Raw genomic sequence first — 72089 nt, 5'->3', positions numbered from 1 at the left:
AGGTCAAACTTCATGAGTAGGAGGGAGTCCATGTTACTGGGCCCATTCATAGCTTCCTTCCCTGTTACTATGGCTACCCTGCTCATGTACCCTTTGTGCCAGTACTAGAACACATGATGCAGGAGGCTGGCTGATGTCAACTGATTGAGTCACTTTGTCTACCAGTTTTCCCATGCCTCATTTGTGATAGAAACTCTTGGGTGGATATTAGGGTGCAATACAAAGGTCTTCACACCTCATGCCCACTGCCACTTTTCCATCCACATGTCTGTTTCCCAGACTTTCTTGTCTCCTATTTTCTAATCTTTCTCCTTCTAGGTCCCAGTCAAACCACCAAGCCATTCGCCACTGTTCATGACTCTATAAACTTTTATCCTATTTCTCATCAAAAGGATGATCAGATGCACTTCCTAAATCTCTGTCCATTGGAAAGATTTCTTCTCACTACTGCACTTCAGAACTTGCTCCTGAAAGGGGCTGGAGAGCAGCAGCAGTCCATTATCAATTAGCACTCACAGATTGAACCAATCCATACGTGCTCCACACTCAGCCTTTTTTCTCTTCCTTCAGTGAGTCATAAAGGACCAGACCTGCAGCCTTGGTATGAACTGATGGAAGGTTTCCTAGGTGACATAGGTGGACAACGTGAAGGTCTTTTTCTTTCATTTCTTGTTTACTCATTTGACCATGCTGGGTCTTCATTGCACACAGACTTTCTCTAGTTGTGGTGAGCAGGGGTTACTCTCTACCTGCGGTGCTCAAGCTTCAAACTGTGGTGGCTTCTCTTGTTGTGGAGCACATGCTGTAGTGTGGGCACAGCAGTTGTGACAGATGGGATTGATTTGTCCCATGGCATGTGGAATCCTCCTGCACCAGGGATCAAACCCATGTCCCTTGCATTGGCCTTACCACCAGAACACCAGGGAGGTCTGACAACATGAAGGTTTGAGCCACTTGGTGATGATATTCAGTCACTCATTTGTGTCCAACTTTTTGCAACCCCATGGGCTGCAGCATACCAGGCTTCCCTGTCCTTTACCATCTTCCGGAGTTTGCCCAAACTCATGTCCATTGACTTAGCTCATGCATAAAATAAAGCTCATATAACTTATTTGTTTTCTCTGGTCCTAGTTGCACCTGATCCTGGGTGTACCACTTCCATCTTGTGATCTATTGCTGCTGCGCCTGCCCAAACTTATGACTTAATAGGTCTGACAAAACCGACTCAAACAAATGTTTGTGACTACAAGGTCACTCATGCTCCATGATTAGGTACCCTATCTCCACTTGGGCACAGTAGTATGACAAGAATTGATTTTCAAATGGCTGGAATCATTCAAGGGAGGTTGGGGACTCAGATTGTTAAGTGTGTTGACTCAGATGTTCTATCTCATGTATTAGGGTTCCATTCTTCCCAATTGCTACCCTGACTTTGTTGTGGCAATCCTGTTGAAGTTGAAAGTTTAATCTCCTCTGAAGTTTGCTCTTCTTAGAATTAAGTCCTAGAGCTGATCTGCAGTCCTTTCTGTTCTTTGGCTGCCGCAGGGCAATCACTAGAAAATGATGCATCTTTTCTAAAATTTATTTTTAATTGAAATAACTGCTTTACAATGTTGTGTTGGTTTCTTATGTACAACAATGTAATTCAGCCATAAGTATACATGTATCCCCTCCCTCTTGAACCTCCCTCCGACCTACCCCTAGTCCCACCCCTCTAAGTCATCACAGAGTTCCAGGCTGGGCTCCCTGAGTTATACTTCCCACTGGCTATTATTTTACACATGGTAATGTATATGTTTCAATGCTACTCTCTCAATTCATTTCAGGCTCTTTTTCCCTCACTGTGTCCACGAGTCCATTCTGTTACATCCATGTCTCTATTCTGCCCTGCAGATAGATTCATTAGTATCTTTTTTCTAGATTCCATATATCTGTGTTAATATATTTGTTTTTTTTTTTCTCCTTTTGACTTACTTCATTCTGTTTAACAGGCTCTGGGTTCACTCACCTCAGTTCAACTGACAGTATGAAGATTCCTTTAAAAACTAGGACTAAAATTACCACATGAACCAGCAATCCTGCTATTGGGTGTATACCCTGAGAAAACATAATTCAAACAAACACAAGTACCGCAATGTTCATTGCCACACTACTTACAATAATAACCAGGACATGGAAACAACCTAGGTGTCCATCAACAGATAAATGGACAAAGAAGTTGTGATACGTATACACAATGAAATATTACTCAGCCATAAAAAGGATGCATCTTTGATCCCTTAGCAGCCAACACACCAAGGAACTAGAGGAATGAGTGCCTTGATTCTGCAGGGGGATCTTCAAGGTGAACCAGGGCTTTTGCGGCAAGCCCTATAAATAAATACTGGAAAAATGCCCATTTTATGATAGTCTCCAAAGCAGTAAAATAACTTGCTCAAGGCAACAGAGATAGCAAATAGTGACCCAATATTCAAAACTGGTTTGTTCTGAATATTGTGCCAGAAGTCTTAAGCAACATGTTGCATTATATTTCATGAGTGTGTTTGCCAAATATCTCAGTTTCAAAAACCTGCTTAGTCCCTTGGACAAAGCCCCTAGTTAACTTTTGGATTATTTTCTGTGATAGGCAGAATAACTACCCCTCCAAGTATGCCCATGTTCTTATCCTCAGAACTAGTACATAAAACTACAAAGTGCCATTTTTAGTGAGAATCTTATACATTAATTGGGAGTTTTATTGTTGTTGTTTGTTTATGTTTTAGTGAAAAGTAGTAGAAACCTAACTTGAGACTTTACTGATTAATATAACCAAGATATGAGATGCCATAGGCCTGGAGTTAGAGATTCCAAGTAGGCCACTTTCTCTCCACCTCTCATCTTGGCTTTTCTTTTATTTAATTAATTAATTTTTACTGAGGTACAGCTGATCCACAATATTACATGTTTCAGATGTACAACATAGTAATTGACAATATGCAGAGTACATCATGAGAAATGCTGGGCTGGAAGAAGCACAAGCTGGAATCAAGATTGTCGGGAGAAATATCAATAACCTCAGATATGCAGATGACACCACCCTTATGGCAGAAAGTGAAGAGGAACTCAAAAGCCTCTTGATGAAAGTGAAAGAGGAGAGTCAAAAAGTTGGCTTAAAGCTCAACATTCAGAAAACGAAGATCATGGCATCTGGTCCCATCTCTTCATGGGAAATAGATGGGGAAACAGTGGAAACAGTGTCAAACTTTATTCTTTTGGGCTCCAAAATCACTGCAGATGGTGATTGCAGCCATGAAATTAAAAGACGGTTACTCCTTGGAAGGAAAGTTATGACCAACCTAGATAACGTATTCAAAAGCAGAGACATTACTTTGCCACCAAAGGTCCGTCTAGTCAAGGCTATGGTTTTTCCAGTGGTCATGTATGGATGTGAGAGTCGGACTGTGAAGAAAACTGAGCGCCGAAGAACTGATGCTTCTGAACTGTGGTGTTGGAGAAGACTCTTGAGAGTCCCTTGGACTTCAAGGAGATCCAACCAGTCCATTCTGAAGGAGATCAGTCCTGGGTGTTCTTTGGAAGGAATGATGCTAAAGCTGAAACTCCAGTACTTTGGCCACCTCATGCAAAGAGTTGACTCACTGGAAAAGACTCTGATGCTGGGAGGGATTAGGGGCAGGCGGAGAAGGGGATGAAAGAGGATGAGATGACTGGATGGCATCACTGACTCGATGGATGTGAGTCTCGATGAACCCCGGAAGTTGGTGATGGACAGGGAGGCCCGGCGTGCTGGGATTCATGGGGTCGAAAAGAGTCGGACACGACTGAGTGACTGAACTGAACTGAAAGACTATACTCCATTTATATTTGTTATAAAATATTGGCTACATTCCTTGTAGTTTATTTTATTCATAGCAGTTTGTACCTCTTAAACTTCTACCCCAATCTTGTCCTCCCCCACTCCACTCTCCCCACTGCTAACAGCTAGTTTCTTCTCTATATCTGTGAGGTAGGTGTTTGTGGGTCCTTTCTTTTATGGGATTTGACAAGAACTGTGTCTCTGAGTCAAAGTTGTTTACACAGACAGGTACAGAAGTGACAAACACTCCTTCCTTGGCTGCATAATGGCAAGCGAGGGAGATTTGGGAGGATCAACATGATCCTGGCAATCTCAGTGGCAGCGGATGACAGTGAGTCCATTAAAATTAAACTACCTTATGCAAAGGGATGTTCTAGACTAGGCACTACATTCAACATGAGGCCCTAGGATTTTTTTAAGGGAAGGAATGATTTTTGCCTTGGTTTGTGGCTGGTTCTAATAGCTTTCCCTGGTGTAGTGCTTTGAGGCACAGTGGTTGAAATGTGAGGCAGTGTCGACTAAAAGGGCTTCCCAGGTGGCTTAGTGGTAAAGAATCTGCCTGCATATTTATTTATTGATGGGATATGTTTGTTTAGTATACATATTATTTGTTTAACATACGTGTGTTTAATGGCTGAATGACATACTCCTTCCTTCACTTCCTTAGGTCTCTGCCGGGGTCCTGCCCCAGCTGATCCAGGGAGTTCGAAGTGGGGACGGCGTTGGCGAGGATCAGGATACAATAGCTTCAATTAGATATTAATTAGAGATATAAGAGTAATAGAATGAGGATAGCTCAGTAGGAAAATTCAGTGGAGAAAAGAGGCTGAGTAGCTTGGTTTACGTGCGAAACCAATAAAACTTCAAGACAAGAAGCTTGCACCACTTACGTAGGCCTCAGGCATCCTTCCATTCTCCCGAAGGAGAGGAGACACTGAGGCCTCCCTGGTCGGATCTTAGAAGCCCAGGCATAATTAGTAAGCATGGCAGGCTCCGTGCTCCAGATGGAGAATCAGCCAGAATTTGAGAGAGAGAGAGACATGGGGAGACCAGTCTTTTGAGGAACTGATCCCAATTCTTTATTTTCCAGGGTCTGTTTTTATACACTGAGATGTTATACAAAAGTCATGCGGGGACAGCAGTCCTGACTTTTATTAAAGTCAGGTGCTTCATACAAATGTATACAGAGGTCTTAGGGGTGTTACATCATCTTCTGGCCAGGGGGGCCTGCTGACAATTTATGACCCTCTCCTTGTGACAGCGGTCAGTCAACACTTATTTCTCCAGGGGTGATTATTCTTAAAACAGACGCCACCCAAATAAAGTTACATTCCTATAGGATGAGGGTGTAGTGGGTTTTAGTTAAGGAAAGAATTTACTTGGCCTAAGGTCTAATGTGATTTATATCAAAGGTTAATACTTATTTCTTCTATATATTCATTAATGTGTATAAGGGCAGGGGATGTGGAGACTTACCAACAAACATTGGCTCAACAAATGAAAAACCCTTCACCAACACAATTTCTAATCAGCCCACTATACTTATACTAATGGTTTTCTAACTTTTCTAAAGAACCTGTTTTTAGAAGGTTTAAAGTATCTTGTGCCTCTCACGGTTGGGAGGCTGTGAGCAATCACATGTGGCCGGACAAGCCTGTCAGGCAGGCTAGAGAACCTTCAGAGGAGTTTGTAGGTTGAAACACTCCTATCATGCCCAGGAATTATTATTAACTGGAGCTCTAAGTTAACTCCTTCTCCGAAAGAGGTGGTGGGGGACAGCCCCCCGTAAAGTCAGAGGTGTAGGTGAGAGCACAAAGTAGTGAAGTAGGCAGGCTCTGGTTATGGGGGTAGATGCTCAAGGATTTCCAGGGGGACTCCTGAGGCTCGATCCCACCTTTGCGTATGTTGAGCCTCCTTCCTCATGACCTTTGCCACGGGCGGAGTGCCTCACGCTGGCCCCCAACACTCCCTAGCTAGAGCCCTGGTTTCTCTGATAGTCATAGTATTTAAAAACACATGTGTAACCCACTGCTCCAGTGCAGTGCTCCATGCTGTGCGTTTAATTCTTACAGTAACTGACAGCAGTAGGTGCTATCATCACTGCCATGTTTTACAGTTGGGGAAACTGAGGCTTAGAGAAGTTGCTACTGGTTTAAGTACCATGTGAGTCCAGGAGTTATGTTTCATCCATAGAACAGTGCTTTGCAGGAAGTGGGTCAGAATTTGATCTGTAAATAGACCGACACAAAGCAGGGTAATTTTTGGAGACGTGAATCCTCCTATCCCTTTTTCCTGCTCCCATTTGCTGCCTCGGTTATTTCTTGTCCTGGGGAAGGTTTAATGCAAGGCAGGCAGGCTGATTTCTTCTCTTGCTTTGTTTTCCACTGTGTGAGAGCCAGATGCCATGTTTCTAACTCTGAGCAGACTGTTAGGCAACAGGATTATAAAGCATCATTTTTGTTACACAATTGATGCAATGATTGCTCAGCAATTTTAATATTTCAAGAACTAACCTACTGATGCTAACATACTTACATTTCTTCCTCCAACCCAATTATTTCAAGTGGAGGAAAATCTATTGTAAAAAATATAAAGATTGTAAAAAAAAAAAAAAAAATCAAGTGACCCATCACAAGTTTTGCCAATATAATGAAGGCTTTGAATAAAATCATTAAAAATGAAATTGGAAAAAAATATTTCTGCAGATCTGCTGAGATCATTATCATTAATACATGTGCAAGTTTTACAGAATAGGTTCTTAATTAATTTTATTTTGACAATTTCTATCTTTGTCTCTACAGTAGAATGTCTTTCTCCATCTTAAAAATTAAAAGCCATTTAAGTAACACAATGGGATAGCCATGATTAATAGAGCTACTGCTATTAACCATGGAAACTAAAGCAATTGAAAAATGGAAGCAGTAACATGTTTATAATTTTGCTAATGTCAGATTACAAGGTAGAATATTTTAAGCTTATTAAAAATTTTAAATTTTCTTGTAAAAACAAAATCTTCAGCCTTCATCAAGTTTTTCCTTAAAGTTTTAAGATTCTATATTTGCTTATATAGTGGTTTTGTTTATCAAAATGGATACCATTTTATGAATAAAGTTATATGATGTTTACTTATAGAAAAATAAGCTCTCTTTACTGACTATGCCAAAGCTTTTGATTGTGTGGATCACAATAAACTGTGGAAAATTCTGAAAGAGATGGGAATACCAGACCACCTGACCTGTCTCTTGAGAAACCTATATGCACGTCAGGAAGAAACAGTTAGAACTGGACGTGGAACAACAGACTGGTTCCAAATAGGAAAAGGAGTACGTCAAGGCTGTATATTGTCACCCTGCTTATTTAACTTATATGCAGAGTACATCATGAGAAATGGTGGGCTGGAAGAAGCACAAGCTGGAATCAAGATTGCCAGGAGAAATATCAAGAACCTCAGATATGCAGATGACACCACCCCTATGGCAGAAAGTGAAGAGGAATTAAAAAGCCTGTTGATGAAAGTGAAAGAGGAGAGTCAAAAAGTTGGCTTAAAGCTCAACATTCAGAAAACGAAGATCATGGCATCTGTTCCCATCACTTCATGGGAAATAGATGGGGAAACAGTGGAAACAGTGTCAGACTTTATATTTGGGGGCTCCAAAATCACTGCAGATGGTGATTGCAGCCATGAAATTAAAAGACGGTTACTCCTTGGAAGGAAAGTTATGACCAACTAGATAGCATATTGAAAAGCAGAGACATTACTTTGCCAACAAAAGTCCGTCTAGTCAATGCTATGGTTTTTCCAGTGGTCATGTACGGATGTGAGAGTTGGACTGTGAAGAAAGCTGAGCGCAGAAGAATTAATGCTTTTGAAGTGTGGTGTTGGAGAAGACTCTTGAGAGTCCCTTGGACTGCAAGGAGATCCAACCAGTCCATTCTGAAGATCAGCCCTGGGATTTCTTTGGAAGGAATGATGCTAAAGCTGAAACTCCAGTACTTTGGCCACCTCATGTGAAGAGTTGACTCATTGGAAAAGACTCTGATGCTGGGAGGGATTGAGGGCAGGAGGAGAAGGGAACGACAGAGGATGAGATGGCTGGATGGCATCACTGACTCAATGGACGTGAGTCTGAATGAAGTCTGGGAGTTGTTGATGGACAGGGAGGCCTGGCGTGCTGTGATTCATGGGGTCGCAAAAAGTCGGCCACGACTGAGCGACTGAACTGAACTGAACTGAACTGAAAGTAGGGATGGTAAGTCAGACCTGCTTGGGAGAATGGAGAGTGCATATAAAATATCTGGCAAGAAGTATAGTTCAATATTATTTTATATTATTATTATTCCAGGTGAGAGTCTATCCTGGCATAGGCTGTTATGCCCTATAGTTATGTTACTCATATAATTGCACAAATAAAATTAATATTTTTGAAGTGTACCCAGTTTAAACAAATATGAAGGATTGCTGAAGGCATTTGTTTAACTTACTGTTGACAGCAGCAGCTTATTTATGCAAGTGTACTTGCTAAGTATATTATGCAAGTATACTTTTGATCAGATGACTTCAATATACTCTGAAATTCAAGTATTTTGAATTTAAAATAGTTTTGAAATTATGTCAACATTTATGTTTTTTTTTTAAAAGGAGATAGAGACTGGATCTTGAAATTGTAAAATTTAGTGATATGGATATAATTCAAAACTATCCATGATCTGGAGATCTGGGGATCTGATATGGGATTTTTATGAGATTTACATTTTGTGCTGCTCTCTGTTGCGGTTTGAAACAACACAAAATGTGAAACTTTGCATCTACCCTAACCTTTCCTTCTTTCTAGTTCAAGGCTACTGATTGCACCAAGGATCCCAACCCCTCTCTCTTCTAGGAACCGGGGTAGTGGGGAGACCTTAACTTCCTGTCTCAAATCCCCATGTGGCTGAGTGTGTGCTCAGTCATGTCTTACTCTTTGTCACACTATGGACTGTAACCCGCCAGACTCCTCTTCCCATGGGATTCTCTGTCCCCCCCAACCTCCAGATTGTGAGCTCTGCCAGGGCAAGGCCTCGCCTTGATCCATCTTTGTATCCTGGCATCGCTCAGCACTGGCTGGTATACAGGAGTGGGTTGCCATTTCCTCCTCCAGGGGATCTTCCCAATCCAGGGATCGAACCCATGTCTCTGGTGTCTCCTGCATTGCAGGCAGATTCTTTACCACTGAATCACCTGGGAAGCCCCCCACCCCTACTCATGGGTAACATCTTAATTTTTTCCCTCTCAGAGCCAGACTTTTCAGGGTGGTTAATGCTTTCTCCCCTGTCTCAATGAATTGCCATCATATTCACTTCTTGACCCACATTATTTTGGCTTCTATAATTTCAATATCTCTTCTTACAGTTAATACTGACTTCCATGATGCTAACCCCAAGACCCACATTTTATGTTTGGTCCTCATTGTCTCATGTGCCCAGCATCCATCTTTCATTTCTTGTGTTGTGAAACTCTCTCCTTGTGGAGAGTGCTCCTAATTTCCCTCATACTTCTCTGTGGCTCCTTTTCCTCCTCTGGAGCCTCACACTTCTTACCCAGTTTTTGAAATATTGGTATTAGTCACAGTAACAGAGTAACATGATTAGACATATTCAAAGGTCTCCCCTTATGGCAGAAAGTGAAGAAGAACTAGAGAGCCTCTTGATGAAAGTGAAAGAGGAGAGTCAAAAAGTTGGCTTAAAGCTCAACATTCAGAAAACTAAGATCATGGCATCCGGTCCCACCACTTCATGGCAAATAGATGGGAAAACAGTGGAAACAGTGGCTGACTTTATTTTTCTGGGCTTCAAAATCACTGCAGATGGTGATTGTAGCCATGAAATTAAAAGACACTTACTCCTTGGAAGGAAAGTTATGACCAACCTAGACAGCATATTAAAAAGCAGAGACATTACTTTGTCAACAAAGGTCTGTCTAGTCAAGGTTATGGTTTTTCCAGTGGTCATGTATGGATGTGAAAGTTGGACTATAAAGAAAGCTGAGCACCAAAGAATTGATGCTTTTGAACTGTGGTGTTGGAGAAGACTCTTGAGAGTCCCTTGGACTGCAAGGAGATCCAACCAGGATCAGTCCTGGGTGTTCATTGGAAGGACTGTTGTTGAAGCTGAAACTCCAATACTTTGGCCACCTGATGCGAAGAGCTGACTCATTTGAAAAGACCCTGCTGCTGGGAAAGATTGAGGGCAGGAGGAGAAGGGGACGATGGAGGATGAGATGGTTGGATGGCATCACCGACACAATGGACATGGGTTTGGGTGGACTCCAGGAGTTGATGGTGGACAAGGAGGCCTGGCATGCTGTGGTTCATGGGGTTGCAGAGTTGGACATGACTGACCAACTGAACTGAACTGGGCTGAAAGGTCTCCCCAGTTCACTGGTTGTATCATTCAAAGGGACTGGGGAGACCAGTGCAACTGCTGTGTCACACAGGAGACAAAAAGAAAAGGAGAAAGGACCTTAAAATTCTCAGTCTGGTGATAAGGGGCTGAGGGCAAGCCCCTTCCCCTTTTTTGGATTTAATTTCCTTATTCCAAAGACAGGACAAGGTGTAGACAATCCATATGGATCCTTCCAATTGTGGCATTTACCCACTGTACTATATCTCTTTGCTTATCAATCTGTCCCCCCCACCACCAGATTGTGAACTTTGCCAGGGCAAGGCCTCCCCTTGATCCATCTTTGTATCCTGGCATCGCTCAGCATTGGCTGGTGTACAGGAGGCAACAATGCCTGTGGGGAATGGGTCTATGTTTCCAACCTGAACATTTCCATTCTCTTACCTCCAGGCTCTTGTGGAAGGAAGTAATGGAACTCTGTGTCCTTGGCCCTCTACATGGAACTTGCTATGTAAATTCCACTGGTTCCTGTCTTTTCACATCTTATGTGCCTATGTCCTCACATTAACCATGGTGGCTGTTCCAAATCACCACTCTGCTCAGGCACTCAATCCTCCCTGTCCTTGCCAGGGCAAACAATGCCTCAGACTCCTTTAAGAAAATTGAGGTTATTTGGCATCAGAAATCTAATCTAGCCACTCCCTCCCTGTTTCTCACCTCTCACACGTCTCACATTTCTTCCCAGTAGCACCCCTTCAAAAACTCTAACTTCTGTGTTAAATTAAGAGCAGAACGCAGTGATTTCTACCCAGCCTCAATATTTTCATGAAAATATCCATCTACGAAGTTTCTGAGCCACATCCCACCAGCTCATTCATTCTATTCAATGCCCCATTCATCCCCTGGACCTATTTTTTCTCTTATTACCCCTCTCTTAGCACTTTGCAACGCCATGTCCGTTATGAACAAGCACCAGGCTCCCTGTCATGAAAATAACTGTCATTTTAACTTATTCTTCCTCTTCTTAACTCCCTTCCCTACTCCCTATGTTATGCTTATTCTCTTAGTATACAAACTATTTGACCTGGGAAGTCTCCAGTTCTTTGTCTTCCATTTGTTTTGGAGATCATTATTCTATATTCCTCATTCTGCTCTTTCCTAAATCTCCCCCCCACCACATGTCTCCTTAGTTCAAGTGAATTAAAGAACTATTTTGAAAACATCTACTGTGTGTCTAGCCCAAAGTCGGGCTCTAAGAGAATCCAAGAGATGAAAAAAACAATATTTGAACCACTATAGAGTTTCAAAACCTAATTAGGAAAGCAAGTTGCATATATAAAGAGGTACATAATGAGACATACATAATGAGGCTGCATAAGATTGGTGATTGTGATATGAATAATAAATGAAAGCATGAGCAAAGTGTCAAATGAGAGCTATAAAAATGTGTTGGGATGTCCCTGGTGGTACAGTGGACGGGAATCCACTTGCCAATGAAGGGGACATGGGTTCAATCCCTGGTCCAGGAAGATTCCACATGGTGTGGAGCTGTGGGGTTGTGCACCACAACTACTGAGCCCACACTCTAGAGCCTGAGAGACACAACTACTGAGCCCATGTGCTACAACTACTGAAGCCCATGTACCTAGAGCCTGTCCTCCACAACAAGCCACTGCAATGAAAAGCCTATGAAAAGCCTGAAGAGTAGACCTCGCTCACTGCAACTAGAGAAAGTCTGCATGCAGCAATGAAGACAAATAAAAAAATAAATAAAAATAAAATTGAATGTGTTGATTATTCACAGGATAGATTCCCATGGGCTGGGGCTGGTTAGAGAAGCATTTATAGAGGCAGTGAATCTTGAAGACGAGTTTGAGAAGAGCACAAGACACACGGGACAAGGATTGGGGGGTGTCCAGGAAGAGGGATGTTACGGAATATTAATTCTTCTTGATTTGTCTATCTCAAGAACAGAAACATAAGGATCATCCTAGATTTCTTCCCTACTGTGCCCACATCCAGTCAGTTACCAATTCCCACAAAAAATACATCAGTATTTCTCCTACTCATTCTGCCTCTCTGTCCCATGATACTGGCAGTTCAGGCCATTTTCACATCTTACCTGAACACAACAATAGCATTTGAACCATTCTCCTAGTTCAGGTCCTATATCCCTCTATTTTAGTGGTTTAGCCCCTAAGTTGTGTCCAACTCTCACAGCCTCATGGACTAGAGCCCACCAGGCTCCTGTCCATGGGACTTACCAGGCAAGGGCATTGGAGTGGGTTGCCATTTCCTTCTCCAGAGCATCTTCTTGACCCAGGGATTGAACCTGCATCTCTTGTGTCTCTTGCATTGGCAGGAGGATTCTTTACCACTGAGCCACCTGGGAAACCCATATCCTTCATATACACATATAATTTGCCCCCATAAATGTTAAGATCCTGAGACCTGAATTCTTGAGATTGCCTCCTTACCCTCTAGTGTCCTTGGGCAAATTGCATAATCTGTGTGTGTCCCAGTTTCTGTATACATAAAATGAGGATATGTAAAATGCTAATACCAATCTCAAATTTTTAATTTGATAATTAAATAAGCTACTACTTCTAAATCACTTTAGAATAGTACCTGGCACTTAGTAAGCACACAATAAATATTTACCTATTTTCATCCAAACAGTCATCAGAGAGCTCTACTACCTAATCCATGTAACTTTCCATCTTAAATCCCTTCAGTGGACTCTTATGTCCTAGGTAAAGCCTGAAGTCCTTACTTACTTGGACCTGCCAAGCATCATTATCTGTGTTGCTGGGGCTTTTTCAATGACCTCTGTCCCGTGTAGTGCAGCTGAGGAAATTTAATTCAGTGGCTATTTGCATAAGAATGCCAAGAGAAGGAAGGGACTGCTCCCCCCAAATGGGATTTTTGAGTGGCAGTAAGTATGGAAAGCCAGTCTTTAGCCAGAATAAATTTCTAAATTTCTCTATTTCCCCACTTTTGGAGTGAATGGTAGATCTTCACTCTCAATTGGAGGTAGACAGAACACAGGCAATATCATAAGGAAAGTTGTTCCTACATGAAATGGAGGTTGTGGAGAAGCCACCTCTTCCAACCTACTGGGCTGGGGAAAGAATGAGCAGAGGTCAGGAAGCCAGTGGTCAGGAGAGTAACTGATTTCTCCCATCTAGGCTAAAATCAAGGGAAGGCAAGTTTTGGATAGATGACAGAAAAGTTGATAGCACAAGAGTTCCTTTTTGGGAGGAAGCAGAATGAAAATGGCAGTGAAGGAGAAAGAAGGCCTGAGCTAGCACCCTCATGCCTCTTAGGGTATATTGGTAAAAAGCCCAAAGTTCCTTTGTTCTGCAAGGAAGGACATGGAATGCAGAAAATAGGCTGGCCAGGTCTCAGAGAGCTAACACTTCCAGCAAGAGCCTGGGTGGGACTGGGTCAGCTAAGGTGTCCTCAGGCGCTGACCCTGCTGAGAGAACTAACTAGAAGTTCACCAACCCAAGGACCAGACTAGATCTCACAAAGCTGAGACCACCCAGGACCTAGGTGTGAATCTGAGGTCTTCAGCCAGACCACTGTGATGCAGTCTTATGAAGGCCACCGTACACTTACCATGATCTAGGGAAAGAGCAGGACACAGAGAAAGAATCGGAAAAATAAAAATGCCATGAATCTCCCAGGAGAGACTGTAAACCAGAAGATTCTGATACACTGTTAAATAGCAGTCTCTAGTTGAGAGACAGAGATAGGCGGGAGGTGGTAAGGTCTGAGAAGAGGCAACTGAAACACTTCATGTGTGGTGCACAATGGATCTGAGGGGCCGGCACTCGGTCCAGGTGAAATTGCCTTCACTGGAGTCTGTCCTAACCCTTACCTTGCCAAGTAAAACCTGGCTCCAGAGACGGGTGGGAGCCTGAGGAGTGGGCGGTACTGAGGAGAGGGGAGTAGGGAGTTGCAGCGGAGACTGGGTTTATTATTCTGGGCTGTGAATCCAACACCTTACATTTATTTATGTTTTAGCATAAATAAATGAATGTTTATTTATTCATTATTATGCTAAACATAAATAAATGTATGTATAAAAGAAGGCTAGATGTGAGGAACAGCAGCTTGAGAAATTAGGCCTCTTGAATCCAAGTTCACCACCTGATGGTTTTGCTGTCGTCATTGTGTTAGTCGCCCAGTTGTGTTTGACTCTTTGCAACCCCATGGATTGTAGCCCACCAGGCACTTCTATCCATGGCATTTCCCAAGCAAGAATACTGGAGAGGATTGCCGTTTCCTTCTCCAGGGCATCTTCCCAACCCAGGGATCAAACCTGCCTCTCCTACATTGGCAGGTGGATTTTGAACCACCAATGAAGCCCATATCTGATGATTAATATGTATTTAAAATGCATACTTTTAAAATTTTACTATACTATTGTCTATGCTTTTGAGATTATTAATAATTATGTCTCTTGAAAGTGAAAAAAGAGAGTCAAAAAGTTGGCTTAAAGCTCAACATTCAGAAAACTAAGATCATGGCATCTGGTACTATCACTTCATGGCAAATAGATGGGGAAACAATGGAAACAGTGACAGACTATTTTGGGGGGCTCCAAAATCACTGCAGCCATGAAATTAAAAGATGCTTGTTCCTTGGAAGAAAAGTTATGACCAACCTAGACAGCATATTATAAAGCAAAGACATTACTTTGCCAACAAAGGTCTGTCTAGTCAAAGCTATGGTTTTTCCAGTGGTCATGTATGGATGTGAGAGTTGGACTAAAAAGAAAGCTGAGCACCGAAGAATTGATGCTTTTGAACTGTGGTGTTGGAGAAGACTCCTGAGAGTCCCTTGGACTGCAAGGAGATCCAACCAGTCCATCCTAAAGGAGATCAGTCCTGGGTGTTCATTGGAAGGACTGATGCTGAAGCTGAAACTCCAATCCTTTGGCCACCTCATGCGAAGAGTTGACTCATTTGAAAAGACCCTGAGGCTGGGAATGATTGAAGGCAGGAGGAGAAGGGGACAACAGAGGATGACATGGTTGGATGGCATCACTGACTCAATGGACATGAGTTTGAGTAAGCTCTGGGAGTTGGTGATGGACAGGGAAGCCTGGCGTCCTGCAGTCCATTGGGTCACAAAGAGTCAGACGCGACTGAACTGAACTGATGTCTCTTGTATCCAGGGCTGGCTTCATGGGCCTGAGATCTAAGCCCTGCACTCAAAAGGGTGTGTGCTTGGTTTAATGCTCTGCTGTCATCATCTTGAAATTTTTAATAAAGTTTTAACAAGAAACCCCATATTTTCATCTTGCACCTGGATCCACAAATCCTGTAACTGGCCCCATCTGAATCTGTGTGGTGGAAATACTATATGATGGTAGCAACTTTGCATCTCTTCCCAACTCAGTGTTCAGGGTCCTCTGCTGGCAGACTTGAAATAGGACTTGCTGGACACTGGCAAGCACCAGTAATCAGAGTGAGAACCAGCTGTAAGACATTACTAGCACACCACTGGATAGGGTACCTATATAAGGTTAATAATCCTACTCACGCATTACCAGCCCCCAGACTCTTGTGGGTTTTGATAGCATTTCAGTGGGGAACAAGTTCTCTTTTTCAGCGCAGTTTATAAATGCTTTGTGGCAAAGAGGAAAACCAACGACGTTAGCTTTGGCATTATTTCAAAACCTAAAATTCAGATCTTCTGTGACTGAAAGCTGTCACACATGAACTATGACACTCCATGAGAAGTCGTCCTGAATGCAGGTTTGCATCCATTGATAAAGGGCAAGAAATCCGGGAACTCGTGCCTGCTTCCTCCCCCTAAGCGGTAACTTCCCCTCCCACGGCTCTTCCTTAGCACCCTTGGCGATCGGAGAGGGAAGCAGGGTGAGGGAGCGGGGATCTTGCGGGAGGGCACAGAGAAACAGTGGGCGGGCTTTGCCCTGGAGTGAGTGGGTGGATCCTCCCGCAAGAGCGGCTACACAAAGCTCCCCGCCGGTAAGTCACTCCTCGTAGCGCAAAGCGATGGAGTCCTCCTGGATGGAGTCCTCCTGGATGGAGTCCTCCTGGCTTGAGACGCACTGGGCAAGGCCCTTTTACCTGACGTTGGTGTTCTGCTTGGCCCTAGGGCTGCTGCAGGCCATCAAGCTCTACCTGCAGAGGCAGAGGCTGCTCCGAGACCTGCGCCTTTTCCCCTCGCCCCCCACTCACTGGCTCTACGGGCATAGCAAGGTAGACACATCGGAGGGAGGGGTGAAGGAGGATGCTGGAAATCCGATCGCGCAGAGAAGCGGCTGCTTCCTTCTTTTCCTCCCATCCCTCAGTCCTGCACCGACCTCTCCTGCCAGCCTGTGGCTCCCGCATTTACATTACTCCATGAAACACCCTAGAGCCACTGCTGCTGCTGCTGCTACTAAGTCGCTTCAGTCGTGTCCGACTCTGTGCGACCCCATAGACGGCAGCCCATCAGGCTCCACCTTCCCTGGGATTCTCCAGGCAAGAACACTGGAGCGGGTTGCCATTTCCTTCTCCAATGCATGCCACTAGAAGGGATATTTAGGTGGGGTGGGAGTTGGAGGGGGGATATGTAAAGAGACAATATGGAAAAAGAAAGCTGTGGTGTAATTCAGGTCTGTCTAAATTGCTTCGCTCATCTCTTGGATTTATGTACACGTTTTTAAAAGCCTTCCACATACATTGCTAAAAAATAGTCTAAAGAACATGTTTTTTTACTTAAATTTTTTTAAATTTATTATTTCTTTATTTTTGGCTGTGCTGGGTCTTCACTGATGTACATAGGCTTTTTCTATTTGCAGTGAGCAGGGGCTGCTCTCTAGTTGTACCCTGCACAGACTTCTGATTGCGGTGGCTTTTCTTGTCACAAACCAAGAGCTCTAGGGCCTGGGGGCTTCCGTAGTTGCTGCGCCTAGGCTCAGTAGTTGTGGCACGGGGGTTTAGCTGCCCCGCAGCAAGTGAAATCTTCCCAGACCAGGGATCAAACCGTTGTCCCCTGCATTGGCACACAAATTCCCAATCATATCACATCATCCATATCATAGCATATGTCAGAATTTCCTTCCTTTTTAAGGCTGAATAATATCCTATTGTATTTATATACCACATTTTCTTTATCCATTCATTCGCTGGCGGATGCTTGGGTTGTTTCCACATTTTAGCAGTTGTGAACACGAGTGTACAAATATCTCTTTGAGACCTTGCTTTCAATTCTTTTGGGTAAATGTGAAGAAATGGAATTGCTGGATCATATGGTAATTCTATTTTTAGTTTTTTGAGGAACCACTGTACTGTTTTCCACAGTGGCAATACCATTTTACATTTTCACCAGAAGTGCACAGGAGTTCCAGTTTCTCAACATTCTTGCCAAAACTTGTTATTTTCTGTTCTTTTTTTGAATGGCAGCCATCCTAGTGGATGTGAGGTAGTATCTCATAATTTTGATTTGCATTTCCCTAATGATCGCATTGGAGGAGGAAATGGCAACCCACTCCAGTGTTCTTGCCTGGAGAATCCCAGGGACGGCAGGGCCTGGTAGGCTGCTGTCTATGGGGTCGCACAGAGTCGGACACGACTGAAGCAACTTAGCAGCAGCAGCAGCAATGATCCCTAATGCATCGCTGAACATCTTTTCATGTGCTTATTTCCATTTGTATATCTTACTTGGAGAAATGTCTATTTAAGTCTTTTGTTCTTTTTTTTTAACTTAAAAAGTTTTACTGAAAGAAAGATTCTTTAAATTCTATAGTGCTTTACAATTTTCAGAAGTTACATACATATGATTTCATATAATCCATTGTTGTTGTTCAGTTACCCAGTCGTGTCTGACTCTTTGCAACCCCATGGACTGCAACACACCAGGCCTCTCTGTCCGTCACTCTCTCCAAAGTTTGCCCAAGTTCATGTCCATTGCATTGGTGATGCCATCCAGCCATCTCACCCTCTGACGCCATCTTCTCCTGCCCTCAATCTTTCACAACATCAGGGACTTTTCCAATGAGTCAGCTGTTCACATTAAATGAGCAAAATACTAGAGTTTCAGCTTCAGCATCCTTCCAATGAGTATTCAGGGTTGATTTCCCTTAAGATTGACTGGTTTGATCTCCTTGCTGTCCAAGGGACTCTTAGGAGTCTTCTCCAGCACCATAGTTCAAAGGCTTTAATTCTTTGGCGCTCCGTCTTCTTTACAGTCCAGCTCTCACAACTGTACATGACCACTGGGAAGACCATAGCCTTGACTAAAAGGACCTTTCTCAGCAGAGTAATGTCTCTGCTTTTCAACACACCGTCTAGGTTTGTCATAGCTTTCTTGCCAAGATGCAAACATCTGATTTCATGGCTGCAGTCACTATCCTCAGTGATTTTAGAGCCCAAGAAGAGGAAATCTGTCACTACTTCCACCTTTTCCCCTTCTATTTGCCATGAGTTAATGGGGCCAGATGTCATGATCTTAGGAGTTTTTTTTAACATTTAGTTTTAAGCTGGCTCTTTTTCACTCTCATCCTTCACACTCATCAAGAGGTTCTTTAGTTCCTCTTCACTTTCTACCATTAGAGTGGTATCATCCGCATATCTGAAGTTGTTGATATTTCTCCTGCCTATCTTGATTCCAGCTCGTAACTCATCCAGCCTGACATTTTTCATGATGTGCTCAGCATGTAGATTAAACCAACAGGTGACAGCAGACAGCCCTGCTGTATTCCTTTCTCAATCCTGAACCAATCAGTTGTTTCATACAAGGTTTGCTTTTGCATACAGGTTGCTTCTTGACCTGCATATAGGTTTCTCAGGAAATAGGTAAGATGGTCTGGTATTCCCATTTCTTTAAGAGCTTTCCACAGTTTATTATGATCCACACAGTCAAAGGTTTTGGCATAGTCAATGACACAGAGGTAGATTTTTTTTTTTTTGGAATTCCCTAGCGTTCTCTATGATCCAGCAAATGCTGGCAATTTGATCTCTGGTTCCTCTTCCTTTTCTAAATCCACCTCAGACATCTGGAAGTTCTTGGTTTGCATAATGCTGAAGCCTAGCATACAAGATTTTAAACATGACTTTACTAGCATAGGAGATGAGTGTAATTGTCTGATGGTTAGCACATTCTTTAGTACTACCCTTCTTGGGAATTGGAATGAGGATTGAACTTTTCCAGTCCTGTGGCCACTGCTGGGTCTTCCAGATTTGCTGACATATTGAATGCAACACCTTAATGGCATCATCCTTTAGGATTTTGAATAGTTCTGCTGAAATTCCATCACATCTACTAGCTTTATTAACAGCAGAGCTTCCTAAGGCCCACTTGACTTTTACTCTCCAGAATGTCTGGCTCTGGGTGGCTGACTATACCATCATAGTCACCCAGTCCATCTGTATCTTTTTTATACAGCTCTTCTGTGTATTCTTTCCACTTATTCTTGATCTCTTCATTGTCTATAAGGTCTCTTCCGTCTCTGTCCTTTATTGTGCCCATCTTTGGGCAAAATGTCCCCTTGATATCTCCAATTTCCCTGAATAGATGTCTAGTCTTCCCCTTCTGTTGTTTTTTGCTAGTTTTATACACTGTTCACTGAAGAAGGCCTTCTTGTCCCTCCATGCTGTTCTTTGGAAATCTGCATTTAATTGGGTATACCTTTCCCTTTCTCCCTCGCGTTCCACGTCTCTTCTTTTTTTAGCTATTTGTAAGGCCTCCTAAGATAACCACTTTGCCTTCTTGCTTTTCTTTATCTTTGAGATGGTTTTGTTCACTGCTTCCTGTACAATATTATGGACCTTCATCCATAATTCTTCAAGCACACTGTTTACAAGTTCTAATCCCTTGAATCTATTCATTACCTCCACTGCATGTTCATAGGGGATTTGATTTAAATCATACCTGGCTCTCCTGGTGGTTTTCCCCATGTTTTTTCGTTTAAGCCTGAATTTTGCTATGAGAAGCTGATGATCTGAGCTACAGTCAGCTCCAAGTTTTGTTTTTGCTGACTGTATACAGCTTCTCCATCTTCAGCTACAAAGAGTGTAATCAATTTGATTTTCATATTAGCCATTTGGTGATGTTCATGTATAAAGTTGTCTCTTGTGTCATTGAAAAAGGACATTTGCTATGACCAATGCATTCTCTTGACAGAATTCAGTTACCCTTTGCCTTGCTTCATTTTGTTCTCCAAGGCCAAACTTGCCTGTTATTCCAGTTATCTCTTGACTTCCTACTTTTGCATTCCAATTGCCAATGATGAATAGAACATCTTATTTTGGTGTTAGTTCTAGGAGGTCTTCTAGGTCATCATAGAACTGATGATCTTCAGCTTCTTCAGCATCGTTGGTAGGGGCATAGACTTGGGTTACTGTGATGTTGATTGGTTTGCCTTGGAAATGAACCCAGATCATTCTGTCATGTTTGAAGTTGCACCCAACTACTGCATTGGACTCTTTTGTTGATTTGAGAGCTATTCCATTTCTTCTACAGGATTCCTGCCCACAGTAATAGATATAATGGTCTGAATTAAATTCACCCATTCCCATCCATTTTAGTTCACTGATTCCTAAGATGTTGATGTTTATTCTTACCATCTCCTGCTTGATCATGTCCAATTTACCTTGATCCATGGTAATTTACCTAACATTCCAGGTTCCTATGCAATACTTTCATCACCAGACAAATCCACAACTGAGCGTTGTTTCCATTTTGGCCCAGCCACTTCATTCTTTTTGGTGCTAATAGTAGTTCTCCTCCACTCTTCCCCAGTAGCATATTGGACACCTTCGGACCTGGGAACATTCATCTTTTGGGGTTATATCTTTTTGTCCTTTATATACAATTTATGAAGTTCTCAATGGCAAGTAAATTGAGGTGGTTTGTCATATCCACCTCCGGTGAATCGTGTTTTGTTAGAACCTTCTGCTATGACCCTTCCACCTTGGGTGGCCTTACATGGCATGGCTCATAGTTTCATTGAGTTACATGAGCCCCTTCGCCACAACAAGGCAATGATCCATGAAGGGGTGCTTTACAATTTTAAAATTCTGTAGTGCTTTACAATTTTCAAAAGTTTCATACATATAATTTCATATAATCCATAATAACCCTTTTTTCCTCCTACCCCTATATTTCCCATCCCCCTCTTTTTTTCTCCCCTCTGGTAAACACTAGTTTCTTCTCTATATCTGTGAATCTGCTTCTTTTTTGTTTTATTCACTAGTTTGTTGTATTCTTTAGAGTCCACATTTAAATGGTATTGTACAATAGTTGTCTTTCTCTGACCGACTTATTTCACTTTGCTTAATGCCCTCCAAGTCCATTTGTGCTGTTGCAAATGGCAAAAGTTCATCTTTTTATGGCTGAGTAGTATTTCATTATATATATGCACACCACATCTTTATCCATTCTTCTGTTGATGGACACAAGTTGCTTCCATACCCTGCTGCTGCTGCTGCTAAGTCACTTCAGTTGTGTCCGACTCTGTGCGACCCCATAGACGGCAGCCGGCCAGGCCCCGCTGTCCCTGGGATTCTCCAGGCAAGAACACTGGAGTGGGTTGCCATTTCCTCCTCCAATGCATGAAAGTGAAAAGTGAAAGTGAAGGTGCTCAGTCGTGTCTGACTCATAGCAACCCCATGGACTGCAGCCTACCAGGCTCCTCCGTCCATGGGATTTTCCAGGCAGGAGTACTGGAGTGGGGTGCCATTGCTTCTCCATACCCTAGCTGTTGTAAATAATGTTACTATGAACATCAGAGTGCATGTATCTTTTTGAATTAGTGTTTTTGGGTTTTTTTGGCTATATACCCAGGAGTGGAAAAGTCATACAGTAGTTGTATTTTTAGTTTTTTGAGAAGCTTCCATACCGTTTTTCACAATTGCTACACTAATTTACAGTTCCCACCAACAGTATGTGAGGGTACACTGTTTGCTGTGCTGTGGTGTTCTTAGTTGCTCAGTCATGACAGACGCGTTGTGACCCCATGGACTGTAGCCCACCAGACTCCTCTTGCCATGAGGACTCTCTGGGTTTCTCCATATCCTTGCCAACATTTGTTATTTGTTCTTTTTGATGATAGCTATTCTGGTAGGCATGTGGTGCTTGATCTCTCACTGTGGTTTTGATTTGCATTTCTCTGATGATTAGTCATGTTGAGCATCCATGTACCTGTTGGCCATCTTCATTTCCTCTTTGGAAAAATGTCTATTTAGTCCTTTGTTGATTTTGAATCAGGTTGTTTTTTTATTGTTGAGTTTTAGGGGTTCTCTATATATTCTATTAATCCCATATGTATGATTGCTAATATTGCCTCTCAATCTTTGGGTTGCCTTTTTACTCTGTTGATACTGTCTCTTCATGTACAAAAATTTTTTAATTTCATTAAGTTCCATTTATTTTTTTTTGTTGTTGCTTATGCCTTTGATGTCATATCCAAGATTATTATTGCCAGATCCAAAATTGTGAAGCTTTCGTCCTATGTTTCCTTTTAAGAATTTTATAGTTTTAAGTCTTCTCTCAGAGAAGACTCTTGAGACTCTCTTGGACAGCAAGGAGATCCAACCAGTCCTTAATATTCATTGGAAGGACTGATGTTGAAGCTGAAACTCCAATCCTTTGGCTACCTGATGTGAAGAGCTGACTCTTTTGAAAAAACCCTGATGCTGGGAAAGATTGAGGGCAGGAGGAGAAGGGGATGACAGAGGATTCGATGGTTGGATGGCATCATCGACTCAATGGACATGAGTTTGGGTAAACTCCAGGAGTTGGTGATGGACAGGGAGGCCTGGCGTGCTACGGTTCATGGGGTTGCAAAGAGTAGGACATGACTGAGTGACTGAACTGAACTAAACTGAAGTCTTTGATCTATTTTGGGTTATCTTTTGTATTTTAGGTAAGGGTACAACTTCATTCTGTTGCATGTGAATATCTAATTTTTCCAGCACATTTTCCCATGTAATGGTCCTGGCACCTTTGTCATAAATCATTTAACCATATTTTGAAGGGTTTATTTCTGGTCTTTCTATCCTTTTCTGTTTGTCTATATGTCTGTTTTTAAAGCAGAACCATACTGTTTTGATTAGTATACTTTTGTAGTGAATTTTGAAATCAAAAAACATTGAGTCATCCAGCTTTGTTCCTATTGAAGACTGTTTGGGCTATTCACAATCCTTTGTTATCCCACATGAGTTTTAGAATGAATTTTCTAGAATTTTTCTATTTCTGCAAAAACATCATTGGGATTTTGATAGAGATTGCATTGAATCTGTAGATTGCTTTGGGTAGTATTCACATCTTAAATCTTCCAATCCATAAACATGGGATATGTTTCCACCTCAGTAAATTCAGTTGCTCAGTCATGTCCTACTCTTTGCGATCCCATGGACTGCAGCACGCCAGGCTTTCCTGTCCATCACCAACTCCCAGAGCTTGCTCAAGCTCATGTCCATCAACTCAGTGATGCCATCAAACTATCTCATCCTCTGTCATCCCCTTCTCCTCCCACCTTCATTCTTTCCCAACATCAGGGTCTTTTCAAATGAGTCATCTCTTTGCATCAGGTGGCCAAAGTATTGAAGTTTCAGCTTCAGCGTCAGTCCTTCCAATGAATATTCAGGACTGACTGACTGATTGACAGGTTGGATCTCCTTGAAGTCCAAAGGACTCTCAAGAGTCTTCTCCAACACCACAGTTAAAAAGCATCAATTCTTCAGCACTCAGCTTTCTTTATAGTCCAACTCTCATATCCATACATGACTAGTGGAAAAACCATAGCTTTGACTAGATGGACCTTTGTTGGCAAAGTAATGTCTCTGCTTTTTAATATGCTGTCTAGGTGGGTCATAACTTTTCTTCCAAGGAGCAAGCATCTTTTAATTTCATGGCTCCAGTCACCACCTGCAGTGATTTTGGAGCCCAAGAAAATTGGGTTTCTCACTGTTTCCATTGTTTCCCCATCTATTTGGGGATGGGACCAGATACCGTGATCTCAGTTTTCTGAATGTTGAGTTTTAAGCCAACTTTTTCACTCTCCTCTTTCACTTTCATCAGGAGGCTCTTTATGCCTTTTGAAATTTCTTTCAACATGATTTATAATTTTCACTGAATAAGTCTTCCACTTTTGTTTGGAAATACATAATTCCAATACTTGGAAAGGAGGAGGTTTCACTTCCTAAGTTATTAATTTTTCTCTGATAGTCAAGCATCAAAGCAGGATCAAATGCCCAGGGGAAAAACCCTTAGGTTAATAAATGCAGGTGCTAATTATGGTATATATTAAGGTGGTAAGGATGATGAATTAGGAACAGGAGATTTACAGTGAATACTACAATTTCTTCAACACATCCCCCACCTCTCTCCATTTCTCTTTTCTCTCTTTCTGGAACTCCTATTGGTTGGATATAAACCTTCTAGATGTATTTTTTTTTAATCTTTTCTTCTTGATTTTATCTTCCTAGAATTTCTACTAAAATGTTGAAAAATTTTGACTGTCATGATTTTTATTTCCAAGAGCTCTGTCTTTTTTTTTTTTTTAAACTTTACATAATTGTATTAGTTTTGCCAAACACCAAGAGCTCTGTCTTATTCTTCATCCATTATTGCATCAATTACCTTATGATGCATTAAAAAAAAAAAAAACCTCCCTAAGGAGCGTCTCTGGGTGGCCCAGAGGTTGGGAATCTGCCTGCCAATGCAGGGGACATGGGTTCTATCCCTGATCCAGGAAGAATACTCATGCTGTGGGGCAACTAACCACGTGTTTCACAACTACTGAGCGTGCACTCTAGAGCCCACGAGCCACAACTACTGAAGCCTGTGTATCCTAGAGCCTGTGCTCTGCAACACAGAAGCCACAGTAATGAGAAGCCTGTGACCCGCAACAGAGTAGCCCCTGCTTGCTGCAACTAGAGAAAAGCCACACACAGTGATGAAGACCCATCACAGCCAAAAATAAATTAACTTAAAAAACACTCTAAAGCTGAAGCTTAGTGGCTTAAGATGACAGCCAGCTATTTAGTTCATGATTCTGTGGGTCAGCAATTTGAGCTAAACTAGGCTATGAGGTTCTACTCTTATAGCCAGTCTCAACTGACTTCAGTTTGGCTCACTGATGCAACTACAGTCAGCTACTGGGGCAGATAAAGGCTGACTGTCCTCTTGGGTGCCTTCATTCTCTTCCATCTGGTTTATTATCCTTCAGCTGGTTAGGCTAGCTTTGCCCACGTGGTATCAGGGTCTCAAGAATAGCAAGAGAGCAAGTCTCAATGTGCAGGTGCTTTTTAAGTCTCTGAGTCATGCTTGCTACTCTCCCAAAGCAAGACACATGGCCAAATCAGTGTGAGAGAACTGACAATCAAAGTGTTGAGTGCAGGGAGGCTTTAACAAATTGAGGCCATTCCTATAGTCAATTTAACACATTCTGCTTTGTTACAGAATCCTGGTCTTGAAATACTATACATATCTTTTTTGGAAGTACTAACTTTTTCAGTTTTTTTTTCTTCTGTTGTGTATTAGTTATCTATTAAAGCCCAGCAAATTACCTTCAAGCTTAGCAACTTAAAACAACATATGGTTTTATCTCACACAATCTGTGAAGTTTTTGAGAATCTCTCTGTGAGAGACTCAGGATCTCCTCCAAGGTTGCATGGGATTGGCTGGGGCGATAGTCATCTCAAGGCTCCACTGGGGCTAGGGAATCCACTCTTAAGCTCACTTACACAGTTGTTTACAGGCCACAGTTTCTCATTGGCTATTAACCAGAGGCATCAGTTCTTTCCCCCATGGACCTTTCCATAAGGTTGCTCACAAGTAGGGTGACCAACTCATTCCAGGTTTCCTGGTTGACCCCTGATTTTAGTTCTGAAGGTTTTGCATCTGGCAACCCATTCAGTCAGGCAAGCTGGAAAGATTAGTCACCCTACTCTCAACATGGCCGTTTGTTTCCCTCAGAGTAAGATATGAGAGAGCAAGAGTGAGAATTAGAGAATCTAAGATGGAAACTGCAGTCTTTCATAACCTAATCTTGAAACTTTTATTCCATCATTTCTACTGTAAGCAATCAGTCACATTGTCAAATGTGTGTACAATGTAGGAAGGGACAATATAAAAAGGTGGGGGATGATTGGAGACCATTTTGGAGGCTGGCTACCACAGTTTGTTAGTTTTGCTTTATGCCTTTCTTGGAGGCTGTCTCCAAAACTGAGAGATGGTCTTTGGCTGTCTTTTCATTTTCTAGAGTGAGGCTCTAAAGATGTTTGAAGTCTTGTGTACACAGCAAGAACTTTCCATGAGAGCAAACCTGTTGGAGGACTCAACCTGTCAGTATCTATTTGTTCATTTTTCAGTTTCTTGGAGATGAATCTACCTTTCTGTTACTTAGATTGCCAGGTGACTCCTGGCATTCTAGGAGCAGAAAAAGGAAGGGAGCTGGGGATCTAATCATTTGTTATGCAGTCTTTCACTGAATCCCTCTATTTTTAGTCCACTGATTCATCCCTGCCCTCCACAGTGTCTGGTTTCTTCAAGTCTTGGAGTCTCTCTGGTTTAGTTTTTCTAGAAAACAAAAGCTCTGATCTGTTGTGGGACCTAAGGGGGTGTGACATGGAGAGAGAGCAGAGATTTGGGGTTGAACCAGCCTTTAAGTTATTGCTCTATATCTAGATTTTTTTTTTTCATTTAACCTGTTTAACTTTTTTTAAACTGTTCATCCTCAACTTCCATTTCCTTTGTTTCTCGTTAGAGTTTAATTTTCACCTCTACACCGTCCACAAACCAAAATTGAGAAGGCACTGTCAATCAGAAATTGGGAAAACTAAAAATGGCCCAAGACATCTGTTCTACCAGCTATTAAGAATGATATATTAACATAGTGCTTCTCAAAGCATTTGTGGTGAAAAGCCATTTTTTTTCCTGATCTGTTGTAGACAATTGTTTTCATTTTTTTAAAAAAGTAAGAAATTTCAGCAATGTGAAATTGTTATAAAAATCTGAAGGGCTGTGCTCAGTTTCTATAAGTATCTCATCATGGACTGGTTTATGGATCATACTTTGAGTAGCATTGTGGTAAAGTCTTCCAGTCTTATTGTGGACTTCTTTATTTCTCATTTTAGTTCTAATGTCCTTTTCTGTTTTATCAATTTTCAAGCTTTTGAGATTTTGAATTATTATATCTTCTGGTAGACTAATCCTTTTTATACAAGAATTGTCCCTTTTTATATCTAGTAAGACTTCTTGTCTTAAATTTTACTGTATCTGATACTAGTGTAACTATGCAAACTTTTTTGCTAGTATTGAAATGGTACATTTTTAATCCTTTGTTTTTAAGTTTTTGAACTTTTTGTCTCGTGTCTTTTGTCAGTAGTATAGTTAGGCTTTTAAAAAATATAATCTTATACCTTTCGTCTTTTACTTGAAATAATTAGGTTATTTACATATAATATAATTACTAATATTTTTATTGACTTTTTCAGAAGATAAACTTATTAGATATTTGAAAAGAACTGAGACCATGTCTGGCACTTTGTAAGTGCTATGTAAGTGTTAAATGAAATATAAGTTCCATGTGTTTAATTTATTGGACTTTATGAGGACTTCAAGCCACATAGCTCTGAGCTGCTGCTGCTAAGTCGCTTCAGTCGTGTCCGACTCTGTGCATCCCCATAGATGGCAGCCCACCAGGCTCCCCCATCCCTGGGATTCTCCAGGCAAAAACACTGGAGTGGGTTGCCATTTCCTTCTCCAATTCGTGAAAGTGAAAAGTGAAAGTGAAGTCGCTCAGTTGTGTCCAACTCTTAGCGACCCCATGGACTGCAGCCTACCAGGCTCCTCCATCCATGAGATTTTCCAGACAAGCGTACTGGAATGGGGTGCCATTGCCTTGAGACTGCTCCAAAAAGGTAAGCAAGGAGCAAGGGTATGAAGGGGTTCTGCAGTAAAAATCACATAGTTGGAACATCAAAAGATTACTATTAATTAAAGAAAACCAGGGGAATTCCCTGGCAATCCAGTGATTAGAACTTTGCATTTCCACTGCAAGGGGCATGGGTTCCATCCCTGGTCAGAGAACTAAGATCTTACAAGCTGTGTGATGTGGCCAAAATAATAATAATAATAAAATGAAGAAAACTAAGTATCTCAACATAAGGAGTTTAGCGCTTTTCTGTGTATGGGAAAATGCAAGAGTTTGGATTCATTGAAATTATTCCTTTGATGTGCACCTTAGCTATCTACAGCTGATATCATGTTCTTCCCCATCCTGAGTTCCCAATAGTCAGGCTCACGGTTTGGGGGGAGGTGGGTGGGGCAGCAGTAGTGACTGATGGCTTGATGGCTGCAACATTGTTTGTTGATACGGCAGGCAACATTTTTCATCCATATTCCCTTTCTCCCCACTAGAATATAGGATCTGTGAGAGGAGAGTCTTTGCTCACCACTATAAACCCAGTTCTTGACTGATAGTAGGTGTTCAATAGCTACTTTGTTGCTGAAGAGGGTATAGAGAAAAGGGAACCCACCTATACTGTTGGTGAGAACATGAGTTGCTGCAGCCACTATGGTAAACAGTATTGGGGTGTGGGGGTGGGGGTGGGCAGGGGAAGATTCCACATGCCCCAGAGAAACTGAGCCTGTGCTCTAGAGCCCAGGAACTGCAACTGCTGAGCCCCTGTGCCACAACCACTGGAGCCCACATGCCTAGAACCCATGCTGCACAGCAAGGGAAGCCAGGGTAACGAGAAGCCCACACAGCAACAAAGACCCAACAATGCCAAAATTAAATAAATAAATAATTTTTAAAAAGCAGTATGGGGGTTCTCCAAAAACTAAAAATAGAATTACTCTAGGTTTGAGCAATCCCACTCCTGGGTGTACATCCGAGCAAAAGTATAATCCCAAATGATAATGCACACCTGTGTTCATAGCTGCAGTATTCACAATAGTCAAGAATGGAAACAATCTAATTGTTCATCAACAGATGAATGGATAAAGAATATGTGGTGTATTATATAATAGCATGTTCAGTTCAGCTCAGTCATTCAGTCGTGTCCGACTCCTTGCGACCCCATGAATTGCAGCACGCTAGGCCCCCCTGTCCATCACCAACTCCCAGAGTTCACCCAAACTCGTGTCCATCAAGTCGGTGATGCCATCCAGCCATCTCATCCTCTGTCGTTCCCTTCTCCTCCTGCCCCCAATCCCTCCCAGCATCAGAGTCTTTTCCAGTGAGTCAGCTCTTCGCATGAGGTGGCCAAAGTATTGGAGTTTCAGCTTTAACATCAGTCCTTCCAAAGAACACCCAGGACTGATCTCCTTTAGAATGGACTGGTTGGATGTCCTTGCAGTCCAAGGGACTCTCAAGAGTCTTCTCCAACACCACAGTTCAAAAACATCAATTCTTCGGCGCTCAGCTTTCTTCACAGTCCAACTGTCACATCCATACATGACCACTGGAAAAACCATAGCCTTGACTAGACGGACCTTTGTTGGCAAAGCAATGTCTCTGCTTTTGAATATGCTATCTAGGTTGGTCATAACTTTCCTTCCAAGGAGTAAAGCCACAAAAAAAGAATGAAATAAAGCCATTTGCAGCAACACGGATGGAATAAGATATTATCATACTGTTACCGAGTCCTAGTTCAGTCTGCTCGCCACACACAGGCCAATAAATCAGGAGGCAAGGCACTGAGGCAAGGAGTAGTAGAAAAACTGTGTGTCCAAGAAGGTGGCAGACTAGAGTTCTAGAGTCCCATCTTATAGAGGTCTGGATACTTATCTCTTTTATAGAACAGAGATGGGGAGGAGGTGAAGAAGTAAAGTAAAATGGCCACAAGTCTTGCAAAATATCTCCTAGTTTGGCCAGCCTCAGGAGGGGATGTGTAAATTTCTTCTTTCCTGCAGCTGTTCACAGGTGTGCAGGGTCAGGTTGTTTCCCTGTGAGCTCAACAAAGGCACTTTAGTTTAGCATTCAGGCAGAAGGGCAGGGTTCCTGAGGCAGGTGTTATGTATGCTCATAGCTATGGATATCATCCTTTTAGTGATTATAGTAACAAAAGCAATGGAAAGCAAAGGTTAAAGTAAAAGAAACAGATCCAATATGGAGCCAGATTTTGTTCTTCCTTGTTATAATACTAAGAGAAGTAAGTCAGAAAGAGAAAGACAATAAAATATGAAATCACTTGTATGTAGAAGCTAAAAAATGACACAAACGAACCTATCTATGGAACAGAAACAGACTCAGACACAGAGAATATACTTGTGTTTGCTGTGGGGGAGGGATGGACTGGGAGTTTGGGTTTAGTGCATGCAAACTATTACATACAGAATGGATAAGCAACAGGGTACTACTGTATAGCACAAGGAACTATATTCAGTATCCTAAGGTAAACTACAATGGAAAAGAACAGAAAAAAGAAAGTATATATATATATATATATATATATATCTGAGTCACTTGGCTAAAGAGCAGAAATTAACACACCATTGTAAATCAACTATACTTTAATTTTAAAAAACTACTTTGTTGAATGCACACATGTATTAGATGCTAAATAAATTGATTCATTCAAAGATCTGTTGACTATAAAGAACCGACTAGGTAGACTGACATTTATTCAGTAGACCAGTGTATCCCAGTCAGTGTGGAGGACCTAGTGTTTATGTGGTAAACACCCCTAGTTTATGTGGGTGTGTGTGTGTGTATCCTTATACATAATTCAGGGAAAGTCTGTGTAACTAAGTAGTTATTGGGCTCCATAGTTCAATGCAAGTTTGAATCCTTACTACTAGTGGCTGGCTATACAATGTGAGAAACACACTCAACCAGCCCAAAACCAAGGGATGGACTCAGAGACACGAAGCACAGTGAAAGCAAGACTTATAATGACAGTCTTGCAAGATTGGGTGTCCGGTGGGCAGGCACACCCAGGACAGTTACAGCAAACACTTATTCTGGCTCGAAGATCCCTCCCTGGTTCCTCATTAGGTGAGACTGTGCGACTGAACTGAACTGATGCGGTTACAGTCTTCCTGGAATTGCCCAAGTCTCATAGGGTATTCTTTCTTCTCCCTTCGCATCCTAAGTCCACAGTTCTCAACAAAGATTTTTGTTTATCCCTTCCCAGACATCCTGTTAGCTTAGGGACTCTTCAGGTGTAAGCTGTTAGACAAGACTGCTGCTGCTGCTGCTAAGTCGCTTCAGTTGTGTCTGACTCTGTGCAACCCATAGCCTGAAGCCCACCAGGCTCCCCCGTCCCTGGGGTTCTCCAGGCAGGAACACTGGAGTGGGCTGCCATTTCCTTCTCCAATGCATGAAAGTAAAAAGTGAAAGGGAAGTCACTCAGTCGTGTCCGACTCTTAGCGACCCCATGGACTGCAGCCTACCAGGCTCCGCTGTCCGTGGGATTTTCCAGGCAAGAGTACTGGAGTGGGGTGCCATTGCCTTCTCCGGTTAGGTAAGACTAGCTTGCCAGTAATTTTCAAGACAAAACTAGCTAGCTCTGAGTGGGAAACCGTTTGTTAATAATTTTCCACCCAAGGCCAGCTACTTGGTTCTGAAAATGGACCACTTCAAGTTCCATTTCTTACACAATCTGGAAGAGATTACTTAACTTCTCTAAGGCTCAATTTCCTCATCTGTAAAATGGGATTGCAACTGTATCTGCTTTATAGGGTTCGTGATGTAAAGAGTAAGGAATATAAAGCATAGAAAAGCACTAAATTCCTTCTGGTTTTATTTAATTAACAGTAATCTTTTGAAGTTTCGACTACCTGGTCTTTGTTGCAAAAACTCCTATATATCCTGACTTCTCCTTCACCTCTTCAGAGCAGTCTCTCAGAGCTATCTGAGAGGCTGCATCCTGGGCTTAAGTCCTCAGTTTTGTCCACCATATAAAACATAATTCTCAACTTTCAGGCTGTGCTTTTTTTTTTTTTTTTTTTCTGTAGACAGCAGCACCTAGCTCATCACAGTGCTTAGTAAATGTTAGCTATTACTATATCTCAGGGGACTAAGCTCTTTTTTAAATATTTCTGAGCATCTTTCCTAAATACATATGATACATAAACTCAAATGTGTTTAGATTTGTGGATGAAAAAATATAAATTCATATATTACAGAATTCACAATAGCTTTCTTTCCTTTTTTCCCAGACTAGAGTTACTAAAAGTACAACCAGAAAGCTTATGGCTGAGGATGTTCATGACAATTTCAAATATAAAAAAATAATCCTCATATTAAGTTGCAATTTCCACCAGGGCAAAGAACTTGCCTGTTTTATATTTCTCTGCATCTCTATGACCTGGCACATATAATAGGCACTTAATAAATACTTATCTGTTTATTGTTTGCAAATGAATAAATATTTACATTGTTAGGAAACACCATTTGCACTGTCAGTGGGCTCTTATCACTGGCTGGATTGTGGGAATGTTAGCAAAATAGAGTCTGCAATATTTCAGGAACTAGATTTCAGGAGTCTCAAATGTTTTCTCAAATGTTTTCCCTGTAAAGTATCCAGGGAACATTTCATGGGTTAGAGCTACTAGCTGGTACCAGGAAATTGGGAGCTGAAGTTTTCCACCTTTTCACAATCACACAGCAAATTCTGATTGGTCACACAAGAAAGAACTTGCCAGCTTTAAGATTTCTTTACAGGACTTCCCTGGTGGTACGATGGTTAAGAGTCTACCTGTCAATGCAGGGGACACAATGCAGAGGAAGGACTCAGTCCCTAGTCCCTCCTCTAGGATGATTCCACATACTGAGGGCTAACTAAGCCTGTGTACCACAACTACTGAAGCCCGCACACCCTAGAGCCCATGCTCTGAAGCAAGTGCACCATAATGAGAAGCCTGCACGATGCAACGAAGAGTAGCCCCTGCTCTCCGCAACTAGAGAAATCTTGGATGTAGCCATGAAGACCCAGCACAGCCAAAAACTTAGATAAATAAATAAAAAATTTTTTAAAAATTTTAAAGATTTCTTTGCAAGTCAGGCCCCTCACAATTGTGCTCAAATGCATAGCTAGGCGCATCCAGACACACACAGAGGTGCCTCTCTACCCTCACACTTTATACAACAAGCAGATGTAAATGAATCTTATTGTCAGTGATTTAGAAGTGATCTGGGGGGCTCTGGGGTGCAGTAGCTTGAAGCAGGATCCTAGATCCTTGGCCAGGAATCGAATCTGGGTCATGGTGGTTAGAGTGTTGAATCCTTAACCACTAGACCCTGAGGGCCAATGGGCTTAAAATGGGACCTCAGTCCTTGTCTTCTTTGAAGAAAGAATTCGTCAAAGAGCAAAAGATAGTACGGTGGGTAAAGCGTTTATTAGAAGCAGAGTACATGTGAAAAGAACACATGGATGGGCTCAGAGAGTCGTGCTTTGGGGGTGACTTAAATTGCTTATATGAGGGCATGGATTTTCCAGGTTTCCTCTGGCCAATCATCTTGCTTGTTGCTCATATCTGGTCTGATTCAGGGTCCTTCAGATGTGCATGCGTATCTTTTAGCCAAGATGGATTCACGCAAAAGTCTCTGCGAGGTTGGCAGGATTGGTGCCTCCTCCCTTCCCTGACCCCTGAGGATCTTTTCTGCACATGTGTGGTCTAGAAGATCTTCTTGATTCCAAAAATATGTTGTCATCTTATCTTTTTGTTCTAGCAGAGCTCAGCTCCTCTCTGCCCCTGTCTTTTCTCTGAAATGTCAGCAAGAGACAAGCTCCAGTGGCTCAGCCCGAGGCCCACCTACCTTCCTACCTCAGAAATGAAGTGAAGTGAAGTGAAGTGAAATGGCTCAGTCGTGCCCGACTCTTTGCGACCCCATGGACAGTAGCCTGCCCCAAGCTCCTCCGTCCATGGGAGTTTCTAGGCAAGAGTACTGGAGTGGGTTGCCGTTTCCTTCTCCAGGGAATCTTCCTGACCCAGGGATCGAACCCAGGTCTCCCACACTGTAGACAGACGCTTTACCGTCTGAGCCACCAGGAAAGTATTTAAACGAGCCATAGTAATCTGCTTATCAAGGCAAAAAGTTCATCTCTGATGGCAGTATTTGTACACTAATGTATAAATGTTGGAAGCTGAGAGTTTTGTTTATGAGCTTGCTTCAAGATTTAGGCTGGCCGGGACTCTAATCGCGAGCGCGGGACACTGCTGGCTGTGGGTGGCATGCGCCTTCCCCAACCCCGCACCACCTCAGGCTGGGCCAGCCAGCGCCTTCTTCCGCGCCATGGCGTACAAGCAGGAGCCGCAGCCGCCGTGCCCGCCGCTCCGCGCTGGTGCCGAGATCTCGGACGACTACCTGGTGATCTAGAGGTGGCTCGGGAGGGCTGGCCAGCGCGCGCCAGGCGGCGGAGCTGGGCGCCCGGGCGGCCGTGGTAGAGAGACACAAGCTGGGCGGCACATGTGTGAATGTCGGATGTGTACCCAAAAAGGTAATGTGGAACACTGCTGTCCACTCTGAATTCATGCATGACCACGTTGATTATGGCTTTCAAAGTTGTGAAAGTAAATTCAATTGGCAGATTATAAAGGAAAAGCGGGATGCCTATGTGAGCCGTCTGAACACCATCTATCAAAATAATCTAACCAAATCCCACATAGACATCATCCATGGCCATGCAGCATTCACGTGCGATCCCCAGCCCACAGTGGAGGTCAACAGGAGAAAATACACCGCTCCTCACATCCTGATCGCCACAGGCGGCGTGCCCTCGGTTCCTCAGGAGAGCCAGATCCCCGGTGCCAGCCTAGGAATAACCAGTGATGGGTTTTTTCAGCTGGAAGAGTTGCCTCGCTGCAGTGTCATTGTTGGTGCTGGTTACATCGCTGTGGAGATAGCTGGCATCCTGTCTGCCCTGGGTTCTAAGACATCAATAATGATTCGGCATGATAAGGTGCTTAGAACTCTTGATTCAATAATCAGTTCCAACTGTACCGATGAGCTGGAGAACGCTGGCATTGAGGTGCTGAAGTACTCCCAGGTCAGGGAAGTTAAAAAAACTTCTTCGGGCCTGGAACTCCGCATGGTTACTTCCATTCCTGGTAGGGAACCCACCTTCACCACTATTGCAGATGTTGACTGCCTGCTCTGGGCCATTGGGTGGGATCCAAACTCCTGGGGCCTGAATTTAAACAAACTGGGGGTTCAAACTGATGACAAAGGTCATATCATAGAAGATGAATTCCAGAATACTAACGTAAAAGGTGTCTATGCAGTTGGGGATGTGTGTGGACATGCTCTTCTTACTCCAGTTGCAATTGCTGCTGGCCGAAAACTTGCCCATAGACTTTTTGAGTGCAAAGAAGATTCCAAATTAGACTATGACAACATCCCCACAGTGGTCTTCAGCCACCCCCCCCCCCCCCACTATTGGGACAGTGGGACTCACAGAAGATGAAGCCATTTATAAATATGGAAAAGAAAATCTGAAGACATTCAACCACCTTTACCCCAATGTATCATGCAGTTACCAAAAGGAAAACAAAATGTGTGATGCAAATGGTTTGTGCCAACCAAGAGGAAAAGGTGGTTGGAATTCATATGCAGGGAATTGGATGTGATGAAATGCTGCAGGGCTTTGCAGTTGCATTGAAAATGGGAGCAACAACATCCGACTTTGGTAACACGGTTGCTATTCATCCTACCTCTTCAGAAGAACTGGTCACACTTCGCTGAGAACCCAGAGACTTGTATGGCTGGCAGCTGGACCAGTAGACCTTCAGGAAGGAACCAAATCATCACGTTTACTTACTGTTCCAACTTTACGTATTTCTTTATCATAATCAGAATCTTCCAAGTGTGGAAATTTTCAGTCAGCTTATTTCTGTAATTAGAAATTTGTTTTGTTATTCAGGATTGATTTTTCACTTGGTCACATCTCTCAGTAATTACTATTTGTTTTATTAGAGCTCTAGGCTGGCTGGTTTTTGTGTTTTTGTTTTAGCCTCATCCCAAGTATAAAACTATATGAAGTACAGTTAAATGAATGTACCTGAATGAATATTGCTTGCTAATTTTTATAGAGGAAGATGACAGCTGCTCTTCACATTTAAAGAATGCAAGTACAGAGTCATTTTGTTTTTTTATGAAGCCAGTACCTTGCTCTGCATATTGCAAAGCTATTTCAAGGATGTGAGTTTTCCTTAAAAACATATAACTTAAGAGGCATACCTCCTGTATTTTATTCTTTCTTTTGTTCTAAATGATTTTAAATGATTCCTGTTAACTTTTAAGAGATGAAGTTCATCAAATTTGGGAAAGATTTGAGGAGGCTGGTTGCATGAGGGACATTTGAGAAGTGATCCTGGCTTTCAGAAGGAGAGGAACTCAAATACTTCAAAAGTCCTTTCCTCTGCTAAGAGCTCATAGTTCAATGAATGGTTGCAATTTTTGTATGTGTTCTTGTCATTTTATTTTTTTGAAAACTATTTCCAAAAATCTGAAACTAAAATCACAGTCTTTTCTTCTTAAAAAAAAAAAAAAAAAAAGATTTATACCTGAGAAAGCAATGGCACCCCACTCCAGTACTCTTGCTGGAAAATCCCATGGACGGAGGAGCCTGGTAGGCTGCAGTCCATGGGGTCGCTAGGAGTTGGACATGACTGAGCACCTTCATTTTCACTTTTCACTTTCATGCATTGGAGAAAGAAATGGCAACCCACTCCAGTGTTCTTGCCTGGAGAATCCCAGGGATGGGGGAGCCTGGTGGGCTGCCATCTGTGGGGTCGCACAGAGTTGGACACGACTGAAGCGACTTAGCAGCAGCAGCAGCAGCAAGATTTACACACCTATATATATGCGCCTTCTACTATTACAAGGGATTGGCAGATTTTTAGAGAGCATTTACTATTAAGTCATGAGAAAAAATCAGTCATCAGTATTTATAGAAACAGAATGGTGAGCTGGATGGTGGGTCATGTTCAATCTACTAACGTTTTTTCCTTCCCACCTAAAAACACTTTTTTCAGCTTCCGGACTCCACTCCTAATCTAAGTGTGTGACACTGGCAGGTGAGGCAGAGTGCATGACTCTATTCACTGCACCTTCTCACTTGGGGAAACAGTTCGCAATATATATCATTCAACAGGAACACTGTCTGGTGATACAACATATTATATTGAAAAGATGAATATACTGTTTGGTTAGAAAATTATACTTTAGGTTTAGAAATCCCAAGGAAAGTGTGTTCACTCACTTCCAGAAAAATGGTCAAACCCCTCTACCTGTGGGACCTCATCCAGGACCTGAGCTCAACTTATGTCTATGGAGGGGGATGAGTCCAGACTGGCTGACTTCTCTCATTTCTTTCACTTATTCATTGCAGTTATTTAAAGATGGTAAAATGGAGATCCTTGAGAAGATTGTAGAAAAATACCCTTGTGCCTTTCCTCGCTGGATTGGGCCCTTTCAGGCATTTTTATATATCTATGATCCAGACTATGCAAAGACATTTCTGAGCAGAACAGGTAAGAAAAGACATGACTCTCAGGGTCCTAATCCTCCTAGGAGTGATATGACACAACCCACAGGCAGGCTTCTAAAGGAATTCTGAAGCAAAGATTGGTATTGGGCCTTTAAGAGACACTGGCGGAAGTGTGGAGAGGTTTCCCACCAATCCTGAAGGGGATTCCCACGTCCCCCTAGTCCCTTGTCTTGTTCAGACTTCCCTGGACTGTTTTAGAGCAGTGTATCTTAAAGCCTAGAAGGTACCATTGGATCTCCAGGGCCTTCCTTTCCTATCTTGGTTTTGTGACTTCAGCATCAGTAATACTCCCCACCTCAGCCCATTTCTTGAGTATAAAGTCTTCAGGAGAAATGTTCCCAGGGTAGATTATCTCATACCACAAAATTCAAATGTCCAGTTTTTGCTCTCCCAACTTTGTAAAGCTAATGATAGGCTCAACTTCTTTGTGCTATTACCTCCCTCGCATGCATGCATGTGCTAAGTCGCTTCAGTCGTGTCCGACTCTTTGTGACCCCATGGACTGTAGCCTGCCAGGCTCCTCTGTCCACAGGATTCTCCAGGAAAGAATACTAGAGTGGGTTGCCATGTTCTTCTCCAGGGGATCTTCCCGACCCAGGGATTGAATCCACGTCTCTTAAGTCTCCTGCATTGCCAAGTGTGTTCTTTACCACTAGCACCACCTGGGAAGCCCCATCACCTCCCTTACTCTTAGTAAAACCTTATAAAGGCAGCCTTTCCCTGAAAGCCCCTGTGTCTCCCAGTCCCAGAGCTCTGATTTGTCTCATATTCATCTTGTAAAGGACAAGAGCTGTGAAACACCCTCATGCTAGAATTCCTGAAAGGGTTCTGCAGGTCCCGGCTCTAATAGTTAATTTGCTTTCCAAAGAAGATGTGATATATTGTCCCAACTCCTGTCCTGGACACTTTGCAACCTTTGGGCAATCTGTTTCTGCTGGAGGAAGTGGAAACAAGGAAAGAATCTGGATTTGTGTACCTGTCTGCCTCCTGGAGCTGCTGTTGTCAGCTTCCTGAGCCAAGACAGCCAAGGGCTGTAGGGAGTGAGCCCCGGGCTCCCTTTTGCTCACTGTTTGTGTTTAGTTTCGGCAAATGAAGAGAACCTTCCCCAACTTTGGTGATTTTCCTCTAATGTTGTCTTTTGTTTCCTCTGCTTGACTCTGCAGATCCCAAGTCCAACTTCCTGTATAAGTTCATGACTGCAAGCATTGGTATGTATATGCAAATGAAGGAGGTGATCCACTCTTTCTTGAAGCCCCATTTGTATAGTAGAGCTTGCCAAGAAAACTCAAATTAGACTTCAAAAGCATTGAGAATATGGTAGATCTATACTAGGAGTTTTCTAGGGGGAAGGTCAAGAGGAAGTCCTAAGGTCAGCACAGTGCAACTTCCTAGGAACCCTTCTTGTCAATTTCTCTGCCAAAGTCTCATTTGCAAGACAGCCTGTCTGTAAATCTGTCCCATCTCTTGTCTTTAAAACTGCAGCCTTACCATCCACATTCTTTATTTTATTCTTTCTTCTCTCTTGTTTTCTCGGATCTTTCCTTTTCTTTTTGGAGTTTCTGTATTTCCATATGCAAATCAGTAAAGTTTTGCTTCAAACTGCAGTTTGAAAATATTCCATGCTTAATTACAAATTCCAAGCTTAATTACAAATTAAGCTTTTTAGTTATATAACTGGCATTTATGTTAGACAAGAAAGTACTTAAATGAAAGAATATAGGTTTTGGATTCAGAGCTACTTGAATTTGAATTCTGCCCTTCCCCTATCCCCACTAACTAGTTGAGTGATCTTGGAGAAGTCATCTAATTTCTCTAAGCCTCTGTTTCCTCATCTTTGAAAATAAAGATGAGAATAACATCTCTGAGCTATTGTGGATTGAATGAAACACATATTTTCATTTTAGCCATTTTAGTGTAATGGCTGGCATTTTATCAGCGTTGGAGCATGCATCTATTGCAAGTCTGGCATGTTATAAGCACTCAATGAATGATGGCAATTATATATTTATAAACTTTAAGGTTCTTTTAAAGCCAAATCTTTACTTTTCTGGTAACAGAAGATTATGAGGCCTTAGGGTTGACGAGTCTTTTCGCTTTGTATCACTTACAGGTGTGAAGCACAGACTAACACTGAAGGAGAAGGTAGCCGAAGACAGACTTAAACCTCTTATCTAGTTGTTTGTGAATTTTGTGTCAGCAAAATTTCAGACAGCAGTTTATGGATTGGTTTTGAATAGATAGGAGATAAATATTTGTTGTGCCTTTACTGGGACCAAGCTAGTCACCTTATGTATATGCCTTCATTTAATCTGCACAGTGACCCAGTAAAGTAGGTATTTATTATCACAGTTTCGCATTGAGAAAACCAAATTCCAGGGAGGTTACATAACTTAATTACTACCAGGTAGTAACTGGTGATTTCAGGATTAGCATGCTTATCCAGCTTCAGAACTCAGGGTCTTTCTTACAGTGCTAAATACATCCATCCCAGGTGTAAGCATCAAAACTCACTTCATCCTTAATGTACGAGCACTGCTTTGACATTCCACTGTGTCACCACTGTCTGTGCACCAACAGTCGCTCCATGATGTCTATGTTCCTCAGCTGTCCTTCCCCATCTCACCTAATAAAATGGCATGTGGTTTTGTGCCTTTAATTTCTCAAGGAAAAGGACTAGTGAATTTGAGTGGACCCAAATGGTCTCAGCACCGTCGTCTACTAACTCCTGGATTCCATTTTAATACCTTGAAATCGTTTGTCGAGGTGATGGCTCAATCTGTGAACATCATGCTGGTAAGTGAAGGGATGAAAGTGCTCTGGCGTGTTGCAAAACGCTACAGCGAATGTATCAGATATCTGTTTAGTGGGTAGTGAAAGTCAAATGAGGATGATTTCTAGAAATTACCCAATGTACAAGTACCCACCAAGCAATGAGAATCCATGTAAGCCTTTGCTATCGTTCTTTGGATGATAAAAGAGGATAAAGATCTGGTCATCCATCTTAGGTATATTTTGAGATCTTATGGCAATAAACCAAGTACCAAGTGGTAAGACTCAGATGATAAGTGCTGTGGTGACAAGTAAGGAAACTAGAAGCAGCTATAATAGCTTCAGATTCAGAGGAGACTCAAATTTACTATGACATATGAGCTGGACTTGAATATGTGGATAATATGGATGAGGGCATTTTAGGCACAATGAGTTAGCAGGAGTAAAAGTTTGAAGGTTGGAATAGACTTGCCTGAAGGCCATAAAGGACCTAGAAAGAATCCTCTTGGAGGTAGTTGAGTATCATTAGGAGCTGACCTATGCTCAGCCAAAGGGGCAGAAGGATGTTGCAGAATATACCTGTGGGTGGTCCCTGATTTATAAATGAGTTCTAGTCCAAAATTCCACTTGTACATGGCATATTTTTGATTTTTAAGTTGTACACACTTGAAAATAAGACAAGTAATTCATTAATACAGTTTCATTATAATGCTTCAAACCCCACAAACAGAGCCAAAGTTGCCCTCCACCTACAACTGCAAACCCATCCCTTTCCCAAGAGAGAACCACTGTTACTACCTGGTTGGCTGGGCCCTCAGCCAAGCTCACAAAAGTGGATTTAACCTGAAATTGACTGGGATTGTGACTAAAATGTTCATTGTGCTTTCTCAAGGCAGAAACCTAGAAGTACAGGCTAGAGAGGGCATGCTTTCCAAGTCTGGTGCTGTGCAGTTTTATGCACAATTGCAAATCAGCCTGTGGTGATATTTGAGTTTATCAACAGTTTGATGAACCATTTCTATCTTTCTTGCTTCTCAGTTGCATATTTTCCCAAGACTCCTCTTATAGCTCCTCCCCTGCTTTGTTGCAAAGTGTCTCTGGAGAGCCTCTTTTGTTCTCATTTCTTCTAGATCCCCCTTTTTTTGGTATTCCTGTAGGTTTCATTTTATTTTATTTATTTTTATAGAATTCTCATTGAAATATAATTGATTAACAATATTGTATTAGCAAACTCACTTTTTGTACTCAGTAAAACTTACGTAATCCTCAGCCATGTCCGACTCTTTGCAGCCGCCTGGACTATAGCCCACCAGGCTTCTCTGTCCATGGACTTTTCCAGGTAAGAATCCTGGAAAGGGTTGCCATTTCCTACTCCAGTGAATCTTCCCACCCCAGGGATCAAACCCGTGTCTCTTGCATCTCCTGCATTGGCAGGCGGATTCTTTACCACTAGTGCCACCTGGGAAGCCCTCAGGATGAAAGCAACTGACTAAACAATTCACACTTGGGTAAAAGATTTTTTCAATTTCTTTGCCTTTTTTTCTGTGGCCTCCAAATCTTTAGCACCCAGCTGTAGGCAGGGGTGCTCAACAAATATAGCTTGATCTAAACTTAAAACATGTAGATTTATTTGTATTTTTTACACAAAGAATGCTTATTATGATGAATACATTTTCAGCAGGGAACTTTGTGACAGTTTAAGGCACAAAACGTCCTGGGTAGTGGAAGTGGGTCATTTGGGGGCAGAAGGAGAGTGGACACAGACAGTGCTTGGCTGAGAGCCACCTCCCAGCAGCTGCTCCTATTCACTGCTTATCTCTGTTCCCCACTTCTAAATCAAAAAAAAATTATTTTTTAATTCCAAATTTATTTTTAAGGGTAGCTATAGTGGTTGAGAGTAGTGATAGGTGGGGTATCTAGCAATCTGGGGACTGAAGAAGGAGGAAGCCCTGGGGAGAACCCTTGTAATTATGGGTTTGTGTGAGATTATCTGTTTTACTGGAACCCTGATCTGTTCTAAAACAAGAGTTGTGATAATAATTGGAAGGCCAAAAATACTTACCTCAGCCATTTACCAGATACCTGGTTTGTTCCATGCTTTTTCTCATTTAGTTGGGTGCGTTTTTCCCTTCCTTATGCCAAGTAAGCACTTGGCTTATTTATGTGAAAATTAGTAAACAGAAATCTCATTTAAAATGGAATCAGGAAGCCAGAAGGGGAGCTCTCACGTCCTACCGCTAGAGGTCAACTGCAGATCCAATCGGAAGAAACCTACCTTTGCATGTCCAACAGGAAGAAGGTTACTACTTTACTATCCAGCAAAAGAAAAGAAGAATTTCTCCTTACCCACAACAGCCCGGTTAATGAGACTAACACAACTTGGACAATGAAAAACCACTGCACTCTAATCTCCCAGTTTCCTTCAATGGACTCTTTGTTTATAACAGCTCCCCCAACTCCTCCTTCTCCTTATAACTGTTCCTGTCCTTTGTTCTCCTCACTTGCCCAGGTGACTCACTGGTAAAGAATCCACCTACAGTGCAAGAGATGCAGGAGACGAGGGTTTGATCCCTGAAGTCAGGAAGATCCCCTGGAGGAGGAAATGGCAACCCACTCCAGTATTCTTGCCTGGGAAGTCTCATGGACAGAGGAGCCTGGTGGGCTACAGTCCATGGGGTCACAAAGAGTTGGACCCAACTGAGCAGACACGCACCATGATTGCATGTCCTGAACTTCAATTCTTTGCTGTGCCTAAATAAACCCATTTTACTGGTGAAATAAGGGGCAGCTATTTCAGGTTAACATTTACTTATATGACCTTTGACCCCTACTAAGTCAGAATTGTCTCTGTCACATGGTAAGAGAAGTGTCAGGGAGGAACTTTCAGATAAAAGCATTTTGATGATGATGATGATGTTGATCTTGACCTCCTGTGCCAGAATAAGTGGGAGAAGATTTGTGGCTCTCAGAATACACTTCTGGATATCTATGAGCACATCAACTTGATGACCCTGGACGTACTCATGAAATGTATTTTCAGCTGGGAAACCAACTGCCAAACAGACAGGTCAGTTACAGGAGGGGTAAACAAAAAACTTCATTTGCATTATCTAAGCCGTTTATTGACATATTATCTCCACTCCCTCTTCTAGCTCCCATGATAATTATGTAAAAGCAACAAGTGAAGGCAGCAATATCCTTATGCAACGCCTGTTCAATTACTTTTATCACTATGACCTAATTTTCAAATTAAGTCCTCTGGGCCACCGCCTGCGGGAGATAAACAAGATATTGCATCATCATACAGGTATTTCTTGAGTTCGGATTGTCCAAGTCCATACGCTGTCTCAGTTGTATTCTGTCTCTCTAGAGGAAAAGGTCTCAGTGTGAAAAGAGAAAGAATTCTTGTTCTTAATGGAGCTTTTATAGGAACACGGCTCAAATGAAACAATTCCTATAGAAGAGTTTGCTATATCCACAGTAATAGTCTTATCTGAATTTTTCTATATAGGTGAAAGTGAAAGTCACTCAGTTGTGTCTGACTCTTTGCGACCTCATGGACTATACAGTCCATGGAATTCTCCAGGCCAGAATACTAGAGTGGGTGGCCTTTCCCTTCTCCAGGGGATCTTTCCAACTCAGGGATTGAACCCAGGTCTCCCACATTGCGGGCGGATTCTTTACCAGCTGAGCCACAAGAGAAGCCCTTTCTATATATTACACCATTTTTATTATATGCAGTTTTTATTAATACAAATATAACATAGCAAGTGGGCACTTAACATTTTATAGCATACCTGGCATGGCTTTTTGCATAGTGATTGTCATAGTAATGACAAGCTAAAAATATTCAGGCAACATAGGAATAAATGGAGGAACAGAGTAAACATGGACATACATTAAAAAAAAAAGGACCCCCTGGGGGACTGTTCAATGGGTATAAAGTAGTTATGCAAGATGAATAAGTTCTAAAGATCTGCTGCACAACACAGTACCTATAGTGAACGACATTGTGCTTTAGGTAGATCTTGTTAAGTATTCTTACCCCAATAAAAAAATAAAAGAAGCTTCATTCGAAAATAAATAGTTTTAGCAAAACATAAACAAAAGTTGAAATCGATTAAGTTTTTAAGCAATTCAACACTACTTTTCATGAACATCAAAACAGAGAATATTTATCAGGCCATGAATTAATCCTTCCTCAGCTCCACCACTGAGTAGCAGTATGACTTTGGGCAAGTTACTGTTCTGTCTCAGGGTTATCTGTAAAATGAAGATTAAAAAAAAAACCTATCTCATTGTTTTGTGATGATGATTAAATATGTTAATATATGTAAAGCACTTAAGACAGGCCCTGGAACTGAATAAATGTTAAATATAAAATACATTTGTTCCAAGAAACTTGCAAGATACACCTACACATGCATACGTATGGAGACACATAAATATAGATATTATAAGGACATACAGATAAGCAGATTAGAAATCATCTAAGATACAAATGAGCTTTCGGTATAACAGTAGTTATCAAACCTGTTTGTATCATGGCCCACACCAAAAATATTAATATTTAAATATTAGAGGAAACAGGAGTGGATTTGTAGGCATCTACACAGAACTTAGTGAAAACAATTATTCACATTCTCTTGCTATTGCCTATTTATGATGAAAAAACAAAATGCAGAACATTAGGGGGAAATTAAATGTTTAATTTCTTATCTGTCCTTGCTATTCTTTGGAACTCTGCATTCAGATGCTTATATCTTTCCTTTTCTCCCCTGCTTTTCACTTCTCTTCTTTTCACAGCTATTTGTAAGGCCTCCTCAGACAGCCATTTTGCTTTTTGCATTTCTTTTCCATGGGGATGGTCTTGATCCCTGTCTCCTGTACAATGTCACGAACCTCATTCCATAGCTCATCAGGCACTCTGTCTATCAGATCTAGTCCCTTAAATCTATTTCTCACTTCCACTGTATAATCATAAGGGATTTGATTTAGGTCATACCTGAATGGTCTAGTGGTTTTCCTACTTTCTTCAATTTAAGTCTGAATTTGGCAATTAGGAGCTCATGATCTGAGCCACAGTCAGCTCCCAGTCTTGTTTTTGCTGACTGTATAGAGCTTCTCCATCTTTGGCTGCAAAGAATATAATCAATCTGATTTCAGTGTTGACCATCTGGTGATGTCCATGTGTAGAGTTTTCTCTTGTGTTGTTGGAAGAGGGTGTTTGTTATGACCAGTGCATTCTCTTGGCAAAACTCTATTAGTCTTTGCCCTGCTTCATTCTGTATTCCAAGGCCAAATTTGCCTGTTATTCCAGGTGTTTCTTGACTTCCTACTTTTGCATTCCAGTCCCCTATAATGAAAAGGACATCTTTTTTGGGTGTTAGTTCTAAAAGGTCTTGTAGGTCTTCATAGAACCGTTCAACTTCAGCTTCTTCAGCATTACTGGTTGGGGCATAGACTTGGATTACTGTGATATTGAATGGTTTGCCTTAGAAACGAACAAAGATCATTCTGTCTTTTTTGAGATTGTATCCAAGTACTGCATTTCGGACTCTTTTGTTGACCATGATGGCTACTCCATTTCTTTTGAGAGATTCCTGCCCACAGTAGTAGATGTAATGGTCATCAGAGTTAAATTCACCCATTCCAGTCCATTTTAGTTCGCTGATTCCTAGAATGTCGATGTTCACTCTTGCCATCTCCTGTTTGACCACTTCCATTTTGCCTTGATTCATGGACCTAACATTCCAGGTTCCTATGCAATATTGCTCTTTACAGCATCGGACCTTGCTTCTATCACCAGTCACATCCACAACTGGGTATTGTTTTTGCTTTGGCTCCATCCCTTCATTCTTTCTGGAGTTATTTCTCCACTGATCTCCAGTAGCATGTTGGGCACCTACCGACCTGGGGAGTTCCTCTTTCAGTGTCCTATCTTTTTGCCTTTTCATACTGTTCATGGGATTCTCAAGGCAAGAATACTGAAGTGGTTTGCCATTCCCTTCTCCAGTGGACCACATTCTGTCAGACCTCTCCACCATGACCCGTCTTGGGTGGCCCCACATGGCATGGCTTAGTTTCATTGAGTTAGACAAGGCTGTGGTCCATATGATCAGATTGACTAGCTTTCTGTGATTATAGTTTCAGTGTGTCTGCCCTCTGATGCCCTCTCGCAACACCTACCATCTTACTTGGGTTTCTCTTACCTTGGACGTGGGGTATCTCTTCACGGCTGCTCCAGCAAAGTGCAGCCGCTGCTCCTTACCTTTGACGAGCTCGCCCCTCCTGACCAAGAATGTGGAGTAGCCCCTCTTGGCCCCCCGGGGCCCATGCAGCCACTGCTCCTTGGATGAGGGGTTGCTCCTCTCGGCCACAGCCTCTGACCTTGGGCATGGGGTAGCTCCTCTTGGCCGCCGCCCCTGACTTCGGACATGGGGTAGCTCCTCTTGGCTGCTCCTGCCCCGTCGCAGCCTGGCGCTCTTGGTCGCCGCCCCTGACCTTGGGCTTGGGGTAGCTCCTCTCCGCACGCTTCTGCACGGTCCATCACAGCCGCGGCACCCCATGGAAAAGAAATGCAAAAAAAGCAAAATGGCTGTCTGCGGAGGCCTTACGAATAGCTGTGAAAAGAAGAGAAGCAGAAAGCAAAGGAGAAAAGGCAAGATATAAGCATCTGAATGCAGAGTTCCAAAGAATAGCAAGGAGAGATCAGAAAGCCTTCCTCAGTGATCAATGCAAAGAAATACAGGAAAACAACAGAATGGGAAAGACTAGAGATCTCTTCAAGAAAATTAGAGATACTAAGGGAACATTTCATGCAAAGATGGGCTCAATAAAGGACAGAAATGGTATGGGCCTAAAGAAGCAGAAGATATTAAGAAGAGGTGGCAAGAATATACAGAAGAACTGTACAAAAAAAAAATCTTCACAACCCAGATAATCATGATGGTGTGATCACTGACCTAGAGCAAGACATCCTGGAATGTGATGTCAAGTGGGCCTTAGAGAGCATCACTACGAACAAAGCTAGTGGAGGTGATGGAATTCCAGTGGAGCTATTTCAAATCCTGAAAGATGATGCTGTGAAAGTGCTGCACTCAATATGCCAGCAAATTTGGAAAACTCAGCAGTGGCCACAGGACTGGAAAAGGTCAGTTTTCATTCTAATCCCAAAGAAAGGCAATGCCAAAGAATGCTCAAACTACCACACACTTGCACTCATCTCACACGCTAGTAAAGTAATGCTTAAAATTCTCCAAGCCAGGCTTCAGCAATATGTGAACCATGAACTTCCTGATGTTCAAGCTGGTTTTAGAAAAGGCAGAGGAACCAGAGATCAAATTGCCAACATCCGCTGGATCAGTGAAAAAGCAAGAGAGTTACAGAAAAACATCTATTTCTGCTTTATTGACTATGCCAAAGCATTTGACTGTGTGGATCACAATAAACTGTGGAAAATTCTGAAAGAGATGGGAATACCAGACCACCTGACCTGCCTCTTGAGAAACCTGTATGCAGGTCAGGAAGCAATAGTTAGAACTGGACATGGAACAACAGACTGGCTCCAAATAGGAAAAGGAATACGTCAAGGCCATATATTGTCACCCTGTTTATTTAACTTATATGCAGAGTACATCACGAGAAACGCTGGGCTGGATGATGCACAAGCTGGAATCAAGATTGCCGGGAGAAATATCAATAACCTCAGATATACAGATGATACCACCCTTATGGCAGAAAGTGAAGAGGAACTAAAAAGCCTCTTGATGAAAGTGAAAGAGGAGAGTGAAAAAGTTGGCTTAAACCTCAACATTCAGAAAACGAAGATCATGGCATCTGGTCCCATCCTTTCATGGGAAATAGATGGGGAAACAGTGAAAACAGTGTCAGACTTTATTTTTTTGGGCTCCAAAATCACTGTAGATTGTACTTGCAGCCATGAAGTTAAAAGATGCTTATGCCTTGGAAAGAAAGTTATGACCAACCTAGATAGCATATTCAAAAACAGAGACATTACTGTGCCAACAAAGGTCCATCTAGTCAAGGCTATAGTTTTTCCAGTGGTCATGTATGGATGTGAGAGTTGGACTGTGAAGAAAGCTGAGCGCCGAAGAATTGATGCTTTTGAACTGTGGTGTTGGAGAAGACTCTTGAGAGTCCCTTGGACTGCAAGGACATCCAACCAGTCCATTCTAAAGGAGATCAGCCCTAGGTGTTCTTTGGAGGGAATGATGCTAAAGCTGAAACTCCAGTACTTTGGCCACCTCATGTGAAGAGTTGACTCATTGGAAAAGACTCTGATGCTGGGAGGGATTAGGGGCAGGAGGAGAAGGGGACAACAGAGGATGAGATGGCTGGATGGCATCACCGACTCGATGGACATGAGTTTGGGTAAACTCCGGGAGTTGGTGATGGACAAGGAGGCCTGGCGTGCTGCGATTCATGGGGTCGCAAAGAATTGGACATGACTGAGTGACTGAACTGAACTGAACTGAAATGTTAAATTGGTCAAAAATAAAAACTTTTCAAAATTTTCCATTAGTCAAATTTATTTATATTTTCTTTTACTGCATCTAGATTTTGAGCAATAGTTTAAAACCTTCCCTATTCCAGAATACCTCAATTATGGCACTAATGACATTTGCTGCTGCTGTTGCTGCTAAGTCGCTTCAGTCGTGTCTGACTCTGTGCAACCCCATAGATGGCAGCCCACCAGGCTCCCCCGTCCCTGGGATTCTCCAGGCAAGAACACTGGAGTGGGTTGCCATTTCCTTCTCCAATGCATGAAAGTGAAAAAATAAAGTGAAGTCGCTCAGTCGTGTCTGACTCCTAGCGACCCCATGGACTGCAGCCCTCCAGGCCCCTCCGTCCATGGGATTTTCCAGGCAAGAGTACTGGAGAGTGGGGTGCCCTTGCCTTCTCCATGGGGCTAGCTAAATCTTTGTTATCCAGACAGTGAGGAGCTGTCCAGTGCATTGTAGGATGTTTAGCTGTTTCCCTGACATAAACCCACTTGATGATAGTAGGACTCTTGACAGAGTTGCTTTAATATTTCCAAATGATTATCAATTGTCCTATCACCATTTATTAAAAAGTTCCATCTTTTCCAGTCAGTTTGAGGTAACCACTTTTATCATATTCTAATGTACTTGGACCTATTATTTCTTCACTTTCTTTTCTATCCTTGGTCTATCTATTTGTGTGCTAAATCACACTGAATCAATTGAAGAGACTTTGTAGTATTTTTTTTTAATTAATAAGGTATTTTTCAGGGGGTTTTAGGCTTATAGAAAAATTGAGCAGAAAACACAGAGTTCCCATATATTGCTACTTCTTCACCACCCCCTATATACATACTTTCCCTTATTAACATCTTGTATAACTATGGTGTATTTCTTATAATGGGTGAGCCATTATTATTTTACATACTGCTGCTGCTAAGTCACTTCAGTCGTGTCCGACTCTGTGTGACCCCATAGATGGTAGCCCACCAGGCTCCCCCGTCCCTGGGATTCTCCAGGCAAGAACACTGGAGTGGATTGCCATTTCCTTCTCCAACGCATGAAAGTGAAAAGTGAAAGTGAAGTCGCTCAGTCGTGTACAACCCTTAGCATGGACTGCAGCCTACCAGGCTCCTCCATCCATGGGATTTTCCAGGCAAGAGTACTGGAGCGGTGTGCCATTGCCCTCTCCAAATCATTTTACATACATATTTATTTATTGTATTTATTTATTTTTGGCTGCACTGAGTCTTCACTGTTGCACATGGGCTTTCTCTAGTTGTGGCCAGCAGGGGCTACTCTCTACTTGTGCTTCGTGGGCTTCTCATTGCAGTGGCTTCTCTTGTTGAGAAACACAAGATCTAAGCACATGGGCTTCAGTAATTGTGGCTGGTGGTCTCCAGAGCACAGGGTCAGTGGTTGTGCCACATGGCTTAGTTGGCCTCTGGCATGTGGGATTTTTCTGGACCAGTGGTGTCCCCTGTGTTGCAAGGCAGATTCTTAACCACTGGGCCACCAGGGAAGCCCTCTTGAGCCATTATTATTAACTAAAGTCCATAGTGTAGGGTTCACTCTTCATGGGTACACTCTCTGGATTTTGACAAATATGTAATGATATGTTTCCACCATCACAGTCTCATACAGCATAGTTTCACTGCCCTTAAAACTCCCCTGTGCTTCACCTACTTAGCCCTCCTTCCTTTGTGCCACACCCCTGGCAACCACTAATTTTTTTACTGTCTCTATAGTTTGGCCTCTTCCATGTCATTAACTGGAATCATACTATATGTAACCTTTTTAGATTGGTTTTTTTCACTTAGCAATATGCATTTAAAGTTCTTCCATGTATTTTCATGGCTTGATAGTGCATTTATTTTTATTGTTCAATTCTATTTTATTGTATAAGAGCTTCTCTTTTGGCTCAGCTGATAAAGAATCCACCTCTAATGCGGGAGACCTGAGTTCGATCCCTGGGTTAGGAAGATCCCTGGAGAAGGGAAAGGCTACCCACTCCAGTATTCTGCCCTGGAGAATTCCATGGACTGTGAAGTCCATGGGGTTTCAAAGAGTCAGACACAACTGAGCGACTTTCACTTTCACTTATGTGTAAGTGAAACACATACACTTAACAAACTGTTAAGTGTATCACAGTTTGTTTACCAATTGAAGGCAAACAATAGTTTGCTTAGTTGCTTTCAAAAAGCAAAGTTTCGACAATTTTGAATAAAGTCTCTATAAACATTTGTGCACAGGTTTTTGTATGAACTTAAGTTTTCAGCTCCTTTGGGTAAAAACCAAGGAGGATGATTAGAGATGGCATGGTAAGGATAAGTTTAGTTTTGTAAGAATCCACCAAATTATCCTCCAAAATGTTCCCTTTATTGTAATGTCTCTATTTGGTTTTGATACCCACCGGGGTTCTTGGTCTTCCCCAGTCAATAGAAATTGACTGGAAGCCAGACAAGAAATTCAGTCAAGCCTTCATTGGGGCTCCAGGAGGGAGCAGAAACAAGTGACAAGCTCCCTGGTTTGGGCCCCAAGGCGGGTGGCTGAGCTTGCTTCTTACGTGGGGTGACGATAGGAGTGTGTCCAGGGGTCTGGCTGGAAGGGCGGTTTAGGTGGTTTGCCCATCCTTTGTGTTGTTGAGTGCAGGGAGCCCTGCGGAACACCCTGCTTTTGCTCCTGACACCCAGTTTTTGCTCCAGGTCCTTCAGAAACAGCAGATGGGTTTTGGTTTTGGTTTGTCTATTTTATGTCTTTTGGTCTAGAGTTTGCCCTAACTGCACATGCACACAATAATTTTTAGTCCCATATAGTTTCTTTGTATACTGTAGCTTGAGAAGAGATGTGTCCAGGTACAAGCTTTTCAGCACTGCAACAAAGGGTCCCAGATTCCAGGCCTGTCTCAGTTCAGGAGTGAGAATAATGGCTGGTCTCATAAAATAAGTCAGGAAGTACTCCCTTTGTGTCTATTTTTCTGGAAGAGATTGTAGAGAATTGGCAGGATTTCTTTCCTAAGTGTTTGGTAGAAATCACCAAGGAAATCAACCAAGTCTGGTCCATTCTGGTTTGGAAGGTTATTAATTATTGACTCAAACTGTTTTATAAATAGAGGTCTATTCAGATTAGCTACTTCTCTTTTGACTTTTGGTAGGTTGTGTCTTTCAGGAAATTGACCCATTTCAACTAGGTTATCAAATTGTAAGCATGGAGTTGTTCATAATATTTCCTTATTCTCTTTTTAATATCCATAGGATCAGAAGTGATGGTTCCTCTTATACCTAATAATAGCAAGTTTGTCTTTTCTCTTTTTTCCTTAGTTAACCTGGCTAGAGATTTATCAACTTTATTGATCTTTTCTAAGAACCAACTTTTGGTTTCATTGATTTTGTCTCTTTATTTCTTATTTCAGGTTTATTGCTTTCTGCTCAGATTTTTATTATTTCTTTTCCTTTAGTTAATTTGGACTTAATTTTTTTCTTCTTTTCCTGTTTCCCAAGGGAGAAGCTTAGATTATTGATTTTAGATCTTTCTTCTTTTCTGATAATTCTTTTAATGCTATAAATTTCCCTTTAAGCACTGCTTTCACTGTATCTCACAATTTTGATTAATTGTATTTGAATTTTCATTAATTCAAAATATTTTTTAAGTTGAGACTACTTCTATGACTCATGTGTTATTTAGAAGTGTGTAGTTTACTTGCCAAATAATTTGGAGTTTTCCAATTATCTTTCTATTACTGATTTCTATTTCACTGTGGTTTGAAAGCATACATCCTATGAGTTCTATTTTTTAAAGTCTAGATTATGGTTTATGGCCCTAAGTATGGTCTGTGTTGGTCAGTGTTCTCATGTTGAATGAGATATTTTATAGTTGTCAAATAGATCCAGTTGATTGATGATATTGTTCAGTTCAACTATATCCTTGCTTGTTTTCTGCTTGCTGGATCTGTCCATTATGATAGAGGGATATTGAAGTCTCTAACTATGATAGTAGATTTATTTATTTCTTCTTGAGTCCCATTACTTTTTGGCTCATGCATTTTGAGACTCCTTTGTTAGGCACATGCACATTAAAGATCATTGTCTTCTTGGATAATTGACCCCTTTGTCATTATGTAATGCTCTTCTTTACCCCTAATATTTTCTTTTCTCTGAAATCTCTTCTGTTTGAAACTAATATTGCTTCTCCAGCTTTCTTTTGATTAGTTAGCATGGTATATCTTTCTCTGTCCCTTTACTTATAATCTATGTATATCTTTATATATTTAAGGAGGGCTTGTAGACAACATACAGTTGGATCTTGTTTTTTAGGTGCATTCTGACCTTCTTTGTCTTTTAATTGGTGTAGTAAACCATTGATGTTTAAAGTGATTGTTGATATTTGTTGTTCAGTCACTCAGTCGTGCCCGACTCTTTGCACATGGACTCCATGGACTCCAGCACGCCAGGCTTCCCTGTCCTTCACCATCTCCCTGAGCTTGCTCAAATTCATGTGCATTGAGTCGGTGATGCCATCCAACTATCTTGTCCTCTGTCATCCCTTCTCCTCTTGCCTTCAGTCTTTCCCAGCATCGGGGTCTTTTCTAATGAGTTGGCTCTTCGCATTAGGTGGCCAAAGTATTGGAGCTTCGACTTCAGCATCAGTCCTTCCAGTGAATATTCAGGATTGATTTCATTTAGGATTGCCTAGTTTGATCTCCTTGCAGTCCAAGGGACTCTCAATAGTCTTCTCCAACACCACAGTTCAAAAACACAAATTCTTTGGCACTCAACCTTCTTTATGGTCCAATTCTCACATCCATACATGACTACTGGAAAAAACATAGCTTTGACTATACGGGTCTTTGTTGGCAAAGTAATGTCTCTGCTTTTTAACATGCTGTCTAGGTTTGTCATAGCTTTTCTTCCAAGGAGCAAGTGTCTTTCAATTTCATGGCTGCAGTCACCATCTGCATTGATTTTGGAGCTCAAGAAAATAAAGTCTGTCACTGTTTCCATTATTTCCCCATCTGTTTGCCATGAAGTGATGGGACTGGATGCCATAATCTTAGTTTTTTGAATGTTGAATTTTAAGCCAGGTTTTTCCCTCCCTACTCCTCCTATTTTTAGTAGCATTATTTTCACTTTTAATGCTTATGTGTTACTATTCTGTCCACATCTTTATCCTTATTTTATTCTGTTATCTAGAATTAAGTCTTTGAAAGGCACACCTCAGTTATTTTAATGAAGTTTTTCCAGTAATTTCTTGGTTGGATGAAACTCATCCACTATAGATTCCTCAGTATGGGCTTCATGAGCAAAGCATTTTCTGAGTTCATATAAGTTTATAACAGTTTTTTGGTAGGCTTGATACATGAAGGACAGTTTTGCTGGATAAAAATTTTGCCTCACACTTTGTTTCCTTGAGTTTTCCTAATACTCTAACCTTGCCTTGATTTTTTTTTATTGTTCTCGAGAAGTATGATGCTAGCTTAATTCATCATCATTAAAAGTCATTTGATATTTTTGTCTAGAATCTCTGAGAATTTCCTTTTCTCTGCCTTTAATGTCAAGTAGTTTTATTAGGATATATATATATATATAGGAATTGGTTATTCTGTTGCAATTTTTCCAGACATAGTATGAGCCCTTTAATATGTAGATTTAATTTTTCTCTTATTTCCAGACAGTTTTCTTGGATTATAATTTTAAACATTCTATCCAATATTTTTTTCCTTTCAGCCCCTTCAGTTATATATAGGTTGGCATTTATTTGCTGGTCTTTTTCTTTTCATTCCATTTCATGTGATAATTTTTCCATGAAAATGAGACATTAGACTGAGAAAGAAAAGAATGATTGGTTACTTGCACCTACATTTTTAATTTTTTAATTATATTGCCTACTTAGTTATATAAAGTATATTTTCATCTGTTGTGTTTGCCTTTGGAACTTTGAACAAAAGTTGTCATTTGATGGGAAAATACACATCTGCATAAATTAAGTGTTAGTCATGTCCGACTCTTTGTGACCCCATGGACTGTAGCCCACCAGGCTCCTCTGTCTATGGGATTCACCAGGCAAGAATACTGGAGTGGGTAGCCGTTCCCTTCTCCAGCGGGGGGATATTCCTGACCCAGTGATTGAACCTGGGTCTCCTGCATTGCAGATGGATTCTTTACCATCTGAGTCACCAGGGAAGCCCCTCTGCATAAGTTAAATCTATTTAAATGTAATGAAGTCACTCTAACTTCAGGAAATTAGACAAGATTTGAAACTATCCGGGGGGTCATGGCTTTTTCTGTGATTTATTTTACTTTGATTGACTTTTCTGTCACTTTGGTAATGGGGAATATTTATTCTACCCTAGACAAGATAGTCAAGAATAGAAGGAATTCCCTCAAGGATGAGAATAAGCAGACTAACACTCAGAAGAGGAAATACCGGGACTTCCTGGATATTGTCCTTTCTGCTCAGGTAAGTCTTTCAAATTCTGAGCCTACTCATGTATCTAATTAATTGCGTGGGTAGTTAGAAGAGAGGGAGGAGGGAAGACAAGAAACAAAATCTTTCAAATTCTGAGCCTGCTTATGTATCTAGTTAATTGTGTGGGTAGTTAGATGAGTGGGAGGAGGGAAGACAAAAGCAAAACTGATCAACTAAATTTAACAGTACTTTTGAATTGATGGTTGGTGCTGCAGTTTGAGATTAAAAACTGAATTCTACAATTCTGTCACTAGAGGGAGTCAGATAAGACTAAATTTTTTACAAATTCAGCAGGATTTGGTGATTATCATAAAGATACATGGTAGTTCAGGGAAACACGGGAAAGTGAATCAGATTGAGCTGATAAACCAATGAGGAAGAGATGCTGAAAAGTCTGGATAAATCTGACAAAATGATTGCAGGAAGTTATTGCAGGGGCCTGCTTTTCTTATCTGTCTTTGGTTCTCCTTTATGCCCTGGGCAAAGCATGACTCAAACTATATATTTGTTAAACTGCATAAAAATGAAAACTCTTATTTGATAGCTAGTTTTTCCCCCTAAAACCATTGTTTTGACTGGGGCTTCAAACATCTGTAAACTGACACTGCATAAAAGTATCTCTACTATTCTTTCTAGGCTGAAAATGATAGCTTCACAGATGCAGACCTGTGGTCCGAGGTGAACACATTCATGGTGGCAGGGCATGACTCTGTATCAGCAGGCATTTCCTGGCTCCTCTACCACCTAGCTCTGTACCCTGAGCATCAGGAGAAATGCCGGGAGGAGATCAGAGCCATCCTGGGGGATGGGTCTTCCATTACCTGGTAAGATCTGCATCTATAAACATTTCCTCCTTCTTTTCCTCCTGGGATTTTGCTTTATTCTTTCCTCTTGGTGATCATAGTGTTTCATATGCATACACACACACACATACACATATATATATATATATATGAGTAGAAGAGGCAGGCTACTATTGTTCTCTTTTTCTACAAGGCCCAAAATTATCCCTTTCTCTTTTACACTCACTTATCCGTAAGTTTTCTATTTCATTGTTTTTTTAGTCAGTGTGTGTGTAAAAGGTCCTATTTCTTTCTTTCACTCAGGCCCTGGCGCTTTGGAAATGGGGATATGATCTCCCTAGATTTGCATCCACAGCTTGAATGGTAGGACTCCAGTGAGGCTGTGCTTCTGAAAGACCTGAGTGAACATCTGTTTCTAAGCCTCATGGAGACGTTCTCTCCCATCCCCTTGTTCACTTCTCAGGATGGACTTTGGACTTAGAACAAAATAATAAACATACTCAGTCCACATGTGTTCAACTCAAGTACAGTATGTACCACTGAAGTGCTGAAAGTGAAAATGAAAGTCGCTCAGTCCAGCTCTTTGCGACCCCATGGACTATACAGTCTATAGAATTCTCCAGCCCAGAATACTGGAGTGGGTAGCTGTTCTCTTCTCCAGGGGTTCTTCCCAGCCCAGGGATTGAACTCAAGTCTCCCACATTGCAGGCAGATTCTTTACCAGCTGAGCTACTAGGGAAGCTTTAAGTACTGAGCCACTATAAAAAGGTGCCAGATTTGATGTGGGTTCTGCCCTCAATGAGCTCATACTCTAGTACGGAAGACTGGTCCCCATATATATATATATATATATATATTTTTTTTTTTTTTGGCTACGCTAGGTCTTCGGTATTCATGGACTTTCTGCAGAAGCAGGCAAGGGCTACTCTTCATTGTGCTGTGCTGACCCGGAAATTGCTGCTCCCAGGCTCTAGAGTACTGGCTCAGTCATTGTGACGCACATGGGCTTATGAAAACTTCCATATCCATGGCATATGGAATCTTCCTGAACCAGGGATCAAACCCGTGTCCCCTGCACTGGCAGGCAGATGCTCATCCACAGCACCACCAGGGAGGTCTGATCCCCATAGAGTTGATTGCAATATAACATAGTGAGGGTAAAAAGAGAGATACACATTAGTGGCCACAGAGATTTAGCATGGGAGGCCCAGGAAGACTTATTGGGAGATCTGACACGTAAGCTGCCTCTTACAGAATGGGTAGGAGTTAGTCAGGTGGAAAACTTCGACTCCATTTGGCTAGACTTTGAGCACATCTTTCTGTTCGTGAAGCCCAGGTTATAGATGTGCTCCTCAGATACACTGTTTGCAAGGAAAATGCAGCCATTGTATTTGTTTTGTTGATCAAAGAAAGAGATGCTAACAACCCAGCCCAGTGACTAGAGGGAAAATACCATGTTTCAAATGCAAAAGTCAGCTCAATTAGAACATTTGTAAAGGAAAATATGAATTTATATAGATATAGCAGAGCCGAAGAATTGATGCTTTTGAACTGTGGTGTTGGAGAAGACTCTTGAGAGTCCCTTGGGCTGCAAGCAGATCCAACCAGTCCATCCTAAAGGAGATCAGTCCTGGGTGTTCATTGGAAGGACTGATGTTGAAGCTGAAACTCCAATACTTTGGCCACCTGATGCGAAGAGCTGACTCATTTGAAAAGACACTGATGCGGGAAAAGATTGAGGGAAGGAGGAGAAGGGGATGACAGAGGATGAGATGGTTGGATGGCATCACCGACTCGATGGACATGGGTTTGGGTGGACTCCGGGAGTTGGTGATGGACAGGGAGGCCTGGTGTGCTGCAGTTCATGGGGTCACAGAGTCAGACACGACTGAGCAACTGAACTGAACTGAAGCAGAGATCTTACTTTTTATAACAAAACACTAGTCATTTCCTACGATAAGTCAAAGGTCTAATCTATATAGCACTAGATGCAGTGTTGACTAGTAAGTTTTTATTCATTCACTGAATTTAGAGACAGTGTATATCACCTCCCACACCAATATTAATCAGATATTTTAACTTCAATTAGGGTACATGTATATACACAATTCAAATATTGACTTTTCTTATTCCTGTTTGGCCCATGTGAAATGTCAAAACGATAAGGAAATCTTTGCCAGGTGATAAAACACGCTCTAGAGGATCTCTTCGCTACCATTTATGTTAATGAGAGAAATGGCAACCATATTATAGAGAATAAAAAATGGCCTTTCATTACATTTAATGAAATTTGTACAGAACAGTCCCCAAATTTATAATTCTAATAAAACCACACCGCAAAGAGCAAATTTCTGAAAAAGTTAGAAAGTTGTTCAACATCTCCATTTGCTTCCTTGTCAATCTATTTCTGCATTGGGTTAAAAGGCCTCTCATCTTTTCGCACCAGGGCTGAAATAGACAGCATTATTTTTCTTAAGTATGTAAAGTGTTAGGCTAAGCAGAATTCCTCTTCTTATTATGAGCTTGAGGAGGAAAGAGTTCAAAATTAAAATTTCACATTAACGAATGGCCAAAGCTTGCTAAACAATCAGAAAGACAAATAAAAATACCTGAGGCAAAAAGACCAAATGTATGCTGTCATTTTACTGAACCAACCTGACAATCTATGATCAAATAAAAACTTTACTCTTCTCCCGCTGATACTTCAAACTTGTGTGGGCAAGTACTTTTCATCACTGGGGTGAAGCTCTGAGTGAATCTCATAGTGTTCCCATCCATTTAAATCACAAGAGCAGTCTCATTTCAATAATTAAGCTGTCTGGTCCAGTGTAATAATAAAAACTTCAAATTGTTATCCACTTGGAGCATCTCCATCTATTCCAATTCAGTACTTCTCTGGGTCTGGAAGCCAGAGGTGGGTGAAGCAGTTGTCAGTTCAGTTCAGTTCAGTTGCTCAGTCATGTCTGACTCTTTGTGACCCCGTGGACTGCAGCACACCAGGCCTCCCTGTCCGTCACCAATTCCCAGAACTTGCTCAAACTCATGTCCACTGAGTAAATGATGCCATCCAACCATCTGTCATCCACTTCTCCTCCTGCCTTCCATCTTTCCCAGCATCAGGGTCTTTTCCAATGAGTCAGTTCTTCGCATCAGGTGGCCAGAATAAAGGAGTTTCAGCTTCAGCATCAGTCCTTCCAATGAATATTCAGGACTGATTTTCTTTAGGATGGGCTGGTTGAATCTGCTTGCAGTCCAAGGGACTCTTAAGAGTCTTCTCCAATATCATAGTTCAAAAGCGTCAATTCTTCAGCATTCAGCTTTGTTTATAGTCCAACTCTCACATCCATACATGACTACTAGAAAAACCATAGCTTTGACTAGACGGACCTTTGTTGGCAAAGTAATGTCTCTGCTTTTGAATATGCTGTCTCGGTTGATCATAACTTTTCTTCCAAGAAGCAAGCATCTTTTAATTTCATGGCTGCAGTCACCCTCTACAGTCATTTTGGAGCCCAAGAAAATAAAGAGGGGGTTGTTGTTGGCTTCTGCTTACCAACCCTTCCAGAAATGGTCCCAGGAGGGAGAGAGGATGAGGAGAGGCAGCTGGTACTGTTGCCGTCCTGCCCTTTAAACTTGGTGCTTCCTTTTACTCTCAGTGAGGTTTCTGGAGATTCTCTCACTGGGACTTTATGATGATGATTCATGGGGCAAAGAAATTCCTGTCCTTAGAGTGTCCTTCAAGCTGGTTCAGAAGCTGTCCTTCTTGCTGGTTCACTGGCCCATAGGACTCACTGTAGGCTTCTTGCTTTGTCCCTGCTCCTTTCCCTGCCTCTCTGTCTATTGTGAATCATGGCCTTTCCTACTAGTTCTGTTCTTCCCAGCCTCTAAGGAGCACATGTCAGAACATCTTCTTTAATCCCCTCTTTGCTAAATATGAAGGGAACCCCCTCTCCAGCATTCTCCACAGCACTCCAGCATTCCAGCAGTTCTTTGGAAGGATCTTTTTTCCCTCTCAAAACTTGGAGGCCTCCTCTCTTCATTCCTTAGCCGTTCCTTGATTTATATGATGAGCTAAATGTTGCAAAATGTTTTCAGGAATCTTCTCAGCAAATCCTTTACCAGTAGTTTAGTGCTTCACTTTATTATGAGGATATTTGGGGTTTTTTTCAAGTAGAGTTAATTTATAATGTTGTGTTAGTTTCTGGTGTACAACAAAGTGACTGTACTTTTTAATATTCTTCCCCTCACCTAACCCCTGTGGTAACCATAACTTTGTTTTCTTTGATGGTGCTAGTGGTAAAGAACCCACCTGCAGTGCAGGAGAGGTAAAGAGACGCGGGTTTGATCCCTGTGTCAGGAAGATGCCCTGGAGGTGGGCACAGCAAGAAACTCCAGTGTTCTTGCCTGGAGAATCCCTTGGACAGAGGAGCCTGTTGGGTCACAGTCCATAGGGTCACAAAGAATGGGACACGACTGAAGCGACTTAGCATGCACAATCATAAATTTGTTTTCTTTGACTGTGAGTCTGTCTCTGCTTTGCAAATAAGTTCATTTATATCATATTTTAAATATCACATGTAAGTGATATCATATAATATTTGTCTTTCTCTTTCTGACTTATTTCACTTAGCATGATGATCTCTAGATCCATCCATGTTGCTGCAAATGACATTGTTTCATTCTTTTTATGACTAAGTAGTATTCCATTGTGTATATATAGCACATCTTCTTTATCCACTCATCTGTTGATGGATATTTAGGTTGCTTGCATTTCTTGGCTCTTGTAAATAATGCTTCTATGAACATTGGGGTGCACGTATCTTTTCAAATAAGAGTTCTCCAGATATATACCCAGGAATGAGATTGCAAGAGTGTATGGTAGCTTTGTTTTCAGTTCTTTGAGGAACCTCCATACTGTTTGCCACAGTGGCTACGCCAGTTTGCATTCCCACCAAAGCATAGGAGGTTCCCTCCCTTTTCTCCACATTCAAGGTGAGGATGTGTGGCTCCTATATGGTCCCTTGTCCTCTGGGACCTCAGCTGATCCTGAGGCAGAAAGTGTTCCTTTTTAACATTCTGTTACATAAACCAATGGGTAAAAGGACTTTGACCAGGAGCAAAGGTTGAATAGAAAAATACGTCAGTATTTACAAACTGAATATGGAGTCTGAGTTCCCTGTGCTCCCTCTCTTGTACTCACAGGGACCAACTGAGCGAGATGTCATACACCACAATGTGCATTAAGGAGTCACTCCGCTTGGCACCTCCAGCCATGTCCATTTCCAGACAACTCAGCAAGCCCATTACCTTTCCAGATGGACGGTCTTTGCCTGCAGGTCTTTGCATTCTTTTCCTAAGCAGTTTCTAAAGATCACTGAATCCTGGGGACCACAGTGAAAAAGACCAGAGGGATTCTCAACTCTTGGAAGAGTCAAAAGACAAACTTCGGGATAGCTGGCTTAGGGTTGGGCACCTGCTAAGTTCTCAGTGGGTAATGCCTTGACCAGATGTGGGTTTCTGAGACTTTCCCAAAGGTATATAGTCATTTGAAGCAAAGCTATGAACAGAACCTATATCACCAGAATCCCAACTCAGGGTTTCTTCCATTATGGGATGTTGTTTCTAAGATAATCCTGGCTTGGCTGCATTTGACACCCAGCAAGACTTCATGGGAGATGAACACTTTTATCTTTATCTAGAAGATCCAAAGAGGGTCTTTGTCTTCATCATCATAGTAATATTACCCTAGTAAGTATGCAGCACTTAAAAGTTTACATAGAGCCTTCAAATAGATTATCTCATCTTTTTCATCTTGGAACACGCTCTTAGCAGATGCTTATATGTGTTTTGCAGTTTACAGAGCGCTTTCAGATAATTTTGGTGTAGCCAAAAACCCACTGGGGGATCCCAAAGTGCATTGAGCAGAGCTAGAACTTGCTCAGAGGTTCCATGTCTGGAGCCCAGTGCTTTTCAGAACAGCACAAGTACCTGAGCAGGGCAAGTGGGAGGCAGAGAGATCACATGAGATACGCTCCACTTAATCTGCTTCAGTGTTCAATTAACTCTTGCCCTTAGGAACAAGCCAACAGGATTGCTTGTATCAGTACCAACAGCCTGTCACTTACTGTCCCTTTGTTGACAGATCTAGAATTACTTTACCAAAATTATTTCTGATAACCCAATAATCCTCAAATTATCTCACCTCTTTCTTTCCTTTTTTGTTTTTTAAATTTTATTTATTTTTCTTCTGTCTTTTTTAAAATCCTCATACTACATGAACATTTGCCAAAATTCCCTACTTCCATGTATGACCTGCACCAACAGAAACTTGTCATTGGATCTGCAGAGTAGAAGTACAATTCTGTTCCTAAATGTTCCTAAGCTGTTGTGTCTGGATACTTTATAGTCCATGAATAGATGCATAAACAATTTCTAGAGATAGTGGAAAACATAAACATAGGCTATCATTTTGACATGATACCAAGAGTGCCTTAAGATAGAATCAGGTATTAAATAGATCATTGATTTGAAAACTGAGGTGCCACCAGACCCCATCTTTTTATGGGTCCTTCACTGCTGGCATCAGCTACAGCCCACAGAACTCTGCCAGGAACTAAGTCTTTCCCTTCAAAAAGAAAAGTGTTACTGAAGAGCAGTATAAAAGGAGCTCACAACTTGCTCTTTTTTCTGCAATCTCTTTTATTTCCTTCCTTTCTCAGGAATGACTGTGGTTCTCAGTATCTGGGGTCTCCACCACAACCCCGCCGTCTGGGAAAACCCAGAGGTATGACTGTCCCACTCTCCAGATTTCCTTTCAATGCCTTTTATTGGTCAAACCCAACAGGAAACCCCGTGGGTCAGTTTGGAGCCCAGAGCAAGGTGGGAAAGGGAGGAGAAAGGATTTGAAGAGGCAAAAAGAAGGTTTGGAGCATACCTGAGTCTCTTGAAACTCTAAACACGTGTGCAGATACTTCCCTTTTTATACGCTGCTAGTTTCAAACCCGTTATGTGTAACGGCAAGTTGGACAACTGATCACGTAGGTCATCTTGGCTTGACTTCTAAGTAGATGCACTTGTACCTTCAAAGTGCAAATACTACCACCAGCCACGGTATTTCTGCTTTCCTCTTTCCTAGTCTGGGTAGCAGACTAATCACCTGGGAGACCAGACAAGGTCACCAGGTCTACAGTTGTGCTGTCCAGGGTGGTAGCCATTAACCACATGTGGTGTGGAGCACTTGAAATGTGGCTGGTTAGAACTGAGATGTGCTGGGAAAGTAAAATTTTGCAGCTGTAGTACAAAAAATAGGAAATATTTTCTTGAAGTAATTATGTATATGAATTCATGTTGGAATGATCATATTTTCTGTTAAATAAATTATATTAGAAAATTCATTACCCCTTGTAAAAATGTGGATACCAGAACATTTGAAATTACATATGTGGTGCATGGATATTTCTGTTGATCAGTGCTAATCAGTAGCTTCAGAAATGTGTTAATGGTGTTTTGGGGATGGTCGTGGGGTTACCCTCTCATTTCAGGTCTTTGACCCCTTGAGGTTCTCCCAGGAATGTAATAAAAGACACTCCCATGCTTACTTACCATTCTCATCTGGACCAAGGTGAGGACTATTTGAAGTTTTTAAAAACACATAAAAATGTTTACCTGGAAACAGCCTTCTCGCTTCAGCCCCCCAGCTCTATAAGTTCTTCTATGGAAACTTATCTTCTCACCTGACCATGAGGTAGATCTTAGTGCCTGTTTGAGCCACTGAAAGTGTCAATTAGTTTCACGAAGGACAACACCGTTTGCTACGGCATCCTATACAGCCATGGCTCAGACGGCTAAACAGCAAGGCAAGCTGTTGCTCATGGGTTCAATGCAGGTTCACTCCCAATAAAGATGAGATGATTCTTTTTCAGAAAAACAATTTATTTCATCTTTTATTTCATCTTTATATTAGAATCTTAAATTGTAAGACACTTGATATATGCATCATGATGAGTCGATATACACTGTGAGAAGATTCCTTCCCATGTAGTTCATTAACATATTCTTCAGCTTACATACCTGTCCTTTTTTGTGTGTGAGAGGACATTTAAGTTCTTCTTTCTTAGCAAATTTCAGTTCTACAATACAGTGTATTACCAACTATGGTCATCATGTTTTATTATACATTAGAACTTCATGGCGGGTTGGGAGGGGGTGGAGGGAGGAACAATTCTGTGAGCAGCTCCAAGTGCCACCCTGTTTTGGAAGGGCATCAATTTGAACCTTCCAGCTCACATTCTTACAGGGAACAAGGTAAGTCCAAAGTCCAAAAGTTGGTATGGAATTTCATGTGCAAATGTATTGTTAACATCAGACTTGTTTTTCTAGTATCTTATTAAAGCATCAGAAGAAGTATCAGTTCTTCCAGTCTCTTTTTTCTTGGTGTCTGCAGGAACTGCATCGGGCAGAATTTTGCCATAGCTGAGATAAAGGTGATTGTTGCCTTGATTCTGCTCCGCTTCCAGATGAGAGTAGAGCCCACCAAGCCTGTTGTCTTCATGCCCTACATTTTCATCAAACCCAAGAAGGGGATCTACTTGCACCTGAAGAAACTCCCCTAATGTTAGAGCCTAGGACATGATGATTTTATACATTTTGTTTTAAAGTTAAATTTCAGCTCAAGGTCCAGGAAAATAGAGAGTAATCAAAGTATGGTGACATAGGGTGTCACCTTGATATGTTTCTGTATGATTCAGAGATTTTCTCATCTTTTCTGTTTGATTCTGGTTATTACTAATGCCAAATATCAAGAATTTTCTAAGTGGCTTCCATATATTTTCTGCTGTTTTAAAATCTCTTTCAGAATTGCACTCATAATAGATGAATGTATGCTCACGGTAAAAGATTTACAACACTAGAAAAGCTATGGAGTAAGAAGTAAAAATCCCATTTCACATAGCCACACCTCCCTGCCCGATCCTACTGCTTTTCCTAAAAACAGAATAGCTTGGGATGCATTCTTTCAGACTTTTTCCTGTACATTTCATATATGCATATGTATGTACGTATTCTTGTCTATGGGATCATATCCATATTGTTCTTCCTTTTTTCACTCAATAAAAATACATCTCATTTCTAATCATGACTTCATGAAATTCTGTAATGTGAATATACTATAATTTTTTTAGCTCTTTTCCTATTATTGGAGACATTACTTTTAGTTTTCAAAACATGCTTATTGGCCATTTATGTTTATCTTTGTTTTGTTCTCTGTAATGCATATGTCATCTATGTTTATTTTTCCATGAAGTTATCTTTTTCTTATTGATTCATGTAAGCTCTTTACATATTGTGGATAATAATCCTTGATTATAACTTTTCTTTGTAATTTCCCCCCATTCTTTTACTTTTTGAAAACTGTATTTATGGTGTCTTTTATCATACAGGACTTCTAAATTTTCACAAAGTAAGGTATGTAAACTTGTCTTTGTGGTCTGTGGGGTTTGAGTCTGGGATAAGAAGGCTTTTGTTTGGAATATTTTCAAGACATTCTATATAGTTTCCTGATGCTAACAACTCTTGTGAAGCCTGAACAGGAATTTCTTAATGATTTCAAGATTCACCACTTACTTGATGTGTAAGTGCCAAATATTTGATACATATTAGATACTCAGTGGATTAATATACATGGTCCCTGCCTTCATGGAGCTTCTAAAGTGGAAAATGGATACCAAATAGATAAATACAAATTGTATTAATACTGAGTGCCATGAAAGAAATGAGTGGTTGAGCTAGACAGTAATCCAGTGGAACTTACTTTTTTTCACTTAAGTATAGTTGATTTACAATGTGCCAATCTCTGCTATATCAGCTTTACACATATATACATTATTTTTAAAATTCTTTTCCCAGGTTTATCCCAGGAAAATGAAATGAAAGTCGCTCAGGCATGTCCAACTCTTTGTGACCCCGTGGACTTCTCCAGTCCATGGAATTCTTCAGGCAAGAATACTGGAGTGGGCAGCCTTTCCCTTCTCCAGGGGATCTTCCCAACCCAGGGGTTGAACCCAGGTCTCCTGCATTGCAAGCGGCTTCTTTAGCAGCCGAGCCACCATGGAAGACCAAGAATACTGGAGTGGGTAGCCTATCCCTTCTCCAGTGGATTTTTCCAACCCAGGAATTGAACCAGGGTCTCCCGCATCTTAGATGAATTCTTTACCAGCTGAGCTACCAGGGACGCCCCTTCAAGCTGTGTAGGGGTGTCATTAAGGGATGGCAGTTAGGTTATCCCAGGAGATTGGATATAATTCCCTGTGCTATACAGCAGGACCTTGTTGATCCATTCTAAATGTAGTAGCTTGCATCTACCCAACCCAAACTCTCAGTCCATCTCTCTCCCCCTCCCTTCCCCTTGGCAACCACAAGTCTGGTTTCTCTGTCTGTGAGTCTGTTTCTGTGTAGTAGACAGGTTCATTTGTGCCATATATTAGTTTCCACAGTAAGTGATGTCATATGGTATTTGCTTTTAAGGGGAATTTACTTTAGATGGGGTTGTCTAGAACATCTTCTTTGAGAAGGTGACAAACAAGTTGAAACCTGAAGGATGGTAATGGAAGTTAGCCCTCCTTTTCCTCAAGTGCCTCATAGCAGCAAAATTATGGCAAGTAGATGGACAGTTTAAATAGCCCTTAAACATGATCCCTGCCAAGTAAAAGCAAACTAGTATTCTTGACAATATGGGTAGACAGTAAATGGAAAGAAAGCACTGATCACATCAGTAATAACCCACTCTAACAAGAAGGTCCCCAAATAGAGGGACCTAAACCAGATAGAAATTTCTTTCTTTCTCACATTAAAATCTCAGGGAGGCAAGTGGTCAGAGTTGGTAGCATGGTTTGCTTTACAAGACCATCAAGGCATCCAGGCTCCTTCAGTCTTTTGTTCTCCATCTTCAACACGTGGCTTTCAGTTAATGATCTGAGATAGTTACCAGCTCCCACCACCGCATCTGCCTTTGAGCAAGTGAGAGAACATAAGAGGGAATGGGAAGGTATGCACCTTTCTTTATGAAAACATTAGCTGGAAATTGTATACATCCCTTCTGCTCACAGCTCTGCCTATAACCGACTTCCTCCTTTAGCTGAAAAGGAGACTAGGAAATGTGGTCTTTCACTGGGACCATGTTCTCAGCTAAAACTATTGATATTTCTGTAAGAGTGGAGAAAAGATGTTGAAGGGACACTGAGTCATCTCGTCCACAAATAACCTACTGATGTTTTTAAAATAGAAACTGTATCAGGGATAGTGCTGAGACCGTGAAGGGTGTCATAGCATTTAGAGTCTAGTAATTAAAGGTCACCATTCAGCAGGCCATACTGGTAAATCTATAAGTATTCAGTCTCAAGTCAGGAGTAGGTGATGTGGGCAAGTATCTTGAAGGAGTCACATAAACCTGACCAAAATGCCATCACTCTCTCTTTTGTCCCCCCAACTGGGAGATGGCACACAAGCAAAAAACAATGTTCAACTTCTTAAACACTAATCTTAAAGTTTTTCTGTAAAGGACAGTACACCCAACAGAGTTAGTTGTAAATCATATCAAGTGTCATGTTTTTATTCTTTACCTTTTGTGCATCACTGATCATTTTACAAATTTGAAGAAAACAGCAAATCTTCCCCCAGAAATACAGACATTTTCTAAGCGCCAGTAAAAGAGCTTGTCTATGATCTTGTGACACTAGTGGGCTCCCTGAGCCCGTTTCTGGAACCTATTGAGAGCCATTCCTTTGCCCTAATATCTTGATGAACCTTAGCAGATGGATATGTCTAGTAGTGGAGGTACCCCATGTTCAGGAGGCAAGTCATTTCATCCTTAGGCAGTTTGAGAATACTGAACAAAAAAACAACTTCCGCCTTTGTAAAACTCACCCATTGGTACAACTCAAAATTTCTTTAACAATATATAGATTTGATGGATAGCTACATGTAAAAGGATGAAACTAGATAACTTTTCTCACACCATATACTCAAAAAAATAAAATGAATTAAACACTTAAAAGGAAGACTAGAAGCCATAAAATTCCTAGAAGAACACTATAGGCAGTGAGCTTTTTGTCATGGGTCTTAGCAATAATTTTCTGGATCTGTCTCTTTATGTAAAGGAAAAAGGAGCCAAATAAATAAATGAGACTGCATCAAACTAAAAAGCTTTTGCACAGGGAAGGAAACTATCAACAAAATGAAAAGCATACTGAATGAAGATTCAGATATGTCTGCTGCTGCTGCTGCTGCTAAGTCGCTTCAGTCGTGTCCGACTCTGTGCGACCCCATAGACAGCAGCCCACCAGGCTCCTCTATCCATGGGATTTTCCAGACAAGAGTACTAGAGTGGGGTGCCATTGCCTTCTTCGAATGATATGTCTACTAAGGGGTTAATATCCACAATCTATAAAGAACTCATCAGTTCAGTTCTGTTCAGTCGCTCAGTCGTGTCCGACTCTTTGCAACCCCATGAATCACAGCATGCCAGGCCTGCCTGTCCATCACCAACTCCCAGAGTTCACCCAGACTCACATCCATTGAGTCAGTGATGCCATCCAGCCATCTCACCCTTTGTCATCCCCTTCTCCTCCTGCCCCATATATTAAAAAATCCAATTTAAAAATGGGCCAAGGACCTGAATAGGCATTCTTCCAAAGAAGACATACAGAGGACCTACAGACAGATGAAAAGATGCTCAATGTCACAAATCATTGTTGTTCGGTCACTCAGTTATGTCCGACTGTTTGGAGCCCCATGGACTGCGCACGCCAGGCTTCTCTGTCCTTTACTATCTCCCAAAGTTTGCTCAGATTCATGTCCATTGAGTTGGTGATGCCATCCAATCATCTCGTCCTCTGTCATCCCCTTCTCCTCCTGTCTTCAATCTTTCCCAACATCAGGGTCTTTTCCAACGAGTCGGCTCTTGAAGTCAGAATCTTAGCTCACCTACTTTTCCTCCTGTTTACTCAGGAATGCCTTTGTTTCTCAATATTTGGTCTCTTCACCACAACCCTGCTGAATGGGAAGACCCTCAGGTATGACAGTCCCAAACTCCACCCAGTGGCATCTGAGATAGTCAACAAGGATAGGAGGGAACAGAAGATATTCACAGTAGAGGGCGTGGTTAGAACAATCATCCATAGATTAGGAAAGAGAAAACAGAACAAAATTCCTGTGTTTTTAAAAGAAAAATACTTTGGGACTTCCCTGGTGGTCCAATGGCTAAGACTCTGCACTCTCAAGGCAGGGCCCCCAGGTTCCATCCCTGGTCAGGAAACTAGATCCCACATGCCACAATTAAGAGTTCATATGAATGAACTCCCGGAGTTGGTGATGGACAGGGAGGCATGGCGTGCTGCGATTCATGGGGTCGCAAAGAGTCGGACACGACTGAGCGACTGAACTGAACTGAACTGATGCCTCAATTAAAGATTCTGCATGCTGCAAACAAAGACAGAAGATGCCATGTACCATAGCTAAGACTCAGGGCAGCCAAGTAGATAAATAAATATTTAAAAATAAAACAAAGAAAAGAAAAATATTTCCCATTTGTAAAGTTTCCAGTGTTCCATGACGATTCCTCATCAACAGAAACACATCACATCCTTTTGGGAAGTAAAAGGTATGTGATTAGTTGACTGACACAATGTCGTTTAACCACCTTGCACCCCACTTTCATTTATTCATAAAGTCAAGCTAGTCATTGAGTTGTGATATAGACCACAAACAATTTGTTACTGGAAATCATTAAAGTAGCAAAATTATAAAGTCTTTGCCTTGTAAAACATTAGCGCATATTTGAGTTTAGACCTTCAAAAATCCCACTCTCATTTACATTTAAAGTTAACCTGAATGAGGGTGAGAAGGAAAGGAGAGACCTACAGGGTCTGGGAGAGAAAGAGCATGATCCTTGGCTGTGAACCAGTGTTCAGAGCCATCACACAGTCTAAATCCAGGCCGTGCTCATCCACACCTCCCACAGAGATGGGGAGGTGGAGGGGCCAGGATCTGAATGACTTGAGTATTTGAATTGCCACCTCTTGACCTTTGCACAGGGATTCCCAGATGGCTCAGTGGTTAGGAAGCCACCTGCCAATGCAGGAGACACGGGTTCAATCCCTGGGTCGGGAAAATCCCCTGGCGGAGGGCATGGCAACTCACTCCAGTATTCTTGCTGGGAAAATCCCATGGACAGAGGAGTCTGACAGGCTACAGTCTGTGACAGTCAGTCACAGAGAGTCTGACACAACTGAGCACACACACACGAACTTTATACAAGTCACTAGCTCAGTCTATTGGGAACCAAGACAAAAGAAAAGAGTAATAAATAATTTGATTCCTTGTCAATTTGTATATGACAAAGGCAGTTATTTACTGTGAAGGGATAATCAGTTCAGTTCAGTCACTCAATCATGTCCGGCTTTTTGCAACCCCATGGACTGAGCACACCAGGCCTCCCTGTCTATCACCAACTCCCGGAGTTTGCTCAAAATCATGTCCATCGAGTCAGTGATGCCATCCAACCCTCTCATCCTCTGTCGGCCCCTTCTCCTCCTGCCTTCAATCTTTCCCAGCATCAGGAGGCTTTTTTAATGAGTCAGTTCTTCGCATCAGGTGGCCAAAGTATTGGAATTTCAGCTTCAGCATCAGTCCTTCCAGTGAATATTCAGGACTGATCTCCTTTAGGATGGACTGGTTGGATCTCTTTGCAGTCCAAGGGACTCTCAAGAGTCACCGTTCAAAAGCATCAATTCTTCAGTGCTCAGCTTTCTTGATAGTCCAACTCTTACATCCATATATGACTACTAGAAAAACCATGTGTTGTACTCAGTCACTCAGTCGTGTGACCCCATGGACTGTAGCCTGCCAGGCTCCTCTGTTCATGGGGATTCTCCAGGCAAGAAAACTGGAGTGGATTGCCAATTCTTCTCCAGGGAATCTTCCCAACCCAGGGATAGAACCCAGGTCTCCCAAATTGCAGGCAGATTCTTTACCAGCTGAGCAACCAGGGAAAAACCATAGCCTTGACTAGACGGACCTTTGCTGGCAAAATAATGTCTCTGCATATATGCTGTCCAGGTTGGTCATAGGTTTTCTTCCAAGGAGCAAGCATCTTTTAATTTCATGGCTGCAGTCACCATCTGCAGTGATTTTGGAGCCCAAAAGAATAAAGTCAGCCACTATTTCCCCATCTATTTGCCATGAAGTGATGGGAACAGATGCCATGATCTTAGTGTTCTGAATGTTGAGCTTTAAGCCAACTTTTTCACTCTCCTCTTTCACTTTCATCAAGAGGCTCTTTAGTTCCTCTTTGCTTTCTGCCATAAGGGTGGTGTCATCTGCATATCTGAGGCTATTGATATTTCTCCCTGCAATCTTGATTCCAGCTTGTGCTTCCTCCAGCCCAGTGTTTCTCATGATGTACTCCGTATATTAGTTAAATAAGCACGGTGACAATATACAGCCTTGATGTACTCCTTTCCTGATTTGGAACCAATCTGTTGTTCCATATCCAGCAAGGATCAAACCAGGATCTCCCACATTGCAGGCAGACAGTTTACTGTCTGAGCCACCAGGGAAGCCCTGAAGGGAAAATTAGTATTAGTATTAGTCGCTCAGTCATGCCTGACTCTTTATGACCCCATGGACTGCAGCCCACCAGGCTCCACTGTCCATGAGATTTTCCAGGCAAGGATACTGGAGTGGGTTGCCATTTCCTTCTCCAGGGGATCTTCCCAACCCAGGGTTTGAACCCGGGTCTCCTCACTGCAGGCAGATCCTTTACTGACTGAGCTACAAGGTAGTCCTTGAAGGG

At 41.8% G+C, this 72089-nt stretch overlaps 1 protein-coding gene and 1 pseudogene across 1 annotated transcript; both read left to right on the top strand.

Annotated features, from left to right (window-relative positions):
• Positions 1 to 16260: 16260 nt before the first annotated feature.
• On the top strand, positions 16261 to 36012 carry LOC113890350 (annotated as a pseudogene).
• A 1538-nt stretch (positions 36013 to 37550) lies between these two features.
• Positions 37551 to 65515, top strand: LOC113889926 (cytochrome P450 4X1). The gene is made up of 11 exons (XM_027537348.1): positions 37551 to 37684; positions 38865 to 38909; positions 40367 to 40494; positions 43410 to 43537; positions 43623 to 43777; positions 55324 to 55430; positions 56076 to 56263; positions 61445 to 61578; positions 62962 to 63026; positions 63784 to 63863; positions 64686 to 65515. The coding sequence occupies exons 1-11, from the start codon at positions 37561 to 37563 to the stop codon at positions 64852 to 64854; spliced, it is 1323 nt and encodes a 440-aa protein (XP_027393149.1). The 5' UTR covers positions 37551 to 37560; the 3' UTR covers positions 64855 to 65515.
• The last annotated feature ends 6574 nt before the right edge of the window (positions 65516 to 72089 follow it).

This window comes from Bos indicus x Bos taurus, chromosome 3, assembly GCF_003369695.1.
Source record: "Bos indicus x Bos taurus breed Angus x Brahman F1 hybrid chromosome 3, Bos_hybrid_MaternalHap_v2.0, whole genome shotgun sequence".
In the NCBI taxonomy this organism is placed as follows: domain Eukaryota; kingdom Metazoa; phylum Chordata; class Mammalia; order Artiodactyla; family Bovidae; genus Bos; species Bos indicus x Bos taurus.
This window is presented reverse-complemented; position numbering and strand designations above follow the sequence as displayed.

Excerpts from the sequence above, each read along its gene's own strand:
- LOC113889926 (XM_027537348.1), top strand. The coding sequence starts at position 37,561 with ATGGAGATCCTTGAGAAGATTGTAGAAAAATACCCTTGTGCCTTTCCT. Across the intron at positions 38,910-40,366 it reads GTTCATGACTGCAAGCATTG|GAAAAGGACTAGTGAATTTG; the intron begins GTATGTATATGC and ends TAATTTCTCAAG. Across the intron at positions 56,264-61,444 it reads GATGGGTCTTCCATTACCTG|GGACCAACTGAGCGAGATGT; the intron begins GTAAGATCTGCA and ends TTGTACTCACAG.